Consider the following 72,089-nt stretch of genomic DNA (forward strand, 5'->3'; position numbering starts at 1 on the left):
TCCCATGGTTCATCACTTACATACAACACCCAGTGTTCATCCCAACAAGTGCCCTCCTCAATGCTTATCACCCATTTTCCCCTCTCCTCCACCCACCACTCCATCAAACCTTCAGATTGTTCTCTGTATTTAAGAGTCTCTTATGGTTTGCCTCCCTCCTTCTCTGTTTATAACTATTTTTTCCCTTTCCCTTCCCTAATGGTCTTTGGTTACATTTATCAAGATCCACATATGAGTGAAAACATACAATATCTGTCTTTCTCTGAGTGACTTATTTCACTCAGCATAATAACTTCCAGTTCCATCCACGTTGCTGCAAGTGGCACGATTTCATCATTTTTCAAGGCAACCAAATACTTCCTTTTAGATCCCCAGCATACACACCAGGTGTTCTTTCTACCCTGGCTCTCATATTCAGAATTTCTCAAACTTTTTGGTAGTTAAGTTCATTAGGATATAAACAGAAGAAACTCTCTCAAAGAAGCATAAGAAATGGTTGCAGTGGCATCTCAAAGAGGCCAAATTCACCAAGTATAGCCAAACATAACAAATTCTAGGATGCCATCAGTTGCCTTCTCTCCCTCTCTCCTGCCCCCCTCCATCTCTATCTCCATCTCTACCATCTTTATTTCTATCTCTATTTCATTATTGCTCTGTACCCACTTCTTGCACCATAAACTAGCTTCCTGATCATTTGTCCACTCTCGCATGGCCTTTTATACCTGCCCATGAAGTCTAACTCTTCTTCCAGTTCAATTGCCCTCAGCAAACTCAGACACTGTAGCCCATGTATAAATGCCCAGGAAAGAGCTTCTAATTGTGGCAGCTCAAGCCTCATGTCAACAAAGCTCCAATTATTGCTGGTCAAACAGCGGCACTTTCTAGGATAAGCCCAAGAAAGATTCCCTTAGGGGAGGGTGAGATGGGAGGAATTGATCCCACATAATGAATATAAAATAATCTCTCTTTGTAGGCTTCTGACTGGACTGCATTTATCTCTTCTTTCACAAATTTACACCATCTTGGTTTTCTTTACCTTCTCATCCTTTCCTCCTCTTCATCATCCATTTCCAATATAGCACCTGTCTTGGTTGATACATCTTTGTCCTTCAGCCATGCCCATAGGCTTGTTTTATCTTCCCTACCAAGAGTCTGAGTGATGTAAGACTCTTGGTCAATTACACATTATCAGCCTCAACTTTGTATTTGCAACAGCTATCCTTAGGTCTCTCTACCTAAGACTAAAAACTATATTTTAAAAAAATTGTTCACCCTAAAGAGCTAAAGGAAAACTTCATAAAATCACAGATTTACCCCAGACGAACCCTGAAAACAGAAACTTTCTTCTCCCCAAATGCAAAAAGAAACTTCAGTACCACTGGTCTCTTAGCCAAAGCCCTACTTAATACAATACCATGGGCCTCTCACAGACTACATGGTCCTTGGAGATCAGTCTGCTATTGACATTGCCATGTAAATAATTGATGGACTGACTATATATGGACAGAAGGAGCTTAGCAATGCAGAATCCAAAAGGAAATGGTGAGGGGCCATGAAGGAAAGAAGTTCAATCCCATGGAGAAAAGGTAGAGGGATGTAGAGTATCCTGCCTTCTGTCAGAAAACAAGAATCAAGAACAATAGTCCAACACAAGAAGGAAAGAGGTTGTTCTGAAATAAATCCTGAGCTTTCCCTATGGCAATATATTAATGCCACTGACAATAGGAAGCAAACGCTACTTCTACATGCCTCATGCTCCTGAAGAGAAATGGAGCATGCTGCAGAATTAGACATACCTGTTCTCAAATCCCAATAATTCAAGGCACCTGCTATGTGACTTTGGGAAAGTTACATAACTTCTGGATATTTAATTCCCTCATCTACAAAATGGACAAAACAGTAATAGCAATAATAGTAACTCGTCTTATATTTATCATATTCCAAGCACTTTTCTAAGCACTCTACATACATTTACACATTTATTAGTTCATATGACAAATTTATGATATAGGTACTATTCTTACCACCATTTTACAGATGAAGCAACTGAGACACAGAGAGGCTAGGTCACTTGCTGAAGATCACATACCTACTAAAGTAGGTGACCTGAGAGCTTAATAATAGCTACTGCCTCAAATGTTGTTGTAAGCATAAAATAAGAGGAATGGAAGTTGCTACAAACCTGCCCAGCTCAAGTAAACCACTCAAAAAACTGACATTGTTGCATTTTTTTAAACTATTGTTATCATCATTATCGTTTCAGTTCCCACAAGGCTTTTATCCTGTAACTGACACTCTTGTGGCAACTGCCTCATGAGTCTGTTGGGAATATCATCCCCAGTTACCTGTCAAATGTTAATCACCAACATTATTTCTTCTAAGGACTAACTAAAATTTTCTAGACCTGGGTCCCCAGGGCATAATTTACCCCTTAATGTCTCTGCTGAGTAAAGTAGATAAAGTGTGTATCACTCAAACTGGTATAAAATCACAAAGAAATCCACAACAAGTCTTTAGACAAAATGGAGAAAATGAGACTTTGAAGAATAAAGATTTCCATTAGCTTATATAAGGCAGCATTTTCAAGAATTATGGATCCAATTCTAATTTGAATCAACTGTAGAAAAAGCAGTAGCAAGTGAGAGCTAGAAACTATTTCTTTTCAAACCAGTGCTCAAGAAGCTTGTATACTTTGCAAGAAAACACAGCATGGATCAGCATTAGAAAAGAAAGTATGTTACGTTTTATTCTACTTTTTCATCCACATCTGACATCTCAATTTTGATTCATAGCATCGAGAGGTAAAATCCCTCATCATCTTTCCTGAGTATCAAAAGTGAGTACATCCACAGTCATCAATGTTACCGGCTGTGGTGATGGATTAGAAAATCTGATTATGATTTCTACTTTTGTTTTCTAACATTAAAAATCTTGTTTTTTAGGGGTGCCTGGGTGGCATGGAGCCTACTTTAAAAAAAATCTTGTTTTTTAAAAAATGTTAATGACCAAAATGGGTATAACGTAAAAGGGAAAATCTTCCACCCTTTGTGCAGTAGCATTCCAGAAATAACTATCATTGATCATTTGGTATTCTTCCAGATTATTTCCGTGCACTTAGAAATATACATATAAATTTCCAGTTCCCTACACTGATAAAAATCACACTATATGTAATGAATACCAACCTGTTTATTTCACTAGGAATATATTGTAATCATATCCAAGCCAGTACAAATCAAATTTCCCATTTTATTCCAAATAGGAATGACCATAATTTACTTAGCCATTCACCCGTTGGTGGAATTTTTATTATTTATAGCTTTTCACTACTACAATGATAAAATGAACATCTTTGAACAATTAAATATATACACTTGTGCTGGCATTTATGTGAAATATGAATGTAAGTTTTTTAATGACAATGTAGAGAAATTCTTCAAAGACCAAAGGCTGGTGAACAAAAGCCTGAGCCTCCCAGACAGAACATGACATTTTCTGGACCTTATAGTCCAATGATAACAATGGTCCAGGTTCATGGATGGGCTCCACTGTGAATCTGTTCCAGATAAGCACCCAGTTCAGAAGAGACCTTGATATTCCTTAGTTTCTGGGAATCTGGAAGATCACAACAAAAGGGAAATGCCCAAAAGGATCCTTGCATCTAGCAAGTTATTTCCTTGGAGGAATGCTCATTAATCTGTAAGGAACCAGTCTGACTCTTCCCTAGTTTTCTATACCAGAGTTGCATCTATGGCTTAGAGAGTTAAAGAGCATAAGAAGGGATCCAGATGCAGATAAACATTCCTCCCTGAATATTTAAAGGAGTTAAAGCAAGTTTTATTGGAATTATTGGCTGTTATCTCTCTCCTGTCAGTTAAAACTAGGAGAAAGGGATTCATACAGAAAAGAACTCAAAATTCCAAAGCTTTCTCAAGCCCTGCTGCCAGGCACAAAAGCCAGGACATGTAAAAAGAGCTATTCACTCCTGCACTGGAGGGTTGGGGATTGTTATCAGGCAGAGCAAAAGGATAGCAAAAGGATAGGACAGGTGCCAAATATGTGGGAGAGGACAGCAAATGAAGCAAACAGCTAAAGCATTAAGGCTGTTCTATAATAGGAAAGGAGTTGCATAGATATGAAAGGAAAAGTAAGATGAAGAGAATAAAAATTAAAATGCAGAGCATGCATTAGGAAGACCAGGTGGCCGGGGCGCCTGGGTGGCGCAGTCGGTTAAGCGTCCGACTTCAGCCAGGTCACGATCTCGCGCTCCGTGAGTTCGAGCCCCGCGTCAGGCTCTGGGCTGATGGCTCAGAGCCTGGAGCCTGCTTCCGATTCTGTGTCTCCCTCTCTCTCTGCCCCTCCCCCCGTTCATGCTCTGTCTCTCTCTGTCCCCCAAAAAATAAATAAACGTTGAAAAAAAAATTAAGACCAGGTGGCCATGTGTTGTTCTAAGGAAAGGGTCTTAGAAATAAAGCCTCCTATATGGGAACTTTAGCAAATTTTGTGAAGGGCTAGATTGAAACAAACATTCTCTTTCGGTCAGGTGGACAAAAGAATTTCCCATGAACAAATTCCATAGTAAATCCACATTCTCACTCAATATTTCTGAGATTTCCTGTCTTTCTCATCACTCATTTATCTCCTTCTCAGCTTCACAGGCAATGAAAAACCAAACCTTTCTGACAGAATTCATTCTGCTGGGACTATCAGACATCCCGGAGATCCAACTTGTAATCTTTATATTTCTCTTCCTCACCTACATATTCAGCATCATTGGAAACCTGACAATCATCACCCTTACTCTACTGGATTCCCACCTCCAGACTCCCATGTATTTCTTCCTCCGGAATTTCTCCTTCTTAGAAATTTCCTTTACAACCACTTTTACTCCCAGGCTGCTGTTCAGCATCACAACTGGAAACAAGAGCATCAGCTTTGCTGGCTGCTTCACACAGTATTTCTTTGCCATCTTCCTCGGAGCCACAGAGTTTTACCTTCTGGCTGCCATGTCCTTTGACCGCTATGTGGCCATATGCAAACCCCTGCATTACATGACCATTATGAGCAGCACAGTCTGCATCCAGCTGGTCCTCTGCTCTTGGTTGGCTGGATTCCTAATCATCATATCCCCAATCATCCTGACCAGTCAGCTGGATTTCTGTGCCTCCAACATGCTGAATCATTATTACTGTGACTATGGACCCCTCCTAGAAATATCTTGCTCAGACACAAGATTCCTGGAGCTGGTTGACTTTATCTTAGCAGTTGTGACCTTGGTGGTCACTCTGGTGCTGGTGATTCTCTCCTACACAAACATCATCTGGACCATTCTCAAGATCCCCTCAGCTCAGCAAAGGAAAAAGGCTTTTTCCACGTGTTCTTCCCACATGATTGTCATCTCCCTGTCTTATGGCAGCTGCATCTTCATGTACATAAAACCCTCAGCTAAAGAAGGAGTTGCCTTCAATAAGGGGATAGCTGTTCTCAATACTTCGGTTGCTCCTTTATTGAACCCATTCATTTACACCTTAAGGAACAAACAAGTAAAACAAGCCTTCAAGGATGTGACCAGAAAAATAGTGCATCTTTATTCATTTTAATGGCCTCAAAATCGGGGCGCCTGGGTGGCGCAGTCGGTTAAGCGTCCGACTTCAGCCAGGTCACGATCTCGAGGTCCGTGAGTTCGAGCCCCGCGTCGGGCTCTGGGCTGATGGCTCAGAGCCTGGAGCCTGTTTCCGATTCTGTGTCTCCCTCTCTCTCTGCCCCTCCCCCATTCGTGCTCTGTCTCTGTGTCTCCCTCTCTCTCTGCCCCTCCCCCATTCGTGCTCTGTCTCTGTGTCTCCCTCTCTCTCTGCCCCTCCCCCATTCGTGCTCTGACTCTCTCTGTCCCAAAAATAAATAAACATTGAAAAAAAAAATTTAATGGCCTCAAAATCAATAGAAATTTTGAATGAAATTCTTGAAGGTACTCCAACTGATAACTTGAGCTTCTGATATCTCTTTTTTAATGTTTTTATTTATTTTTGAGAGAGAAAGAGTGCAAATGGGGGAGGGGCAAAGAAAGAGGGGGACAGAGGATCCAAGGCAGGCTCTGTGCTGACAGCAGAGAGCCCGATGCATGGCTCGAACTCATGAACTGTGAGATCATGACCTGAACCAAAGTCAGATGCTTAACTGACTGAGCCACCCAGGAGCCCCTGATATCTCTTTTAAAGTAATTTCTCATATGAATCGATTGTGAGCATGCATCAAAATTTTGTTTTAAATTTGCAAGCAAGAGAAAGATATTCAAAGATCCTTTTTCTGGTACATATAAGGGGGAAATTAAGGGGAAATATTAGGGGGAAATAAGAGGGGAAATTAGGAAAATAATATTTTTGGACTACATATAAAAAAGAACAATCTGATTAAAAATTATTTTGCTTATCATAAATCGGGTGATCAGCTGAATGTTTAAGTCTGTTTTCCCATGAAAAGCTATTAGTCTTACCAATCACTATCAAAAAGTTGTAAGCCCATTTTTTCAGAAATTCCTCCATACTTCCCAGAAAATATTATTCATGATGTCACACACACACACACACACACACACACACACACACACAATTATACTTCAGATCATCTTTCTCAGGTTTTCAACTATTTGCTTTCTGAAGTTTCTCCCTCTGGCAGCTCTTAAAAGGTTGCCTCTTTCTGGCATCTCCTATAGAAAATACTTCCTACTGTAAAGGACAGCATGGAATTTCATGATCATTCATAAGGACATTTCTGACTCATTTGAGAGCTGAAATCAGAATGATTTGGATTCCATTTAAAGGAAAAATCAGACGAAGAGATTATCTTAGGCCATGTTGACAATGATTAAAATCTATAGAAGCTGGAGTGTGGCAAAGTGTGCCTGACTTTTAAAGAACACAGTAAATCCTTGGTTTTTGAGCATAATTCATTCTAGAAACATGCTTGCAATCCAAAGTACTTGTATATCAAGGTGAATTTCCCCATAAGAAATAAGGGAAACTCAGATGATTCGTTCTATAACCCAAAAATATTCATAAAAACGATTACAATACTGTAACGTAATACAATATAAAATAATCAAGAAAATACAAAATATAAAGAAAAATAAACAAATTAACCTGAACTTGCCTTTGAAAACCCTCATGGCTGGTATGAGGGAGACAAGAGAAAGGAGGGCTATTGTGTAGGACAACTTTCACTATCACTAACAGAATCACTGATACCTATTGGCTCAATGGAATCTTTTACTTTTCATGCAGCTTTAGAAGCTATCCAATGACACTTGCTTTGCCTCCTTTTGAAGATTTCGTTGAAAAGTGATATTGCATTGTCGTTAAACAGATTCATCACTCACACTGCTACAGTCTTATTAGGGTGGTGCTTTTCTACAAAATTTTTCACTGTTTCCCACATTTTACACATCTTTCTAATCTCATTTGAAGTGAGGGATTCCCCCAACTTTTTCTCCTCCTCTGCAGACAAGATCTCCTCCATAACCTCTTGCTGTTGCTCACGACGCAACAGTTGGAAGCAAAAGTCAGATGCCAGTTGTGGGCACTTTCCAAAGTTATATAAAATCACTGATTTCTGCCCAACACTGTGGCCTGAGACTGAGCATCCAAGCATGGGAGATGATCACCCACCATCCCGCAGTAAGAGAGAGAGAAGAACCATTGGCTCAGTTGTGATATATGACATTCTGCATCACATACTACTCATATTGCAAGACATTGCTCATTTATCAAGTTAAAATTTATTAGAAATGTTTGTCCATCTTGTGTAACACTCACAGAACAAGTTCCTCGCAATCCAAGGTTTTACTGTACATTTGTAGATGAGACTGAGGAATTTGGAAGAGTTACAGATGCTACTTAGGGAGGCTTTAGGATACTATGGTCTATTAACTATCTCCACAACTTCCTGCAGTTCAAGTCCCTTGGCTGCCTCTCTGACTTTGCCAATCCTTCTGGCAAATGCTTCTGGCAGTCAAGTAGAGCCACATGGCCTCTACTCCTAAGGGCCCATTATCACCATGAAAATTAACAAGCCCAACTCTGTGACCATCTGTCCTACTATCATCCCTAGTGAATGAGTGTCATTATTGAACTTTTAGTGATGCTGATGTCCCTCTCAGCAGCATATTCCTTATGTCCTCAGTGAATGTATCCTATTGACCCTCCTGTAGAACAAATCTTCTAGTGAATCTAATGCTCTTACATCATTCCATTATGTTTACCTCCTTCAGCCTTTTTATTCCTTCCACTACCATCCTTCAGGGAAAGTCAGGTATTTCCACATCACTCAGTGTTGTTGGAAATCACTTTTTCAGGTTTTAAAAGCCACTCCAGCAGTGAAATGGGGTTGTTGCTAAGATGCGAAATCCCACATCTTGAGGATGTCAATAAATTCTTCCTCAACCAGTATTATATTCTGGGACCCTGACCAAAAAGCAATCCCAGAGACACTTTTCTGACTTGTGCCAGTACAAGCTAGCCAACTCTTTCAATTTTTCTAGTGTATATGTTCTTCCCTCCTTTGCCAAGACCAGTATGTCCTCAGGTGGATAATACTAGCTACCAGCCTGGCATCCAGGAGAAGAACTGAGGAAGAAGCATCTGGTGCCTTATAAGAGAGAGGCCTCAGAAGCATCTTTCAGCTAACTTTTGGTAGGGAAGAGTGGGCCACCTCTACAAATCCAAATTGTTAATAGCAAGCAACAAAGTCAAAATCCTCACAAGCATTCATCCATATGTGCCTTTTCCATGTTTCCAGTACCCATGTTTTCCCCATTAGGGTCTTGAGTTTTATAACTGATCTGCCTTGGATGAGCATTGAAATGTCTCTGGAGTTCTATACTTCTAACAAGTAGATCAACATGTCACTCAACTATGTCTGCCCTTCAACTACAGGAGATAAGGGCCTCTTTGTAATTTACAACATAAGTAGACCCTCTGTCTCTCATTCATAGCCACTAACTGCTCGTTAACATCCCTTAACTCCCACTATCCCTCATCAAGGCATCAATATAACTTGGCAGTAACCAATCAACTCTACCATCTTTGTAGGCATTTATTTCCCTGTATTTTTCAAATGCCTACATCATCACATCTGCCACTGCATTCCCCTTCTCTGAGACATTTTTCCAGATCAACATCAGTGAATTTAGCCACTGAGCCACCACACTATACACAAGATATTACAAGCCCATAATGGAAGGATTTTGAAGATTATGGTGCACTGAAATTATTGATAGCAACAACAAAAACTAAATTCAGTTCAACTCCTGACTAGGATGAAAAAACCTATCATTATCTTTACAGAATAAAATACACACCCATTTCTCCACTTCTGTATATAAATACTATTTATCTCAGTCTCTACTATTTGTCTACATGTAATGTCCAACATGCAATCAAAGATTACAATACAAGGGCATCTGAATGGCTCAGTCACTTATGCATCCAACTCTTGATTTTGGCTCAGATCATGATTTTGTGGTTCATTCAAGCCCCATGACATACTCTGCACTGACAGAACAGTACCTGCTTGGGATTCTGCCTCCCTCTCTCTCTTTCCCTACCCCCCCTCAAAAATAAATAAGTAAACATTTTTTAAATTATAATGCACACAAAAAATCAAGAAGAAGCAACTCATTATCAAAACACAATTTTGAACCTAACTCTGAGATGACACGTATGTTGGAATTATTAGTCAAGGACTATAAAATAATTACAATTGCTCTGTTAAAAGATTTAATGAGCAAAGTGGACAACACGCATGAACAGTTGGGAAACTTTAACAGAAAGAGAGAAAGTTTGTGTGTGTTTGTGTGTTTGTTTAGCATAATGGAACGCTAGCACTAACATATATGTGAACAAAAATAAAAAACTCTGTAATGGGTTCATAAGCCTACTGGACACAGTTTAGGAAAGAATCAGTGAAAGTGAATACAAGTCAACAGAAATTATCCAAATTAAGTACAAAGAGAAAAAAGTATGGGAAAAAAAGTAAACCATTTCAGAGCAATGGGACAATATAAAACACTCAAAAATATGTGCAATAGAACTCCCAAAAGAAAAGAGAAAATTGGGCAGAAAGAAATATCTGAAGTGATGTCAGGTAATTTTCCAATCGTAATGAAAGAAAACAAAACACAGACCCAAGAAAACCAGAGAACCCATTGCAGAATATCAGGATGAATGATACACACAAACATCTCCCCCCACACACACACACACACTTAGATATATCATATAAAACTTACAAAAACCAAAACAAGAATATGTGATGAAATCATTCCAAGAAAAAACAAACTACTCATTAAAAAAAACAAGCATGAGAATTTCAGTAGATTTCTCAAAAGAAATTATTCCACCCGGAAGACAATGGTATGGCAGCTTTAAAATACTGGGAAGAATTCTATTGACCTAGAATTCTATGCCCAGTGAAAATATCTTTCAAAAATTAAGGCAAAATAAGGAATCTTCAAAGAAAAAAAAAGGCAAATCAAAACTACAATGAGATATCATCTTTCACTTGTCAGAATGGCTAAAATAAAAAACACAAGAAACAACAAGTCTTGGCAAGGATATGGAGAAAAGGGAACACTCATGCACCATTAGTGGAAATTCCACAGTGGTGTGGCTGCTGTGGAAAGCAGCATGGAGATTCCTCAAAAAGTTAAAAATAGAACTACCTTATGATCCAACAATTGCACTCCTGGGTATTTACCCAAAGAATACAAGAACACTGAATAAAAGGAATAAATATAGGGATGTCTGGGGGGCTCAGTCAGTTAAATGTCTGACTCTTGGTTTTGGCTCAGGTCATGATCTTGCAGTTCATGGGTTCAAGCCTCCCTTTGGGCTCTGTGCTGAGATAACAGCATTTACTCTCTCTTCCTCTCTCTCTGTCCCTTCCCTGCTTGTGTCCTCTCTTTCTTCCTCTCTCTCTCTCTCAAAAATAAATAAATGAACTTTAAAAAAAGGAATACATGCACCCCTATGTTTATAGCACCATTATTTACAATAGCCAAGATATGGAAACAGCCCAAGTATCCATCAATTGATGAATGGATAAAGACGATGTGTGATACACACACACACACACACACACACACACACACACACACACACAAGAGAACATTTATTCAGCCATTAAAAAGAATGAAATCTTGTCATTTGCAATGACATAGCTGGAGCTAAGCAAAATAAATGAGTCAGACAAAGACAAATACCAATGATTTCACCCATATGTGGAATTTAAGAAACAAAACAAACAAGCAAAGGGGGAAGGAAGGAAGGAAGGAAGGAAGGAAGGAAGGAAGGAAGAGAAAAATCAAGACACAGACTCTTAACCATAGAGAACAGACCAATGGCTACCAGAGGAGGTGGGTGGAGGGATGGGTTAAATAGGTGATGGGGATTAAGAAATGCACTTGTGACGGGGCGCCTGGGTGGCTCAGTCAGTTAAGTGGCCGACTTCAGCTTAGGTCATGATCTCGCAGTCCGTGAGTTCGAGCCCCGTGTCGGGCTCTGTGCTGACAGCTCAGAGCCTGGAGCCTGTTTCAGATTCTGTGTCTCCCTCTCTCTGACCCTCCCCTGTTCATGCTCTGTCTCTCCCTGTCTCAAAAATAAATAAAACATTAAAAAAATTTTTAAAAAGAAAAGAAATGCACTTGTGATGAGCACAGAGTGATGTATGGAGGTGTTGAATTACTGTATTCTACACCACCTGAAACTCATATAACACTTTATATTAACTAACTGGAATTAAAATAAAAGCTTTTTTAAAAAAAAAAAAGTTGACAGGGCGCCTGGGTGGCGCAGTCAGTTAAGCATCCGACTTCAGCCAGGTCACGATCTCCCGGTCCGTGAGTTCGAGCCCCGCGTCGGGCTCTGGGCTGATGGCTCAGAGCCTGGAGCCTGCTTCCGATTCTGTGTCTCCCTCTCTCTCTGCCCCTCCCCCGTTCATGCTCTGTCTCTCTCTGTCCCAAAAATAAATAAAAACGTTGAAAAAAAATTTAAAAAAAAAAAAAAAGTTGACAGAAAATGCCGTGGAGTTATTTCTAGACAGTGTATTGTAAGTCCTAGAGGGTGAATGGGGTAATAGATAAAATGTCAGCAATGTTCTGATCTCAAGGCTATTGAATGCAATAGCATTATGAGATACAGAGCTCCATGATCCCCAAAAAACAGCTTATACACAACACTTTCTGTAACTCCCTGACATTCCTTGAAACCACACGCACTCCCTTCATGCCTTCATGTAGCCACCAGGTATATGTCTGGCTAATGTCTAAAGATCCTTTGTGTTATGGTCTTTCATCCATTTTAATTTTATTTTTGTGTATGGCATAAGAAAGTGGTGTATGGTGTAAGAAAGTGGTCCAGTTTCATTCTTCTGCATGCTGCTGTCCAGTTTCCCCAACACCATTTGCTGAAGAGACTGTCTTTTTTCCATTGGATATTCTTTCCTGTTTTGTCAAAGATTAGTTGGCCATAGAGTTGTGAGTCAATTTTTGGATTTCTATTCTGTTCCATATATCTATGTGTCTGTTTTTGTGCCAGCACCATACCATCTTGATGATTTGTAAGATAGCTTGAAATTCAAAATCGTGATGCCTACAGTTTTGTTTTCTTTTTCAAAGTTTCTCTGGCCATTCTGAGTCTTTTGTGGCTCCATACAAATTTTGGGGTTGTTTCTTCTAGTTCTGAGAAAATGCTGTTGGTATTTTGACAGATATTGCATTAAATGTGTAGATTGCTTTGGGCAGTATAGACATTTTAACAATGTTTGCTCTTCCAATCCATGAGCATGGGATGCTTCCACAGAGCACACATTTTTCAGAATACACATGGAACATTCTCCATAAGATCACATATTAGGTCACATATTAGGCTCAACAGATACAAAAAGAATGAAATCATACCATGCACCTTTTTTGACCACAACACTATGACACTAGAAGTCAACCACAAGGAAAAATCTGGAAAGACCACAAATACATGGAAGTTAAACAACATGCTACTAAACAATGAATGAATCAACAAGGAAATAAAAAAATAAATGACACGAATACATGGAAACAAATGAAAATGAAAACAAAACAGTCCAAAACCTTTGGGATGCGGCAAAAGTGGTCCTAAGAGGGAAGTATATACTAATACAGGTCTAACTCAGGAAGCAAGAAAAATATCAAATAAACCACCTAACCTTACTCCTAAAGGAGCTAGAAAAGAACAACAAATGAAGCCTAAAGACAGAAGAAGCAAGGAAATAATAAAGATTAGAGCAGAAATAAATGATATAGAAACTAAAAAATATAATAGAACAAATCAAAAAGGGAACTAGTTCTTCGAAAAAATTAATAAAATTGATAACTTCTAGCGTGACTCATCAAAAAGAAAAGAGGAAGGACCCAAATATATAAAATCATAAGAGAGGAGAAATCATAACCAACACCACAGAAATACAATTATAAGAGAATATTGTAGGGGTGCCTGGGTGGCTCAGTTGGTTGGGTGGCCGACTACAGCTCAGGTCATGATCTCGCAGTCTGTGAGTTTGAGCCCCGCATCGGGTTCTGTCCTGAGAGCTTAGAGCCTGGAGCCTGCTTCCGATTCTGTGTCTCCCTCTCTCTCTGCCCCTTCCCTGCTTGCTGTCAGACATTCTCTCTCTCTCTCTCTCTCTCTCTCTCTCTCTCTCTCTCTCAAAAATAATAAACAATAAAAAAAACTTTAAAAGAGAGAATATTGTAAAAAACTACATGCCAACAAATTGGACAACCTAGAAGAAATGGACAAGTTCCTAGAAACATATATACTACCAAAAGTGAAACAAAAAAAAATAGAAAACCTGAACAGACCAATAACCAGCAACAAAATTGAATCAGTAATCAAAAAACTCCAAACAAACAAAAGTCCAGCACCAAATGGCTTCAAAGGCAAATGTACCAAAAATGTACCAAACGTTTAAAGAAAAATTAATACCTAATTCTCAAACTATTCCAAAAAATACAAGAGGAAGGAAAAAATCCAAATCATTCTATGAAGCCAGCATTACCCTAATTCCAAAAACAGATAAAAACACTACGGGAAAAGGGAATTACAGGCCAAAATCTCTGACGAATCTATTTGCAAAATTCTAGCACACCAAATCCAACAATACATTACAAAAAATCATTCAACACAATCAAGGGAGATTTATTCCTGGGTTGCAAGTGGGGTTCAATACTCACAAATCAATCATCATGACACATGAGTTTGAGCCCCACTTTGGATTAGCTTGAGTCCTGCTTTGGGCAAAAAACATGAGCCCTGCTTTGGGTGAGCCCCACTTGTCTCTCTCTCTCTCTCTCTGCCCCTCACTCACTTGCACCCCCTTTCTCTCTCAAAAAAAAATGTCTAAACTACCCAAACCAATCTACCCATTTAATGCAATCCCTATCAAAATACCAACAACATTTTTCTCAGAGCGAGAACAATCATTCCTAAAATTTGAATGGAACCACAAAAGACCCCAAAGAGCCAAAGCAACCTTGAAAAAGGAAAACAAATCCAGAGAGTGGGAGGAGGGAGATTTTGGGGAGTGTTTATTAAAGGGTAATGGGGGCACCTGGATGGATCAGTCAGTTGAGAGTCCGACTTCGGCTCAGGTCATTATCTCACAGTTCATGAGTTCAAACCCCACGTCAGGCTCTGTGCTGACAGCTCGGAACATGGAGCCTGCTTTGGATTCTGTGTCTCCCTCTCTCTCTGCCCCTAACCCACTCGCATCCTGTCTCTGTCTCTCTCAAAAATAAATTGGGGCGCCTGGGTGGCGCAGTCGGTTAAGCGTCCGACTTCAGCCAGGTCACGATCTCACAGTCCGTGAGTTCGAGCCCCGCGTCGGGCTCTGGGCTGATGGCTCAGAGCCTGGAGCCTGTTTCCGATTCTGTGTCTCCCTCTCTCTCTGCCCCTCCCCCGTTCATGCTCTGTCTCTCTCTGTCCCAAAAAATAAATAAATAAATGTTGAAAAAAAAAAAATTTTTTTTTAAATAAATAAATAAATAAACATTAAAAAAAATGTAAGGGTAAATGGTTTCATGTTGTAGGAGATGAATTAGTCCTAGAGATCTACTATACAATATAGTACCAACAGTGAACAATATTTAAAAATTTGTTAAAAGAGCAGTTCTTATGTTAAATACTCTTATCACAAGCAAAAAAAATAAAAACAGGGAGAGAAGGGTACTTTTAGAGGTGACAGTTAGGCTTATTGCACTGTTCATGGTGACTTTTCATAGTATATACTTCAAACTCATCAAGATGAATACATTACATACATATAACATTTTTGTATGTCAATCATACCTCAACATAAATAAGTATGTATACATACATACATACATACATACATACATAATAAACTGCCACCTTAGAATCTATATTCAATTAAGGTATCCTAAAAAACTAAAGATTATTATTTCTGGTTCCAGCAAAGATGAAGTAGAAGCATTCCTCACAGATATTACAACTAAAAAACCTGGAGAGAACACAAGCAAGCATAAGAAGGCTGTGAAAGAAGGAAGACTACCTAGGGACCTCAAGAATTGAGGAACAACATGCCAGTGAGACTCCTGGGTTTTCTATCAACTCTCATATATCCCAGATAGAGAACTTAAGAAGCTTTCAATCCAGAACCATCAACAGGCACAAAAATATAAAAACTCCCCAAAAAGGCTATTTCTCCTAACCAAAGGACCAGGAGAAAGATGAGCTAACAATGGAGAACCTCTGGGGAATAGCTTCCCTACTCCAGTGAAACACCAACAGAAAAAATACACACCCCAACCTTTGCAGCTTCAGCAGAACCAGACAGGGAGTTGATTTTCAATTCCGCCTTCCCACCCTGCATAAGTGGTATTGCAATGATTTCCCACACCTAGCAATGTTGGCTGGTCTCAGAAGATAGCTATCTTCCATCTCATAACTGGCTGTAGCAGGTGGTTCTCTAATTCCTCCATCAGATAGTATCAGCAGGGCCAAAAGTGGAGTAGATCGTCCATCCCCTACACAGTGAAAGCATCTCACTCTGCTTTCCCAGGCAGGATGCTCTCAGTGGGCTGAGTGGGAAGCTGATCTTTCATTCTCATCCAGTGGAAATAGGGAATGCTTCAACTCCCTCTGCAGAGTAGTATCAGCAGGTCCAGTGTTGAGCCAGCCTCCACTCCCACCTTGAGGTAGTGTCATTTGAAGCTACATTCTACTTTCTTCCACCCTTGCTGTCATTGGGGTCCAAGGGGAACTGAAACTCCACACCAACCTGAGAGCAACAAGACTGAATGAGGCAGTACTAAATAGGACTAGTCAACACTCTGGCCCTCTACAGTGTGAGGCCAGTGGGGAGTTAAGCCTCCACTCCCATCTGGCATTAACAAGTCAGAATGATGTTGTGTGAGGCAGAGGTAGTGTGAGCTCTTCTTCTTCTTCCCTGTGTGAACAGGGCCCAGTGGAGAGCTGACCCTCCACCTCTATCTACCATCAACGATATGGAATGAAGTGGTGTGAGATGGGCTAGTTGGCCTCCCCACTCACCCACTTCCCCTGGCCAGCAAAGATTAGCATGGAACTAGGAAGCCCGACTCTGCAGCAACAAAGTGGTATGAGTCAGATCTCTGTTTGCCTCTCCCTGATGATAGCAGGGTCTAGTGATGGGGTTAACTGTACAGTTCCACTTAAAGGCAAAAAGACAGTGTGAATCAGCACCCTACTTTCAGTGTGAAGGTGTCATCAAGGCTGAGAAGGAAGCTGAACTTCCACTCCACCCTACCCATCTGCAATGAGGCAGCATGAGTAGAGTGTTCACTTTTTTCAGGATGGTGTTGGCAGGGCTCAGCAAGAGGCTGAACATACGCAATCACATGCCCTTGAGCTTCACCTCATCAAAGAGACCAACTGCTAAAAAAATAAATAAGTAAAATAGTATGTAGGGTTCAGAATATTATAAAAAAATATCAAAAATATAATCCAAAATTGCTCATCACACAAAGAACCAGAAATACCACAATTTGAATGAAAAAGACAATTAATAGATGCCAACACTGGGATGAATCAAATTTCAGAATTATCTCATATGGATTTTAAAGCACCCATTATAAAAATGCTTCTCTTAATTGTGGTTTCTCTTAAATAAATGAAAACACAGAAACTCTCAAAAAGAAATTAAAGTTATTAAAAGGAACCAAACAGAAATTATAAAACTTTAAACACAATAACAGAAATTTTGAATACTCACTGGATGACCTCATGACTGAAGATACAATCAGTGAACTAGAGACAGATCAGTAGCATTTACCCAACTGGAACAAAAGAGAGTAAATACATTTTTTTTAATGAACAAAGCTAGTCAGTTGAGCCTCCAACTTCTGCTCGGTCATGATCTCATGGTTCATAAGTTTGAGCCCCACATTCGAGATGCTGTCAGTGTGGAGCCTGATTTGTATCCTGGGTCCCCCCCTTTCTCTCTCTGCCCCTTCTCTGCTCATGCTTTCTTTCTCAAAAATAAACATTTTTTAAAAATGAACAAACCAATTATCACCAAGATACTAGCAAATTGAATTCAACAGTACATGAAAAGAATTATTCACCATGAACAAGTGAGATTTATTCCTGGGTTGCAGGGCTGGTTCAATATTCACAAATCAATCAACATGATACACCATATTAATAAAAGAAAGGATAAGAACCATATGATCCTATAAATAGATGCAGAAAAAGCATTTTACAAAAATAACATCCATTCTTGATAAAGACATAGGTGGCAGAGCACCTGGGTGGCTCTGTTGGTTGGGCATCTGACATCAACTCAGGTCATGATCTCACAATTCATGACTTCAAGCCCTGCATCAGGTTCTGTGTTGACAGCTCAGAGCCTGGAGCCTGCTTCAGATTCTGTGTCTCCCTCTCTCTCTGACCATTCTCTGCTCACATTCTATTTGTCTCTATTTCAAAAATAAATAAGTGTTAAAAAATTTTTAAAAACCCTAAATAAACTAGGGATAGATGGAACATACCTCAACATCATAAAGGCCATATACAGCTAACATACAGACCCACAGCTAACATCATCCTCAATGGGGGAAAACTGAGAGCATTTCCCCTACCATCAGGAACAAGACAAGGATGCCCACTCTCACCATTACTATTTAACATAGTACTTGAAGTCTTATCCTCCATAATCAGACAAGAAAAAGAAATAAAGGTTGGGGCACCTGGGTGGCTCAGTTGGTTAAACATCCAACTTTGGCTCAGTTCATGATCTCACAGTTAGTGAGATTCAGCCCCATATCAGGCTCTGCACTGAAAATGTGGAGCCTTCTTGGGATTCTCTCTCTCTCTGCCTCTCTCTCTCCCTCTCTCTAAATAAATAAACTTTTTCAAAAAAAAATCTTTCAAAAACACAGAGGGCATACAAATCAACAACGAAGAAGTCAAATTTTCACTACTTGCAGATGACATGATACTGTATGTAGAAAACCCAAATGAATCCACCAAAACATTGCTACAACTAATACATGAATTCAGCAGGGTTGCAGGGTACAAAATCAACATGCAGAAAACTGCTGCATTTCTATACAATAGCAAAGCAGCAGAAAAAGAAATCAAGAAATAAATCCCATATACAATTGCACTAAAAACAGTAAGACCTTAAATATAAACCTAATTAAAGAGGTAAAAGATCTGTACTCTGAAAACTATACAAGACTTATGAAAGATATCAAAGAGGATACAAAGAAATGGAAAGGCATTCCATGCTCATGGATTGGAAAAACATTGTTAAAATTTCTATACTACCCAAAACAATCTACACATTTAATACAATTGTTATCAAAATACCAACAGCATTGTTTCTTAGAGCTAGTACAAACCATCCTAAAATGTGTGTGGAACCACAAAAGGCCCCAAGTAGCCAAAGTAATTCTGAAAAGAAAAACAAGGGAGGGGCCAGCAGAACAGCATGTAAGGTTTTTTTTCATCTCTCATCCCTGAAATGCAGCCAGATCAACACTAAACCATCTTGCACACCTAGAAAACTGATTTGAGGATTAACACAACAATCTACACAACCTGAACCACAGAACCCAGCAGGTATGCAGCATGGAGAGGTGAACTAGAGGAGAGAGAAGCCACAGAGGGCAGGGAGCTGTTTTTGCTTGTGGAGAAAAAGCAGAGATGGGGGGAGAGTATGGGAAAAGCACCCCCCCCCAAAAAAAGCAGTTGGAGAGAAAGTGGGAAAGTAGAAAGAGCCACAGAGACTAAACAAGGAGAAAGGAGAAAGGAGAGGGTTTAAATTCCAGTAAGACTCCATAAACAGGGAGAGTGCAGTCTAAAACTCCACAGCTTGATACCTGGTGGTGCTCTGTGGGAAGGGTGAATCCCCAGGAGCAAAGAGCAAGGTCTGAGGGGTCCTTGGGCCACCTGGGGAGAAGCGGTTCCCCTGCTGGGAGGACTTTTGGTAGAGGCCATGCAGCAACCCCAAGGCAAAGGTCCCAGCGGACCCCAAAGAACAACCACATTTGCTGGTGTTGGAACAAGGACATTAAGGGTAAAGCTTGGTGCCAGATGTGTGTTGTGATTTTCCATAAACCCTGAAATTCTGCAGCTAGAAGATCGTGCAAACTTTTTCTGGGGCGGGCTGGCACCCAGCTGCAGTCTCTGGGCATCAGCAGCAGCACAGTCTCACGAACTTTCCTGGAAGTGGGCTGGCACCTGGCCATTGCTCAGCGCGACTCTCCCCCTGAAGGTCTGAGCATGTCAAAGCTGCAGTCCCTCAGAAGTGAGGGGTCAGGAAACACAGCCCTATTTGGGATAAAACTCAGGAGACAGGTGCCACCATGCAGCCTGATGGCTTGGTCACAGACAGTGTAGAAGCAGGGAGTGTAGGGAAGCCAGAGACAAAGGTGGGGGTGCTTGGCTGCCAGTCGTGGACAGCACAAAGTTCTGACACTAGACTGGGTAGCTGGGTGACACCATTTTCACCCTCCCACACATGTGCATACACACCTACACAAGCCACAGCAATTCGCCCCAGTATGCTAAGCAGCCCATCTAGTGGAGGACAGGGCCATTACACTAAACCCCGCCCAAATGGTCCAAGAGGGCTCTTCACAAACACGTCTCTCCACCTGCTTAGTTTATGGAGATAAAGTGCTTCATAGCTTGACTTCTACGGGAGACCAGATGTAATTTCAATCATACTTCATTCTGTTCACTGGTCCTTTTATTCAATTTCTTTTCCTTTTTATTTTCTTATACTTGGATACAGAAAGAAAAAAACTGTTTTTATTTTCATTTTTATAAAAATATTTTTCTTTAATTATTTTCTACTATATTTTTTACTTTTTTGTAAATGTTTAAAATTCTATTTTACTTTCATCATTCATTTAATTCTATTTTATTGTGTTCATTTTTCAAATTTTCAAACGTTTTCCTTTTTTTGCTTTCTTCTTTTTTTCTTTTTCTTTTTTTCTCTAATCTATCAAGCTTCTTTCAACAACCAGACCAAAACACACCTAGGATCTAGCATCCGTTATTTGATTTCTTTGTGTTGTTTTTAGTTTTTTTCGTTTTATTTTTTTTTACTTTATTAATTCCTTTTCTTCCTCCAAAATGATGAAATGAAGGAATTCACCCCAAAAGAAAGAACAAGAAAAAATAACAGCCAGGGACTTGACACAGATACAAGCAAGATGTCTGAACCAGAATTTAGAATCACAATAATAATACTAGATAGGGTTGAAAACAGATTAGAATCCCTGTCTGTGGAGATGAAAGAAGTAAAAGCTAGTCAGGGAGAAATAAAAAATGTTATAACTGAGCTGCATTCTCGAATGGTGCTATGGCAACAAGGATGAATGAGGCAGAGCAGCAAATCAATGAGACAGAGGATAAATCTATGGAAAATAATGAAGCAGAAAAAAAGAGGGAGACTAAGGCAAAAAAACACAAAATAAAAATTAGAGAACTTAGTGACTCATTAAAAAGGAGTAACATCAGAATCATAGGGGTCCCAGAAGATGAAGAGAGAGAAAAAGGGGTAGAAAATTTATGTGAGCAAATCATAGCAGAAAAACTTTCTAACCTGAGGAAAGAAAAAAACATCAAAATCCAGGAAGCACAAAGGGTTCCCATTAGATTCAACAAAAACCGACCATGAACAAGGCATATCATAGTCAAATTCACAAAATACTCAGGCAAGGAGAGAATCATGAAAGCAGCAAGGGAAAAAAATGTCCTTAACCTACAAGGGAAGACAGATCAGGTTCACAGCAGACCTATCCACAGAAACTTGGCAGGCCAGAAAAGAGTGGCAGGATATATTCAATGTGCTGAATCAGAAAAATATGCAGCCAATAATTCTTTATCCAGCAAGGCTGTCATTCAAAACAGAAGGAGAAATAAAAAGTTTCTCAGACAAATAAAAATTAAAGGAGTTCATGACCACTAAACTAGCCCTGCCAGAAATTTTAAGGGGGACTCTCTGAGGGGAGAAAAGATGGAAAAAAAAAAAAGACCAAGAGCAACAAAGACTAGAAAAGACCAGAGAACACCACCAGAAACTCCAACTATACAGGCAACATAATGGCAATAAAGTCATATCTTTCAGTACTCACTCTAATGTCAATGGTCTAAATGCTCCAATCAAAGGTTATAGGGTAACAGAATGAATAAGAACACAAAATCCATCTATATGCTGTTTACAAGAGACCCATTTTAGACTTAAAGACACCTTCATATTAAAAATAAGGGGATGGAGAACCATCTATCATGCTAATGGTCACCAAAAGACAGCCGGACTAGCCATACTTATATCAGACAACCTAGATTTTTAAATAAAGACTGTAACAAGAGATAAACAAGGGCATTATATCATAATTAAGGGGTCTATCCACCAAGAAGAACTAACAATTGTAAACATTTATGCACCAAACAAGAAAGCACCCAAATATATAAATCAATTAATCACAAATATAAAGAAACTCATTGAGAGTAATACCATAATAGTAGGGGACTTCAACATCCCACTTACAGCAATGCACAGATCATCTAAACAGAAAATCAACAAGGAAACAATGGTTTTGAATGAGACACTGCACCAGATGGACTTAACAGTTATATTCAGAACATTTATCCTAAAGCAGCAGAATACACATTCTTCTTGAGTGCACATGGAACATTCTCCAGGATAGATCACATGCTGGGACATAAATCAGCCCTCAATAAGTATAAAAAGATCAAGATCATACCATGCATATCTTCAGACCACAATGCTATGAAACTCAAAATCAACCACAAGAAAAAATTTGGATAGATAACAAATACTTGAAGACAAAAGAACATCCTACTAAAGAATCAATGGACTACCCAGGAAATTAAAGAGGAAATTAAAAAGTACATGGAGGCCAAAGAAAATGATAACACCACAGCCCAAAACCTTTGGGACACAGCAAAGGTGGTCATAAGAGGGAAGTATATAGCAATCCAGACCTTCCTAAAGAAGGAAGAAAGGTCTGAGATACACAACCTAACCTTACACCTCAAGAGCTGGAAAAAGAAAAGCAAATAAAACCCAAAACCAGCAGAAGACAGTAAATAATAAAGATTACAGCAAAAATCAATGCTATCGAAACCAAGGGGAAAAAAAGTAGAAAGATCAATGAAACCAGGAGCTGGTTCTTTGGAAGAATTAACAAAATTGATAAACCCAGGGCCAGTTTGATTTAAAAAAAAAATGAAAGGACCCAAATAAATAAAATCAAGAATGAAAGAAGAGATATCACAACCAACACTGCAGAAATACAAACAATAATAAGAGAATATTATGGGATAGATGATGGCAGTGTAGCAGGACGCTGGGCTCACCTCATTCTGCTGATCACTTAGATTCCACCCACATCTGCCTAAATAACCCAGAAAACCACCAGAAGACTAACAGCATGGACTCTCCAGAGCCAAGCAAAGATAAGAGGCGCACAGAAGAGGGTAGGAAGGGCAGAGAGGCGGTGGGTGCTACACGGACTGGCGGGAGGGAACCCGGGCGGTGAAGGGGCAGCCCGCCAGGCAAGGCGGAATCCCAAAGTCTGTCTTGCAAAAGCGGAGGGGCCAGACTGCATGAGTTCTGACAAGCAGAGGGACTTAACATCTAGAATGTTATAAGTCAACAGCTCTGCTCAGAGAGCAGAGGGTGAGAGAACACTGGGAGGGAGAGGTGTTGAGCCCTGGAAGACAGAGCTCAGCTCGGCAGGGAACAAAGCGCTGGCCAGCACCATCTCCCTCTCCTATCCCCCAGCCGAAATCCCAAAGGGAACCAGTTCCCCTCACGGAACTTGCTTGCACCTCGCAAACACCCAACACTGTGCTTCTGTGGATCCATCCCTCCGAAGGATCAGCCTCCCTCCCAGTGCTGCAGGGCCCCACCCACAGCGGACCTACTGGCAAAAGAGCTGAGCCTGCCCCTCCCGCCCCTGTGCACCCTGTGGATCCACCCCGGCTAATATGCCAGACCCCACTGAAGCAGCACCACAAGCCTGGCAGTGTGCAAGTAGCCCAGACAGGGGCCACACCACTCCACAGTGAGTCCGGCCCCTCAGAGAAGGGAAGATAAGGTACACATCAGTCTGACTGTGGCCCCAGCGTTGGGCTGGGGACAGACATCAGGTCTGACTATGGCCCCACGCACCAATACAAGTTACTCCAGACAGCACAGGGGAAGTGCCCTGCAGTTCCGCGCCACCTCAGGGACTATCCAAAATGACAAAATGGAAGAATTCTCCTTAAAAGAAACTCCGGGAAGTAGCGACAGCTAACAAATTGATCAGAAACGATTTAACCAATATAACGGAACATGAATTTAAAATAATAGTCATAAAATTAATCGCTGGGCTTGAAAAAAGTATAGAGGACAGGAGAGAATCTATTGCTACAGATATCAAGGGACTAAGAAAGAGTCAGGAGGAGCTAAAAAATGCTATAAATGAGGTGCAAAATAAAATGGAGGCGACCACAGCTCAGATTGAAGAGGGAGAGGAGAGAATAGGTGAATTAGAAGATAAAATTATGGGAAAAGAGGAAGCTGAGAAAGAGAGATGAAAAAAGCCAGGAGTATGAGGGGAGAATTAGAGAACTAAGTGATGCATTCAAACACAACAATATCCATATAATAGGAATTCCAGAAGAGGAAGAGAGAGAGGGGGGCTGAAGGTGTACTTGAACAAATCATAGCTGAGAACTTCCCTGATCTGGGGAAGGAAAAAGGCATTAAAATCCAAGAGGCACAGAGAACTTCCTTCAGACGTAACTTGAATCGACCTTCTGCACGACATATAGTGAAAATGGCAAAATACAAGGATAAAGAGAAAATTCTGAAAGCAGCTAGGGATAAACACACTCTAACATATAAAGGGAGACTGATAAGACTAGTGACAGACCTATCACTGAAACCTGGCAGGCCAGAAAGGAATGGCAGGAAATCTTCAATGTGATGAACAGAAAAAATATGCAGCCGAGAATCCTTTATCCAGCAAGTCTGTCATTCAGAATAGAAGGAGAGATAAAGGTCTTCCCAAACAAACAAAAACTGAAGGAATTCATCACACTAAACCAGTCCTACAAGAGATCCTAAGGGGTATTCTGTGAGTGAAATGTTGCAAGGACCACAAAGTACCAGAGACATCACTACAAGCATGAAACCTACAGACATCACAATGACTCTAAACCCATATCTTTCTATAATAACACTGAATGTAAATGGACTAAATGCGCCAACCAAAAGACATAGGGTATCAGAATGGATAAAAAAAAACAAGACCCATCTATTCACTGTCTACAAGAGACTCATTTTAGACCTGAGGACACCTTCAGATTGAAAGTGAGGGGATGAAGAACTATCTATCATGCTACTGGAAGTCAAAAGAAAGCTGGAGTAGCCATACTTATATCAGACAAACTAAATTAAAGGCTGTAACAAGAGATGAAGAAGGTCATTATATAATCATTACAGGGACTATCCATCAGGAAGAGCTAACAATTATAAATGTCTATGTGCTGAATACGGGAGCCCCCAAATATATAAAACAATTACTCACAAACATAAGCAACCTTATTGATAAGAATGTGGTAATTGCAGGGGACTTTAACACCCCAATTACAACAATGGATAGATCATCTAGACACACGGTCAATAAAGAAACAAGGGCCCTGAATGATACATTGGATCAGATGGACTTGACAGATATATTTAGATCTCTGCATCCCAAAGCAACAGAATATACTTTCTTCTCGACTGCATATGGAACGTTCTCCAAGATAGATCACATACTGGGTCACGAAACAGCCCTTCATACATATAAAAGAATTGAGATCATACCATGCACACTTTCAGACCACAATGCTATGAAGCTTGAAATCAACCACAGGAAAAAGTCTGGAAAACCTCCAAAAGCATGGAGGTTAAAGAACACCCTACTAAACAATGAATGGGTCAACCAGGCAATTAGAGAAGAAATTAAAAAATATATGGAAACAAATGAAAATGAAAATACAACAATCCAACACTTTGGGATGCAGCGAAGGCAATCCTGAGAGGAAAATACATTGCAATCCAGGCCTATCTCAAGAAACAAGAAAAATCCCAAATACAAAATCTAACAGCACACCTAAAGGAAATAGAAGCAGAACAGCAAAGGCAGCCTAAACCCAGCAGAAGAAGAGAAATAATAAAGATCAGAGCAGAAATAATATAGAATCTAAAAAAACTATAGAGCAGATCAATAAACCAACAGTTAGTTTTTTTAAAAAATAAACAAAATTGATAAACCTCTAGCCAGGCTTCTCAAAAAGAAAATGGAGATGACCCAAATAGATAAAATCATGAATGAAAATGGAATTATTACAACCAATCCCTCAGAAATACAAGCAATTATCAGGGAATACTATGAAAAATTATATGCCAACAAACTGGACAGCCTGGAAGAAATGGACACATTCCTAAACACCCACACATTTCCAAAACTCAAACAGGAAGAAAGACAAAACTTGAACAGACCCATAACCAGTGAAGAAATTGAATCAGTTATCAAAAATCTCCCAACAAATAAGAGTCCAGGACCAGATGGCTCCCCACGGGAATTCTACGAGACGTTTAAAGCAGAGCTAATACCTATCCTTCTCAAGCTGTTCCAAGAAATAGAAAGGGAAGGAAAACTTCCAGACTCATTCTATGAAGCCAGTATAACTTTGATTCCTAAACCAGACAGAGACCCAGTAAAAAAAGAGAACTACAGTAAAAAAAAAGAGAACTACAGGCCAATATCCCTGATGAATATGGATGCAAAAATTCTCAATAAGATACTAGCAAACCGAATTCAACAGCTTATAAAAAGAATTATTCACCATGATCAAGTGGGATTCATCCCTGGGATGCAGGGCTCGTTCAACATTCGCATATCAATGTGATACATCACATTAATAAAAGAAAAGATAAGAACCATATGATCCTGGCAATCGATGCAGAAATATCATTTGACAAAATTCAGCATCCTTTCTTAATAAAAACCCTCGAGAAAGTTGGGATAGAAGGAACATACTTAAACATCATAAAAGCCATATATCATCCTCAATGGGGAAAAACTGAGAGCTTTCCCCCTGAGATCAGGAACATGACAGGGATGTCCACTCTCACCGCTGTTGTTTAACATAGTGTTGGAAGTTCTAGCATCAGCAATCAGACAACAAAAGGAAATCAAAGGCATCAAAATTGGCAAAGATGAAGTCAAGCTTTCACTTTTTGCAGACGACATGATATTATACATGGGAAACCCGACAGACTCCACCAAAAGTCTGCTAGAACTGATACATGAATTCAGCAAAGTTGCAGGATACAAAATCAATGTACAGAAATCAGTTGCATTCTTATACACTAATAAGGAAGCAACAGAAAGACAAATAAAGAAACTGATCCCATTCACAATTGCACCAACAAACATAAAATACCGAGGAATAAACCTAACCAAAGATGTAAAAGATCTGTATGCTGAAAACTATAGAAAGCTTATGAAGGAAATTGAAGAAGACATAAAGAAATGGAAAAACATTCCGTGCTCATGGGTTGGAAGAATAAATATTGTCAAAATGTCAATACTACACAAAGCTATCTACACATTCAATGCAATCCCAATCAAAATTGTACCAGCATTCTTCTCAAAGCTAGAACAAGCAATCCTAAAATTCATATGGAACCACAAAAGGCCCCGAATAGCCAAACTAATTTTGAAGAAGACCAAAGAAGGAGGCATCACAATCCCAGACTTTAGCCGCTACTACAAAGCTGTAATCATCAAGACAGCATGGTATTGGCAAAAAAACAGACACATAGACCAATGGAATAGAATAGCGACTCCAGAATTGGACCCACAAAAGTATGGCCAACTCATGTTTGACAAAGCAGGAAAGAATATCCAATGGAAAAAAGACAGTCTCTTTAACAAATGGTGCTGGGATAACTGGACAGCAACATGCAGAAGAATGAAACTACAACACTTTCTTACACCATTTACAAAAATAAACTCAAAATGGATAAAGGACCTGAATGTGAGACAGGAAACCATCAAAACCCTAGAGGAGAAAGCAGGGAAAAAAACCTCTCTGATCTCAGCCACAGCAATTTCTTACTTGACACATCCCCAAAGGCAAGGGAATTAAAAGCAAAAATGAACTATTGGGACCTCATGAACATAAAAAGCTTCTGCACAGCAAAGGAAACAATCAACAAAACTAAAAGGCAACCAATGGAATGGGAAAAGATATTTGCAAATGATATATCGGACAAAGGGCTAGTATCCAAAATCTATAAAGAGCTCACCAAACTCCACACCTGAAAAACAAATAACCCAGTGAAGAAATGGGCAGAAAACATGAATACACACTTCTCTAAAGAAGACATCCAGATGGCCAACACGCACATGAAAAGATGCTCAACGTCACTCCTCATCAGGGAAATACAAATCAAAACCCCACTCAGATACCACCTCATGCCAGTCAGAGTGGCTAAAATGAACAAATCAGGAGACTATAAATGCTGGCGAGGATGTGGAGAAACAGGAACCCTCTTGCACTGTTGGTGGGAATGCAAACTGGTGCAGCTGCTCTGGAAAACAGTGTGGAGGTTCTTCAAAAAATTAAAAATAGATCTACCCTATGCCCCACTAATAGCACTGCTAGGAATTTACCCAAGGGATACAAGGGTGCTGATGCATAGGGACACTTGTACCCCAATGTTTACAGCAGCACTCTCAACAATAGCCAAATTATGGAAAGAGCCTAAATGTCCATAAACTGACGAATGGATAAAGAAATTGTGGTTTATATACACAATGGAATTGTGGCACACTACGTGGCAATGAGAAAGAATGGAATATGGCCTTTTGTAGTAATGCAGATCTTAATGGAAACTATGACGGCATTAAGGTTATGGTAACTCACTGCGAAGTGAATTCATTTATATCACGTTTGACCACTGGCCAAATTGGGTTATTAAAGGGAGAAATAATAGAAATGATGAGTAGGCCAGGCACACCAATCCTCAGGGGTCTCATTCCATGGCTCTCAGCTTCACAAACCTCATGTCTGTGGCAGATTCTCTCATGCAACCCTTATCGTGGTCTCTCTGGACCTTCTCTCCTCAGCCATATGTTTACAACTTGTTCTTAAAACTGTCAACAATTGCGGTTGATTTGAAGCTTTTGAACTGAAGTCCATAGGGCATGTTTAACTTCTTCAGGGAATTGATCCCCATGTGCCTGTTCTGAAAAGAGCAGATAAAACCTGCATCATTCTGCCTAACGCAGAAACTGCAAAGAAGCCCACATCCTGCCTTATAAGAACTTCAAAATCATCTCTCTTAGAAAAGAAATATTAAGGAATTTTCCATCTATCAAAGTTCACTCTTCTATTTCTATCATTGCTTTGGTGGGGTTATTTATTTTTCTTTTTCATTTTACATGTAAAGGACTGTGTCTCTCAGGAACTATGATTTGATTATTGTTTGGATTCATAGAATGGAAGGTAATATGCTTCCTAAGTTAAGCCCCACAGACTTGGGTACTTTCATTAGGAGAAGAGTAGAATGTTTATATGTGGAATCTAAGAAACAAAACCAACAAAACAAAACAGAAACAGAATCACAGATACAGAGAACAACCTGTAGGTTACCAGAGTGGGGAGTGGTTGAGAGAGAGAGGTACAATAGGTGAAGGGGATTAAGAGGTACAAACTTCCAGTTATAAAACAAATAAGTCACAGAGATATAATATACAGCACAGGTAATAATCAATAATGTAATAACTTTCATGGTGGCAGATAGTAACTAGACCTATGATAGTGATCATTTCAAATGCATAAAAATATCAAATCACTATGTTCTACCTGACACTAATGTAAGATTGCATGTCAATTATAATTCAATTTCTTCATGTAAATAAATAAATATCCACCTATGGCCAGTGACACTTGCAACAAAAAGAGAGAGAGAAGGGGAGAATGTTGACGGGAAGCCAACAGACAGCATGTTAAAATTTATACTACTGGAGACTCACATGTCACATCTCACCCTTAACTTACCTCTTAGAAACAGCAAGGTAAACGTCCCACTACAGTCACTCAGATTGTCAAGGGTGTGAGCACTGTATGTTCTTAAAGTCACTGACTTTATTATTCTATAAATGTATATCATAAAGTCAATCAGTCATGAAAATTGCGATGAAAATGCAGAGGTTGCCAGAGGCCAGAGGTTAGTACAAACAGGGAAGGGGGGACTGTCGGGGAATCCAGGTCAATGTTTAGTATCACCTAGTGCCTCCAACAGCGTATGGAATAATGGGGAGATTGACAAGAATGATTGTGAGGATATGATTTTTTCTAACCCATATGAATGTGAATTAGAGGGGCGTTTTATACTTCTTTGCCTCTGAATCAGAAAAATCCAAAAATGAGGGGTGCCTGGGTAGCTCAGTCAGTTAAGTGACTGACTCTCAGCTCAGGCCTTGATCTCAGGGTGGTGAGTTCAAGCTCCATTGAGCTTGAAGCCCATGCTGGGCATGGAGCCTACTTTTAAAAAAAATAGAAAAAGAAAAATCTAAAAGCGCACGGAAGGTACCACCGCCTAAGTTTCCCTCCTTGGGGATGACCAATTTATCAACAAAGGACTCTTATTGTCAGAAACATGAATGTCCTTCTTCCTGGTTTCTATGCCAAGAACAAAGAACAGGAGAGGCACCTGGGTGGCTCAGTCAGTTGAGCGTCCGACTTCAGCTCAGGTCATGATCTTGCAGTCCGTGAGTTCAAGCCCCGCGTCTCTGTGCTGACAGCTCAGAGCCTGGAGCCTGTTTCAGATTCTGTGTCTCCCTCTCTCTTTGACCCTCCCCCATTCATGCCCTGTCTCTCTCTGTCTCAAAAATAGATAAACGTTTAAAAAAATTTTTTTTAAGAATAGAGAACAGGAAAGTTTGAGGCATGATAAACTGTCATCCTTAGTTTGCCCCTGAGGAATCGTTAAGACTTTGGGCAAAATATGCCACACTGAGATGCTGCCTGTGGTATCTCAAGATGTCTATTCTCAGAGATATATCCCAAATCTACCTACAAGACTTTGAGCATGGCAGAGAAACAAATAAGAAAATGCTTATATGACTTATTGACACCAGAGCCTCTTCATGTACCAAAAGTGCTCACAGTAAAATACAAGATAGTACTGAACCAAAGATCTTAAGTCTTAAAGGTCTATTACAAAATTATGCTTCAAAAGAAATAGGGGTGCAGAATAAATCACTTATGCATCAAATCCTTCCACCATATCCATGTGGAGAATTTCCTATTGGTTGCTGAAACAAGGAAGTCAGAGATTTTGACAGTAACGGAGATGAGGATCAAGTTGTACAGAGAAGGGGAAAGACCACAAGGAGGGGAAAGGGAAGCACAGAAAACAGAATGATAGAAATAGTTTTACCAAGAGCATATAGAGAAAAGTAACTTAAATGTGGAGATTTCATAAACATTTTTGGGGGGGAAAAAGTAATTATTCTGTAATAGATTCTGTTAAGTATCCAGGAATATATCAACTTGGGGAATTAAAAAGACTTTAGGATTGAGGTCATTCACATAGAAGATATGGGGCTTCCATGGAGCCAAGGCCACTGCAATGTGATACTGGTTTGGGGTCAATTGAACAGTCAGTAATATATGACTTGAATCATTACAATCAGCTTTGTCTCTCCTACCCTGAGAAACCTCACTTTTCATCACTCACCTTTTTCCTTCAGATCTCCAAAGGGTCAACAATGAAAAATAGGACGTTTACTGAGTTCATCCTGTTGGGCTTCACAAATCAACCTGAGGTCCAAGTTGTGATATTCATCTTTCTGCTCCTCACTTATGTGATAAGTGTCCTAGGAAATCTGACCATCATCATTCTCACTCAGGTACACCCTCACCTCCAGACCCCCATGTATTTCTTCCTCCGGAATTTCTCCTTCTTAGAAATTTCCTTCACATCCATTTTTATTCCCAGATTTCTGACCAGCGTGACAACAGGAAATAAAGTCATCAGTTTTGCTGGATGCTTCATTCAATATTTTTTTGCTATATTCCTTGGGGCAACAGAGTTTTACCTCTTGGCTTCTATGTCCTATGACCGCTATGTTGCCATCTGCAAACCCCTGCATTACCTGACCATCATGAGCAACAGAGTCTGCATACAACTCGTGTTCTGCTCCTGGCTGGGGGGATTGCTAGCTATCTTACCCCCAATCACCTTGATGAGCCAGGTGGATTTCTGTGCCTCCAATGTTCTGAATCACTATTACTGTGACTATGGGCCCCTTCTGGAGCTTGCCTGCTCAGACACAAGCCTCCTAGAACAGATGGTCATCTTTGTGGCGGTTGTGACTCTGGTGGTTACCCTGGTGCTGGTGACATTTTCTTATACATATATTATCAAGACCATTTTGAGGATCCCTTCTGCCCAGCAAAGGACAAAGGCTTTTTCCACCTGTTCTTCCCACATGATTGTCATCTCCCTCTCTTATGGCAGCTGCATGTTTATGTACATCAATCCATCAGCAAAAGAAGAAGGCGCTTTCAACAAAGGAATAGCTGTGCTCATTACCTCAATTACTCCCTTATTAAACCCCTTCATTTACACTCTAAGAAATCAGCAAGTGAAGCAAGCATTCAAGGACACCATCAAGAAGATTATGAAGCTTTAAAATTCAGAATACATTTCAATGAAAAATATATTTCACTTAGTAAATATGTATTGTCTACTATGTTTCAATTGCTGCACTGGCCCTTGAGGATAAAAATATGAAAGGCATATGTCCTAACTTCAAGGAATCCACAGTATGATAGAAAGGTGTATAAACTTTAAATTTACATAATAAGTTTACAAAAAAATAAAATAACATAGTAAGTGCTATTAGAGAAAGATAAATGAGAATCCATAAAAAGAACAAAGAACAATTGGAGAGAATTAACTATTTTCCAGAAATGACTTGAAAGTCAAAAGGCAAAACATATTGTCTATTTAGAAGAGTGGAAAGATAAGAATTCAGAGTAAGAAAGATAGGCCATGATGAAGGTATTATTTAATTACAAACTAGGGAGTTAGTTGACATTGGTGGGTCAAGAAAAGTTTTAAGAAAGGAAATTATATTATCAGCATTATTTTGAAGGGAATCTAGCATAGGTATTGTTCTTCATCATGGAACCCTGGGGACTGTGCTTCTGTCAAAGTGTCAATAATTTTGATTCTCCTCCCTTATGCATTCATCTTTCAACTGTAGCCATACTTTCATCCTTCCATAAAGGAAAATAAAATGAATATTTTGTTCATTTGGTCCATTTTCCCCAAATGAGGTGAAAAATCTCAAGATTTTGTCAACTTACACATCCACTTTCTAGAACTTATGGTTAGAAGAGGCTTCTAAAGCCAAGGTTAAAAGCCTCCCACTTCTATGCAGGATCTATTGTTGTTTTTCATAGCGCTGACATCTTTTCAAGTTAATGGCTGACATCTCCCACCCTCTCTCTTTGGTAGTTTCTGGTCATTTTTTTTTTCTATTATAATTTTATTTTCATCTTTTTGTTCACTTTTGTTAGATATTAGAAAAGACACTGGGGAGCCTGGGTGACTCAGTCGGTTAAGCATCCAACTTTGGCTCAGGTCATGATCTCACAGTTTGTGGGTTTAAGCCCCCACGTTGGGCTCTGTGACAGCTCAGAGCCTGGAGCCTGCTTCAGATTCTGTTTGTGTGTGTGTCTCTCTCTGCCCCTCCCCCGCTCACACTGTCTGTCGCTCTCTCTCAAATAAACAAACATTTAAAAAAACAATTAAAAAAAAGAAGGGACGCCTGGGTGGTTCAGTTAGTTAAGCATCCGACTTCAGCTCAGGTCTCATGGTCCGTGAGTTCGAGCCCCACGTCAGGCTCTGTGCTGACAGCTCAGAGCCTGGAGCCTGTTTCAAATTCTGTGACTCCCTCTTTCTCTCTCCTCCCCCACTCATGCTCTGTCTCTCTCTTCTCAAAAATAAATAAACACTAAAAAAAAATTTTTTTTAAAGAAAAAGAAAAGACACCTTCTGTGATATGACTCCATTCTTTTAACTTTTCCCCAAGTTTTTGCTTTTGTTCATATCATAAGCCAGGGATGTCTGTCATAAACTGAAAATGAGTATAAAGTAGCAATATGGTTTTATATTTAGAATGTTCCAAATTATGAGTGTTAGCAACAAAATGGGATTAGACTACCTACCAAGGACTCTACACATGGATTTAAGGTAACAACAACTTGGATATGAATTGTTGGTGGTAGGGCCTCAATTTCCAAGGAACTAAAAACATTTTTGAAAATCTAAGTACTTGTAAATATTTTAGTAATATCCTAATGCACTGTAGAATGCTGGTTACTGTTTGAAGCACAAGCGAAACATCATCTTGTGTGTTCACATGCTTTATATGTGATAATATATGATAATATTCTTGAGTGGAATGATGCTTCTTGGGAATTTAAGAAACAAGCTGTATTGGACCCATTATGAGAGAAAATTTCCAGAACCACAGAAAATATTGAAGAGTGCATCATATTTTGAATAAAAGGTCTTTTATGTAAAGCCATTGCTATTTTGAATATCTGGATTTCTTTGGTGGCTAAGCCAGAGATTAGTGATGCCTTTTAATTTATTACAAATTGTTGGGAAGCATCATCAAAAAGACATGACCACTGATTGACTCGTGAGCTGGACCCATACTTGGAGTCTCCTCCCTCCCTCCCCTATCTTTGGAATGTGGGCTCCACTTGCCTTTCCCAAGAGGCTGCTCCAAGAACACAACCTTGAGATAATGACATGGTGTGGAGAACACCTGCATGTTATATGTGACAGAACCCAATTAAAGCTTCTTTATAAACTTTTAAGATGTAATGGGCAGCTGTGAGGATCCAACAGTCTTGCTGCTGCCCAAGACAAGCCTCATACACAAGTTCCCTTTGCTCATTAAAACTGCCACCTGCCAACCTGGAATGGCCTGCTTCTTTCTTCAGTCTCTCCCTGCCTTCTGAGTACAGGGGCCAGCTTCAGATTTCACCCAGGAATCTCCCAAGAGGGTTACAAACCAACACAAATTCACTGAGCTATCAACTCATATAGAAATGTTATCAAATAGCCACATTTTAATTGTTAAGTTCCTGAAAATCCACATTTCTACCAAAATCTGTGGTAAATTGGAAGACAATGCCATATAGTCAAAAATATAGGCTTTGGTTCAAATCCCAAATTCTTAATGTTGTACAAGAGTTTCCTTGGGATGGTTACTTGCCTAAGGCTTACTTTTCTTAAACTCTAAAATGTGTATAATAACCATATCCAATGTATATGATAGTTTTGAGCATTAAATGAGATAATAGGCATAAAACATTTAAAAGCCAATACTTAAGGTTTTAATAAGTGATACCCATTATAACAATATGATAATGGTGAATGATACTTTCTCAAGAAAGTGGGGCTTAACTAGTAAAAATAGACATTAAATTGGTAGGTTTAATATAACTGGGACTTTATAAATGTTGGCCATTCTAGCTGTAATCCCTCTGCAGTAAGCCCAGTTTATTTACATTTCTCTTATGTCCAGTTCGCATCCTAGGATAGCCGCCAGATCAATGAGGGTCTTATCCACACTTCAGATAAAGCCAAGCAGCACATCTGGCAACAGATTATTAGGACTTGGCTGCATCAACTCGATGTGCCTTGGATATCTCTAACCATACAAAATAAGGAAAGAGGGTACTTGGTCTAAGTCAAAGTCTAAGAATACTAAGCAGGGTTTCACTTGGCTTTCATAATATCAGCATTTAGAAATTAATTTGGGAAGAAACATATTACCTTCTAAATGAGCTTGTCAAAAAAAAAAAAAAAGACAAGTCATGCTCTTCTGAAACTGTTCATGAAGCTGGCTTTATGCTAGCACATACTTGGAATGTAATCCAAGCTATAGATAAACAGAGGAATGCATTTATCGATTCTGCAGCTGAAACTTTGGAATGTTCAATTTCTAAATGTATAAGTTAGTGGGCATTATCCCTTCTGTCACCACTGGACACAAGAATCAAAAGAAACAGTTTTAGCTACCAGTATTCTCAGGATAACATTAGAGTAGAGTTAGAGCAAGGAAATAATAAAAACACATGAGAGCTGACCTGCCACATTTCAGCATTGGTTCCTCTATCCTCTATTCCTTCGTCCCTAGATGTTATGGACCACAGATTATAAATCTCAATAGGTAGTATTCTCCCAAAGCTGCCCCTTGCAAAGAATTTAAAATAAAATTCAAAAGAAAAAAAAAGAGTATTTTTTAAGATGGCAAGTTAGGTAAGAACAGTTCTATAATACTTGGGCCATCTGGCCTAAGGATCTTCTTTGTCATTTCTCTAAATTTATCCAGAAGGTCACAAATCAGGGCTTAAGCTTCTATTCCTATACATTACTAGACAGTAGAGCTAAGTCTATACTTATGTAATGAAGCCAAAATCACCACCCATGTTAGAAATATATCCACTAGGGGAGACAGGCAAGATTACACACCATACAACATACGATGCAAAGAAGAATTACTGGAATAGAAACCGTGGAGAATTTGAAATAAGTATAATTTCCTCAAAAATATAAGAATGAGGGGCGCCTGGGTGGCGCAGTCGGTTAAGCGTCCGACTTCAGCCAGGTCACGATCTCGCGGTCCGTGAGTTCGAGCCCCGCGTCAGGCTCTGGGCTGATGGCTCAGAGCCTGGAGCCTGTTTCCGATTCTGTGTCTCCCTCTCTCTCTGCCCCTCCCCCGTTCATGCTCTGTCTCTCTCTGTCCCAAAAATAAATAAAAACGTTGAAAAAAAAATTTTTTTTTAAATATATATATAAGAATGATGCTGGCACAATGAAGGACAAAATATTATTTTTTTAAAAACCAGGTGAAAATACTGCTGAAAAACATAACAAATGAAAAAACAAATAAACCAAAAACCATAAAATACCTCGGGATAAATCTAACCAAAGAGATGAAAAATCTATACACTGAAAACTATAGAAAGCTTATGAAAGAAATTAAAAAAGACACAAAAAAATGGAAAAATATTCCATGCTCCTGGAAAGGAAGAACAAATATTGTTAAAATGTCGATACTACCCAAAGCAATCTACATATTCAATGCAATCCCTATCAAAATAACACCAGCATTCTTCACAGAGCTAAAACAAAAAATCCTAAAATTTGTATGGAACCAGAAAAGATCCTGAATAGTCAAAGCAATCTTGAAAAGAAAACCAAAGCAGGAGGCATGACAATCCCAGATTTCAAGCTGTATTACAAAGCTGTAATCATCAAGACAGCATAGTACTGGCACAAAAACAGACACTCAGATCAATGGGAAAGAATAGAGAACACATAAATGGACCCACAAACATATGGCCAACTAATCTTTGAAAAAGCAGTAAAGAATATCCAATGGAATAAAGACAGTCTCTTCAGCAAGTGGTGCTGGGAAAACTGGACAGAGACATGCAGAAGAATGAACCTGGACCACTTTCTTACACCATACACAAAAATAAACTCAAAATGCATAAAAGACCTAAACATAAGACAGGAAGCCATCAAAATCTTAGAGGAGAAAGCAGGCAAAAACTTCTTTGACCTCAGCCACAGCAACTTCTTACTCAACATGTCTCTGGAGACAAGGGAAACAAAAGAAAAATGAACTATTGGGACCTCATCAAAATAAAAACTTCTGCAAAGCCAAGGAAACAATCAGCAAAACTAAAAGGCAACCAACAGAATGGGAGAAGATATTTGCAAACAACATATCAGATAAAGGGTTAGTATCCAAAATCTATAAAGAACTTATCAAACTCAATGCCCAAAAAACAAATTAATCCAGTGAAGAAATAGGCAAAAGACATGAATAGACACTTCACCAAAGAAGACATCCAGATGACCAACCAACACATGAAAAAATGCTCAACATCATTCATCATCAGGGAAAAATACAAATCAAAACCACAGTGAGATACCACCTCACACCTGTCAGAATGGCTAACATTAACAACTCAGGCAACAACAAATGTTGGCAAGGATGTGGAGAAAGAGGATCTCTTTTGCATTGTTGGTGGCAATGCAAGCTGGTGCAGCCACTCTGCAAAACAGTATGGAGGTTCCTCAAAAAAGTAAAAATAGAACTACCCTACAACCCAGCAATTGCACTACTAGGTATTTATCCAAGGGATACAGGTATGTTGTTTTGAAGCGGCACATGTACCCCAATGTTTATAGCAGTGCTATTGACAATAGCCAAAGTATGGAAAGGGCCCAAACGTCCATCGATGAATGAATGGATAAATGTGTGGTATATATATATACAATGGAGTATTACTCAGCAATCAAAAGGAATGAAATCTTGCCATTTGCAACTACGTGGATATAACTAGAGGGTACTATGCTAAGCAAAATTAGTTAGTCAGAGAAAAACAAATATCATATGACTTCACTCAATTGAGGACTTTAAGACACAGAACAGATAAACACAAGGGAAGGAAGCAAAAATAATACAAAAACGGGAGGGAGACAAAACATAAGAGACTCTTAAATATGGAGAACAGAGGGCTACTGGAGGTGCTGTGGGATGGCGGATGGGCTAAATGGGTAAGGAGCATTAAGGAATCTACTCCTGAAATCATTGTTGCACTATATGCTAACTAATTTGGATGTAAATTTAAAAAATAAAATTTAAATTAAAAAAAAAAGAAATAAATAAAACAACAAGGCTGGGGCACCAGGGTGGCTCGGTCAGTTAAGCATCCAACGTTTGATTTTGGCTCAAGTCATGATCTCATGTGGGATTGAACCCTGCACTGCTGTCAGCACACAGCCTGCTTGAAGTTCTCTCTTCCAATCTCTGCCTCTACCCCAATCAGACTCTCTCTCAAAATAAATAAACATTTTTTAATGAAGCTTATACTTGGAGAGATAAAATCAAAATAAAAATAGTGACCTACATGAAAAGATGTTCAGCATCGCTCCTTATCAGGGAAATACAAATCAAAACCACACTCAGGTATCACCTCACGCCAGTCAGAGTGGCCAAAATGAACAAATCAGGAGACTATAGATGCTGGAGAGGATGTGGAGAAACGGGAACCCTCTTGCACTGTTGGTGGGAATGCAAATTGGTGCAGCCGCTCTGGAAAGCAGTGTGGAGGTTCCTCAGAAAATTAAAAATAGACCTACCCTATGACCCAGCAATAGCGCTGCTAGGAATCTACCCAAGGGATACAGGAGTACTGATGCATAGGGGCACTTGTACCCCAATGTTCATAGCAGCACTCTCAACAATAGCCAAATTATGGAAAGAGCCTAAATGTCCATCAACTGATGAATGGATAAAGAAATTGTGGTTTATATACACAATGGAATACTACGTGGCAATGAGAAAAAATGAAATATGGCCTTTTGTAGCAACGTGGATGGAACTGGAGAGTGTGATGCTAAGTGAAATAAGCCATACAGAGAAAGACAGATACCATATGGTTTCACTCTTATGTGGATCCTGAGAAACTTAACAGGAACCCATGGGGGAGGGGAAGGAAAAAAAAAAAAAAAAAGACGTTAGAGTGGGAGAGAGCCAAAGCATAAGAGACTGTTAAAAACTGAGAACAAACTGAGGGTTGATGGGGGGTGGGAGGGAGGGGCGGGTGGGTGATGGGTATTGAGGAGGGCACCTTTTGGGATGAGCACTGGGTGTTGTATGGAAACCAATTTGTCAATAAACTTCATATAAAAAAAAAAAAAAGAAATAAAAAGCACAAAAAATAAATAAATAAATAAATAAATATACATTAAAAAAAATTTTTTTTAAAGAAAAGAGGGGCACCTGGCAGGTTCAGTCGGAGCAGCATGCTAGTCTTAATCTCGAGACTGTGAATTTGAGCCCCACATTGGGTGTGGAGATTACTTAGATAAAAATTAAAAAAGGGGTGCCTGGGTGGCACAGTCGGTTAAGCCTCCGACTTCAGCCAGGTCGCAAAAAAAAAAAATAAATAAAAAAAAATAAAATGCTATTCAATTTGCTATAATTCTGTTGAGAATTTTTGAATCTAGGATGCAATTATTCATTAAATATATTAGCCTGTAAAAAAAAAAAAAAAAAAAAAATAGTGACCTAGATCAGATCTGATAAGGTCTCCCATTAGGCAACAAAAAACAATAAAGACATTAGATAGATAACAGAAAACAGTGAAGATATTAGAAAGATAGGTGGTTAGATATACAGGCACCAAAAGACAAGTGCAGCTGCCCAGATAAATCTATATAATAAGTGTTACCGGTAAAGAGAAGGGGTGGGGAGAAAAGGAAATAATAATGTATTTCCTATAATACAAAAGGATGGATATTTCTAAGTATGATGAAATGGGATCAATAAGGAAAATCTATACCTTAAGAAATCAGACATTTAAATGTGATGGTAAAATAAAAGAATACCTCAAACTGTTTGCCACACTAAGAACAAATTTGAAAACACTTTTAAAAGAAATACTCAGAAACAACAAAAAAAGAAAGAAAGAAAGAAAGAAAGAAAGAAAGAAAGAAAGAAAGAAAGAAAGAAAGAGAAAGGCTGACTCAGGATTTTCAAGATGATGGAAGAGTAAGAGGACCCTAGGCTCCTAGACAACTACATAACTATCAAATCATCCTAAATCCCCCAGAAATCCACTTGAAGACTGACAGAACAAACTCCACAACTGAAGGGAAAGAAGAGGCCACATCAAAGAAGATAGGAGGTCCAGAGACATGGTTTAGGGGAGAAATGGATTGTGGGTGCTGTGGAGGAGAGGGAGCCATGGTCGCGGAGAAGGGTGAGACAGAGAGAGAGGAGCACACAGAGGAAAACAAGAACTTTTCCCCAAAGTTACTGGCTTAGAAAACGAGGGGTTGAATTGCGAGTTCTTGCAACCACCAGGACTCAAACACTGGAGTTTTAAAGGTCTGTGGGCTTGCCTGGGATAGAGCCAGGAAGGCACTACCCTACTCCTGGAGAGAAGGCAGGCAAACAACCTGGGAGCAGAGAGCATAGAAATAGTGATACCCAAGGGATACAGTACTGATGCATAAGGAGCACTTGTACCCCAATGTTTATAGCAGCACTCTCAACAGTAGCCAAATTATGGAAAGAGCCTAAATGCCCATCAACTGATGAATGGATAAAGAAATTGTGGTTTATATACACAATGGAGTACTACGTAGCAATGAGAAAGAATGAAATATGGCCCTTTGTAGCAACGTGGATGGAACTGAAGAATGTGATGCTAAGTGAAATAAGCCATACAGAGAAAGACAGATACCATATGTTTTCACTCTTATTTGGATCCTGAGAAACTTAACAGAAACCCATGGGACAGGGGAAGGAAAAAAAAAAAAAAAAGAGGTTAGAGTGGAAGAGAGCCAAAGCATAAGAGACTCTTAAAAACTGAGAACAAACTGAGTGTTGATGGCGGGTGGGAGGGAGGGGAGGGTGGGTGATGGGTATTGAGGAGGGCACCTTTTGGGATGAGCACTGGGTGTTGAATGGAAACCAATTTGACAATAAACTTCACATATTGAAAAAAAAATAAAAAGATAAACAAAATACTTTTCACATGCTAAAAAAATAAAAATAAATTAAAAAAATAAAAAATAAAAACATTTGTAAATCTATCAATGTGATTACATCACATTAGTATAAGAAAGGTTGAGAACCATATGATCCTCTGAATAGATGCAGAAAAAGCATTTGACAAAGTACAACATCCATTCATGATTAAAAAAACCCTCAACAAAGTAGGATTTAGAGGAAACATACCTCAACATAATAAAGACCTTATAGGAAAAACACACAGTCAACATCATCCTAAATGTGGAAAAACTGAGAGCTTTTCTCCTAAGGTCAGGAACAAGACAAGAATGTCCACTCTCAACACTTGTATCCAACATAGTACTGGAAGCCACAGCCATAGCAATAAGACAACAAAAACTAATAAAGGTATCCAAATCAGCAAAGAAGAAGTATTGACAGATAACATGATACTATCTATAGAAAACCCTAAAGAATCCACCAAAAAACTGCTGGAACTCATAAATGAATTGGGCAAAGTCATAAGATACAAAATCAACATACAGAAATCTGTTGCACTTTTATACACCAATAATAAAGTGGCAGAACAAGAAATCAAGGTATCAATCCCACTTACAAATTGCAACAAAAATAAGATACCTAGCAATAAACCTAATGAAAGAGGTTAAAGACCTGTACTCTGAAAACTATAAAACATGGATGAAAGATTGAAGATGACACAAAGAAATGGAAAGACATTCCATGCTCATGGATTAGAAGAACAAATATTGTTAAAATGTCTATACTACCCAAAGCAATCTATACATTTAATGCAATCCCTATAAAAATACCAGAAGTATTTTTCTCAGAGGTAGAACAAACAATCCTAAAATTTGTATGGAACCACAAAAGACCCCAAAGAGCCAAACCACACTTAGAAGAACAGAGATGGAGGCATAACAATTCTGGACTTCAAGTTATATTACAAACCTATCATAATTGGGGTACCTGGATGGCTCAGTCAGTTAAGTGTCTGACTCTTGATTTCAGCTCAGGTCATGATCTCACAGTTCATGGTTTTGGGCCCCACGTTGGGCTCTGTGCTGACAGTGTGGAGCCTGCTTGGGATTCTCTGTCTCCTGATCTCTCTCTCTGACCCTCCCACACCCGCATGCACAATCTTTCTCAAAAATAAATAAACTTTAAAAATAAAAAGAATGAAACAAAGCTGTCATAATCAAAACAGTATGGCACTGGCACAAAATAGGAACAATAGATCAATACAACAGAATAGAAAACCCAGAAATAAACCCACAACTCTATGGTCAATTAATCTTTGACAAAGCGGGAAAGAATATCCAATGGGGGAAAATGTCTCTTCAACAAATGGTATTGGGAAAACTGGACAGCAACAGGCAAAAAAATTAAAATGGACCACTTTCTTACACCATACACAAAAATAATTTCAAAATGGATTAAAGACCTAAATGTGAAACATGAAACCATAAAAATTCTAGAAGAAAACACAGCAGTAATTTCTTTGACATAGGCCATAACAACTTCTTTCTAGAAATGTGTGTAATTTTTTTAGCAACTGTACTTCAATAAGGCTTTTTTAAGCTTCAAATTAAATGAAAAGTTTAAATTTCATGGAAGGATTAAATAATTTTAAAATGAAATAAACATAATCCATCAATACAATTTACTATATCAACAAAAAAATGTTTAAAATATATGATTATCTCAGTATATGCAGAAAATGCATAGTTAAAATTCAACATACATTCATGATTTTTTTAACTCCTAGAAAATTAGAAAGAGAAGTAAATTTTTCAACTTAATATAAGGCCTCCATGAAAAAACAACAACTAACATTAATCTTAATGGGAAAAACTGAATGTCTTTCACCTAAGATTGGGAACAAGGCAATGTCCACTGTCACTACTCATATTCAACACTGTTATAGAAGTCCACTTGGGGCGCCTGGGTGGCGCAGTCGGTTAAGCGTCCGACTTCAGCCAGGTCACGATCTCGCGGTCCGTGAGTTCGAGCCCCGCGTCAGGCTCTGGGCTGATGGCTCAGAGCCTGGAGCCTGCTTCCGATTCTGTGTCTCCCTCTCTCTCTGCCCCTCCCCCGTTCATGCTCTGTCTCTCTCTGTCCCAAAAATAAATAAACGTTGAAAAAAAAAAAATTTTTAGAAGTCCACTTATAAAAGTGGAATAAGACATGAAAAAATATTGGAAAGAAAGAAATAAAACTGTCTTATTTGTAGACTGCATGATCATCAACACAAAATTCCAAAGATTCTACAAAGGCTACTGGAACTAATAAGTGAATTTAGCAAGATCACAAAGTGCAAGTAAACATACAAAAATCAACTATATTTCTATATATTAACAATGAGCAAGTACTGGAGTTTACAAGAAAGAGTACCAGAGACAAGACAAATGTGTAAGTTCTCTTGAGATCTGCATATGGTTCCCTTGAGTCATCAGTGAGTACTAATCAGCAAATGTGTATAATGAAACTACCCAAGGTTTGATCTAGGCTTCTCTGGCTTCTTTCTGTATGAACCAAGAAGACATCTAGCTAACCCCCAAAACAAAGATCCCTGAAGCCATCTCCCTAAGGCAAAGACAACAGGTTTTTTTGTAGCTACAGAGACTTATTAATGAATTCCCATGCCTTCCTTGCGGGCACTTCCATTAGTTCCCTAGAAGCTAGACACAGCTTCAGGGTGAGCAGGCAAAAAGGAAACTGGAATTTCAGATGGAATCATGAAGGGTATAGAAAAGGTGAACAGAAACCTGTTCACAATATTCTAGAATATGAGAAATATAGGGAAGCTTCTCAAAGCTTGAAAACAATGAAATTAAGACAATCAAAAGACATCTAATATATAGACACATATTCATGATCTTAACAGCTAGAAATTGTTGGTAAAAACTGAAAAACTAAACCCAAAATCTATAAAGAACTTACCAAACTCAACACCCAAAACACAAGAAATGGGCAGAGGACATGAATAGACACTTTCCAAAGAAGACACCCAGATGGCCAAGAGACAAATGAAAAGCTGCTCAACATGACTCATCATCAGGGAAATACAAATCAAAACCACACTGAGATACCACTTTACACCAGTCAGAGTGGCTAAAATTAACAATTCAGGAAACAACAGATGCTGGTGAGGATGTGGAGAAACAGGAACCTTCTTGCACTGTTGGTGAAAATGCAAATTGGTGCAGCCATTCTGGAAAACAGTATGAAGGTTTCTCAAAAAATTAAAAATAAAAGTATCCTACAACTGAGCAACTGCACTTCTAGGAATTTATTCAAAGGACACAAGAGTGCGGATTCATAGGAGCACTTATACCCCAATGTTTATAGCAGCACTTTCAACGACAGCCAAATTATGGAAAGAGACCAAATGTCCATCAACTGATGAATGGATAAAGAAGATGTGGTTTTACATACAATGGAATACTACTTGGCAATGAGAAAGAATGAAATCCTGCCATTTGCAACAACGTGGATGGCATTGGAGTATATTATGCTAAGCGAAATAAGTCAGTCAGAGAAAGACAGATATCATATGTTTTCGCTCATAGGTGGAACTTGAGAAACTTAACAGAAGACCATGGGAGAAGGGAAGGAGAAAAAATAGTTTCAAATAGAGAGGGAGGCAAACCATAAAAGACTCTTAAATACAGAGAACAAACTGAGGGTTGATGGGGGGTGGGAGGCAAGGGAAGGGGGAAATGGGTGATGGGCATGGAGGAGGGCACTTGTTGGGATGAGCACTGGGTATTGTATGTAAGCAATGAATCATGGGAATCTACCCTCAAAACCATACATATACATTGTATGTTATGTATGTATATATACAATGTATGTATATATGCATTGTATGTTAGCTAACTTGACAATAACTTATATTTAAAAATAATAATAAAATAAATCCTCACAAATAAAAATTCAGTAAAAAAAAAAAAACTGAAAAACTAAGATTTCAGGAGGAAAAGAATTGTCCAAGGTCTCAGTGTTAATAACAGCACTAGACTAGAATCAAAGTCTTCTGATGTCTGATACAGAGGCATACCATGTCCACATCATGAAAAAGTACCCTTATTTAACGCCATGTCTGAGCATAATATTTGAGCAATACAATTTAAAATAAAATGAATATTGTGATCAGGCTGGACATATATGGCTATGCTTCAGGGCTAGCCAAAATTATAAGGATGACAAAGTTGTCTGATACCTTTTGGCCTACTTATCAGTTCTCAAAAGTATTTATGAACAGAGAAAACAGACTCTTAACTATAGAGAACAGAGGGTTATCGGGGGGGTGGGGGGAGATGGTGAAATAGCCGATGGGAATTAAAAGTACACTTATAATGATAAGCATGGAAAACTGTACAGGACTGTTGAATCACTATATTGAACACCTGAAATGAATATAACACTGTATGTTAACTATACTGGAATTAAAATTTTAAGCTAAATTAAAAAAAAATACTAACAGTATTACCAACTACATTATCAACAACTGATAGGGACACATATTCATTAGGAAGCAAGCTCTTAGGTAAGTATTTTGTCATCTTCTCAGGGGATTTTTGACAAATTGTCCTGCTTACAATTTGTGGCCAGAACAACTATATCCTGAGTAAATTAGTGAATTCTGATTACAAATTCCCCTGAGTACCACTTGGTTTTTTTCCCAGCACTGATCGCCTGAGTCTGCAATAGAAGAGTCTATAAAGCAAATGTCTCTTTTCATTGAATGGAACCTGTTCAGAGCCTCTCACATGACCTAAAACTTCAGAACCTTAGATTCCAGAAGGAACCATGGACCATAGCACAAGGGGGAAGCTTCCAGCCCCACCTCAGACTTTCCCTGACCCTTCTGCTGCATGATTTGGATATTGACTAAGTAACAGAATTTTGTCTTTGGATAGCTGTTTTTTAGGATTGTTGCTGCCGTAAGGGATGAAAAGGCTAGATAAAAAAGAAGAACGGGTCAAGAAAAGATTTCTATGGAAATGTAATCCTGTGACTATTTGTACAGAGTTGCCTCCACATTTCGCTGCAAGTCTGAGCTCTTTTCATGAAACCACAGAGGACTTGCCAGACTGTACACTCCCTGCTCCCTCTTTGGGGGATCCTCAGAGACCTGACAAGCTTGTGTTGTCCCTGGGCTGGTGAGTTCCTGAGGCCACTTCTCAGATAACCAGTCACTGTGCAGAAAAGGAGGGAGCCACAGAGCATAGTTTCCCTTGTCAGAGCCCCCAAATGACCCAAGACCAAGGTTTCTGAATTACTAGGCAAATTGGCTACTGCTCCTATGAGCTTTCTTGTGCTCATTCTCAGAAAACAACAGGTTCAGAAACTTAAAAATAAAAAAAAATAAAGCTAGAGGATAGTCCTCTCCAGAAAGAAAATGAGCCTCTTTGCAAACACTGGCTGCCTGTGGGAGAGGAGATAGGCAACAGGTCCCTAGGCAAAAATTTTCTAAACTTTTCTAATCATATATCCCATCAGTGAAAACTTTTAAATGAAGTTGAGGAAGTATCACCAATATATGTGTATGTTAATTAATTTTTAAATTATTTACATATACAGTTACATAAGTGTATAGTTTATGTTTTAAAACATAGACAGAACTTTTTTTTTTTCATGAAGTATAGTTGCCTGGCAATGTTATATTAGTCTCGAGTAAGACCTGAAACCATAAAACTCCTAAAAGAAAACATAGGTGGTAACCTCTTAGACATTGGTCTTACAACGTTTTTCTGGAGAAACAGACTTTTCTAATGAGCTAAAAATAAATTCCATAGTTTAGCAACTTTAAGATACACATTTCAACATCTCTAAAACTAGAAAGCATCTTATGATCAATGGCATTTTAGCATAGGGTCACTGTCTAGTTGGGGTAGCATCTTTCCTTCTTAATGGCACATAAAATAATAGTGTGTGTCACACTAAATTGCACCTTAGATTTTATGAAATGGTGTAACTAGAAGGCTCTCATATCTACTGTGGTGAATCATCTGGCACACCCCACAATGTAGGTATCCCCCATATTTAAAGAGCAGTGAAAGGGACCAAGGGGGGGGGGGGGTCTTGGGTCATTGGTCTCCAATTAAAAGGAGAGAAAATCCCTCATAAGAATTCCATAGATTCCTCCAAAGAAAAACCTCCTTTCTACTCAATAAAACAACACACCTAAGAGCCTCAGAGAATCTGATCAAGGCAAGGAAACATTCAAGAAGCTTCCACTTATTTTTTAGGTTCTCACCATGGCCCTAGGCCAATAGTTAATATCTGTGAAGTTTATCTTTCTTATCAAAAACTGGGTGCAATAAGCCTCACAGTATTTCATTTCTTGCCAGAACTGCCCTAGAAACCTTTATAGGTAACTATCATACCCCAGGGATCAGTATGAGAAAGGGGTCTGAGCACCTGATAGACATTTTTTCAAAGAAGACATACATATGCCAAACAAATACATGAAAAGATGTCAACATCACTAATCATCAAGTAATAAATCAAAACCACAGTGATATGTCATCTCACACCTGTCAGGATGTCTACTATCAAAAAGACAAGAGGTAACAAGTACTGGTGAGAATGTGGAGAAAAGAGAACCATTGTGCACTGTTGACAGAAATGTAAATTTGCACAGCCACTATGGAAAACAGTGTAGAGGTTCCTCAAGAAATTAAAAATAGAACTACCATATGATCCAGCAATCCCACTTCTGGGTATATATCCAAGGGAAACAAAATCATTATCTCAAAGAGATCCCTGCACTCCCATGTTCATTACAACATTATTCACAGTATTCAAGGTATGGAAACAACCTAGTTGGCCATCAATGGATGAATGGATAAAGAAAATGTAATATATATAATGGACTATTATTTGGCCTCAAAAAAGAAGGCAGTCCTGCCACTTGCAATGACATAGATGAACTTGGAGGCCATTATACTATGTGAAATGAGCCAGACAAAGACAAATACTGTATGGTATCTTTTATATGTAGGATCTAAATAAAAAGTCAAACTCAAGGAAACAGAGTAGAATGGTGGTTACCATGCGCTGGGTGGGGGTAAATAGGGAGAGGTTGGTAGAAGTGTACAAGCTTTCAGTTATAAGATGAATAAGGTCTGAAGACCTAATGTATAACATAGTGACTGTCCGTGTCCCTTCTGCTAGCAGCTCTTGGTCTTTTGGCCATGCTGGTGGTTCCTGGAGGGGCCGGCTGCCTCGCTCCTGGCCTTGCGAACCCGGCCCAGGCCCCGGGTGGGGGGAGGCATCCTCTGGTACAGGAGGCTCCCGGAACCGGGCTGCACTTGCCAAAGCGCTGGCTCTGGCCCAGCTCCCTGCGTGGGAACTGGAAGGGGCCTCTGGGAGCAGACAAGCCCAGGCGCCGTAGGCTTAGCAGACGTGGCCGTGTACTTCTCGCTGTAGGAGTGGGGGGTGTCTGCGGCCTGCTCAGAGGGCCTGTAGCTGGACGTGGTGCCGGAGACCTACAGTCATCTGGGCGCACTCGGTGAAGTCCCGCCTACTCGCCTGGGCCACCTCCCAGCCCACCCCGCCCACACTCAGGCTGGCACCCGCAGTGAGAGGCCCCAGGTCAGGAAGTCGGGACAGCAGGGGGCGGCCTCCGCGTGGCGTTTGCGTTCTCCCAGGGTTCCGAGGCATTAAGCCAGCCCTCATCTGGGTGGAGGAAGGGGCCGACCTGTGGGGCCCTGATGCCCGGGGTCCGGAGGTGGAAGAGTGTCTGACAGAAACAGACTCAGATTCCAGAAAAGGACGGGAAAGGACAAAGAGAATGGACTGAGGCACCGGAGAAGATCCTTTCTGTGGAAGCTCAGCCTCCTGGGCTGAAGGCTCTGAAACACCCTTCTGCTGGGCTCCCTTAGAGCTTGGAGCGACCATCCAAGGCAACCCGCCGAGCTCACCCCCCACTCTGTGCCCACCCCGTCCCCAGAGCAGGCCAGCGTCACGGTTGCTACATGAGCGGAAGAGGTTTTGCCTGGCGCTCGGCCCTGGTGGCGCACCTGTGCACCCACACGGGCGAGAAGCCTTTCTGTAGCCCTGACTGTGGCAAGGGTTTTGGCCCTTTCTCTCCGAGCAAGCACCGAGCCAGCTATGGCGAGAGCCGTCCTACCGCTGCCTGGACCGTGGCCGGGCTTCCCCCAGCGCTCAGCCCTCACCACTCACCTACGGGTCCATGCAGACCAGAAGCCCTGCCGCCGTGATGACTGTGGCTGCTGCTTTAGCCGGAGCTCTGCCAGCTCCAAGCACCAGCGGGCCCACGGCAGCGAGACTCCCTTTCAGTGCGAGGACTGTGGCCGCGCCACTGCCCATGCGTCAGACCTTCGGCGTCACGTGCGCACGCACACCGGAGAGAAGCCCTACCCATGCCCAGACTGCGGGCGCTGCTTCTTCAGAGTTCAGAAATGGCAGCGCATCGGTGGACCCACAGCGGACCACCCCTACCTCTGTCCTCAACGTGGCAGGCGCTTTGGCCAGAAGTCAGCCGTGGCCAAGCACCAGTGGGATCATAGCCCTGGTGCCGGGAGACACAGAGGCCAGGGTGCCAGTGGGTTGCCTGTGCCCCTGGCCCCTGGCCCCTGGCCACGGGGACCTGGACCCACCTGTGGGCTTCCAACACTACCCAGAAATATACCAGGAGTGTGGGTGATGGTCTCAAAGGTTGCAAGCCCAAGGGTGGAGATCTAGACGTTGCCTGAGGCCCAGGCTGGGCTCAGGGGCCTGAACCTCTGTGGCGGCTCCAGGGAAGTCACAGAACTCTGGGCAAGAGGTGGACCTGGGGGATGAGGACCATCTTACCTTGGGCCTTCACACGCTGGATCTGCTGACACCTTGCTCCCAACTGTCCCAGACTCTAGAATCCCCCTTTGCCGAGTTAAGACGTGAGGTAAGCACCTTCACAAGACAACCCCTGTGGGGACGGAAAAGCTGTTTCTCAGCTTAGACAAGAGGACTGAAGTAGAAAAGAACTTTGTTTTATCCATTGTCCTTTTAGTGCAGGAATTGAAAACTGGTGGCCATGTACTGAATCTGGCTTGCAGCAACCTTTTAAACATTATTTTGGGCCCAACCAGCATTTTAAAATGTTACAAATTACTGGTTAAGATTTAAAAAGATATTTCTTTCACACATAGGTTTCTGGCCTCTTCAAAGGTTTGGCAACTTGATCTGAGCTGAGGGACAGCTGTTCGGCATGCCCACCACTCCATATCCGCTCCTGTCCAATGTCAGCTGGCACTTGTCATTGTCCATGTCTCTGGTAAAGCAGGCGCTCTCCATCTGGCATTTTCCCCTCATTTACGTGACCTGTTTGGCTCCTATATTCATTTGGGTTTGCACTCTGGTGTACAACATTCATGTTTTCCTGAATCAGGGATTCAGGTAGACAGCATATATGTGAAAGGGTGGCAGGAGAGAAGTAAAAGCAGACTTTACTTAAAAAAAAAAAAAAAAAAAAGACCATAGACTATAGTGGATAATACTGTATTGTGTAACTGAAATTTCTTAAGGGAATAGAACTTAAATGTTCTCACCAAAAACAAAAAAAAAAAAATGCTTAATATGTGAGGTGATGGATGTGCTAATTAACTGTGGGGTCCTTTCACGATGTATACATATATCAAATCATCATAATGTATACTTTAAATATCTTACAATTTTATTTATAAATTATACCTCAATATATCTGGGGGTGGGGGGAGGGAAGGGAGTCTGAGTAAAAATAAGACACCCCCTCTCTTCCAGTAATTTACAATCCAGATGCAAATGTCAGACAACTTTTAATAAGGGTTCAATGTAAGCAAACAGCAAGGTAAGTGAAAAATGCTTCTTATTCCAAAATACATGCTACATATGCAAGCAATGCTTTAAGAAGTAGAAAATTTTGTTGTGAAACCGAGAGTTGATGGAGGGTAGTGAGTGGGAGATGAGCTAAATGGGTGATGGGTATTAAGGAGAGCACTTGTCAGGGCACCTGGGTGGCTAAGTCAGTTAAGCATCTAACTTCAGCTCAAGTCATGATCTCACAGTTTGTGGGTTCAAGCCCTGCACCAGGCTCTGTGCTGACAGCTCAGAGCCTGGAGCCTGCTTAGGATTCTGTGTCTCCCTCTGTCTCTGCCCCTCCCCGACTTGTTCTCTGTCTCGCTCTGTCTCTCAAAAATAAATAAACATTTAAAAATTTAAAAAAAAAAAAAGGAGGGGGGCGCCTGGGTGGCGCAGTCAGTTAAGCGTCCCGACTTCAGCCAGGTCACGATCTCGCGGTCCGTGAGTTCGAGCCCCGCGTGGGGCTCTGGGCTGATGGCTCGGAGCCTGGAGCCTGTTTCTGATTCTGTGTCTCCCTCTCTCTCTGCCCCTCCCCCGTTCATGCTCTGTCTCTCTCTGTCCCAAAAAAAATAAATAAACGTTGAAAAAAAAAAAATGTAAAAAAAAAAAAAAAGGAGGGCACTTGTGTTGAGCACTGGGTGTTATATGCAAGTGATGATTCACTAAACTCTACCCCTGAAAACAATAATACACTGTATATTAACTAACTAGAACTTAAATAAAAAATTTGAAGGAAAAAAATTTTTTGTTGTGAATACAGATCTGAGAAGACCAGTGCATCTACTGATAAGGGAAAGGTAAGTGCTGAGCAGATGAACAAAAAGCAGTCCCTAGGCTCAAGATGTTTGTGGCCTGGCAGGGAAGAGAGGTTCTATCCTACATCACTGACTCTACAGAAATATAACAGAGGCACAAATTATGTGTTACCAGAGCTGGGAGAAAGCAGAAGAATCAGCAGGCCTACAGGAAAGGCCTCATGTAAGAGGTCACACTTAGACTGGATCTTGAAGGATGAATAGGTGTTTGCCAGTTCTAAAGAGAACTGGGGGAAGAGCAGAGAATTCTTTGTAGCCTTTTTCAGAGCAAATAAAAGAAATAAAAGAGGAAAGAAATAAGGAAAGGAGAGGGAAAAGTCACTGACATTCAATAATACCTCAAAGATTCTGAAAGATCTAGGCTGATTTCTGACTAGGGAAGAGTCTCCAGAAGCTTCTGCTCGGCTTCCCTGAATCTATAGGGAGACAGTGGACAGGTAAAAGAATGATGCACTTTAGGAGAAATTTTCATCTTCTTCATCCTAATTTCTGATGCTCCTATCTGCCCAGGTTGCACATTTCTGGAAAGGGCTGAGGCCCACAATGGCCAATCAGACCATAGTGACTGAGTTCTTCCTCCAAGGCCTGACAGACACCAAAGAGCTTCAGGTGGCAGTTTTCCTGCTCCTGCTGCTTGCCTACCTTGTGACTGTCTCTGGAAACCTGGTTGTCATCAGCCTGACCTTGCTGGACACACGCCTGCAAACCCCTATGTACTTCTTCCTCCGGAATCTGTCCTGCCTAGAAATTTGGTTCCAAACCGTCATCGTGCCCAAGATGTTGCTCAACATTGCCACAGGGACCAAGACCATCAGTTTTGCTGGCTGCATTACTCAGGACTTTTTCCACATCTTCCTGGGGGCCACAGAGTTCCTCCTCCTCACAGCCATGGCCTATGACCGGTATATTGCCATCTGCCAGCCCCTCCACTACCCCATCCTCATGAGCAACAGAGTCTGCACACAGCTTATCCTCACCTGCTGGCTGGCAGGATTCTTCTTCATCATAGTGCCTGTCATCCTGACCAGTCAGCTTCCATTCTGTGACACCCACATCAACCACTTCTTCTGCGACTATACGCCTCTAATGGAGGTGGTGTGCAGTGGGCCACAGGTGTTAGAAATGGTGGATTTTACCCTGGCCGTGGTGGCACTGGTCAGCACTCTAGTGCTGATCGCCATATCCTATGTCCAGATCATCCGGACAATTGTCAGGATCCCCTCGGTCCAAGAGAGAAAGAAAGCTTTCTCCACCTGTTCCTCCCATATCATTGTGGTCACCCTGTGCTATGGCAGCTGCTTCTTCATGTATGTGAAGCCCTCTCCTGGCAAGGGGGTTGATTTCAACAAAGGAGTGTCCCTAATCAATACAATTATTGCCCCCCTCTTGAATCCCTTTATCTACACTCTCAGGAACCAACAAGTTAAGCAAGTAGTGAAAGACCTGATCAGGAAAATGGCATGGCTCCAAAATAAATGACAGCCCTACAAGTCACCTTCCAGGGAAATAGGACTCTCCTCCCCAGAGTCCAAGAATTCTACAAAAAAGTATTTTCAAGGTTAAGCTTTCATGAATACTTTCTTCAAAATCCTCAAAGCTTTTCCAGCTTCCATCCATTCCCTGGTCCCAAAGCCACACCCGTATTTTAGGTATTTGTTATGTCAGCACCCCACTTCCAAGTACCAAAATATGTATTAATTACCTATTGCCCCTTAATGACTTACACACAAAACCTAGTGGCGTAAAACAACAAACATTTGTCATCTCATAGCTTCAGTGGGCCAGAACCTGGGTGATTAGATCAGTAACTCCTGCTTAAGGTGACTCAAGAGATTGTAGTCAGGCTGTCAACCAGGGCGGTGGCCTCATCGAAAGTCATAATTGAGGGCGCATGTGCTTCCAAGTTCACTCACTTGGTTGTCAGTAGAAATATCCCTGTGGGACCAAAACCAATGCTCCCTATAGACCAGGCAGGGAGGTGAAGAAAAAAGAAAGAAAAGTAAGACTGGGTCAAGAGTCTGAACAGGGACCACTCAAAAACATAGTAGTTTCAGGGCTATGCAGTCCTGGGTGACTCAGTCAGTTAAGCATCCAACTTCGGCTCAGGTCATGATCTCACGGTTCATGGGTTTGAGCCTCACATCGGGCTCTGTGCTTACAGCTCAGAGCCTGGAGCCTGTTTCAGATTCTGTGTCTCCCTCTGTCTCTCTGCCTCCCCTGCTTGTCTTCTGTCTCTCTCTCTCTCTCAAAAATAAATAAACATTAAAAAAAATTATCTAAGTAAAAACACAGTAGTGTCCCCCAATGACAAATCTAAATGTCCCCCTGTATGAAGAGGCAGCTCCGAAACTCCAGGAAGACAGGGTATTAACCAGACATCAAGGGAAAATTTGAGTTGCACACACAGTCACAGACTTCGGACTCCAGCTACACCATCATATGCACCACTGCTAGACTTCCAGAGCTTAGGCCTCACTCACCCTCCTGACCTTTCCCCACATCTCTTATGCCAAGTCCACCACATTCACCCCACTGTCAGCCTCCTCTTTCTCCGCTCCCAAGATAGCTTTATCCTAAAGGAACAGGAAACCCCCAGACCTGGCCTGTTCTGGCTTCATGCCTCCCCCTTCAATCCTAGCCTTCACGGCTGCTCAGGAATCTCTTTCCTCACCTCCGAAATCCCTGACAAAAGTCCTTGGGGGACAATATTTCTGTCTTCAATCATGATCCCTTCCCTTTCCCACTCTTTCTCTCCCTGGTCAGCTCATTACATAATTTTCAGAAAAGCATGAAGCTGTGCAGCCTAAGCCCAGAAAAATTCACTCCCTTCACCTCAGTGTATCTCTGGCCCTGCATCTGCTTTCTCATCCTTGCCTCCTCTTTCAAAGGAGAGGGATCTCTGGATCTCTGTTACCTCAAAAGATGCAACATGGTGCCGGGGGTATTAAAAACAACATAGGAGCTCCTGGGTGGCTCAGCTGGTTAAGCATCCAACTCTTTATTTGGGCTCAGGTAATGATCTCATGGTTCATGAGATCGAGCCCCACATCGGGCTCTGTGCTGACAACATGGAGCTGTTTGGGATTCTCTCTCTCCCTCTCTCTCTGCCCCTCCCCTGTTCACCCTCTCTCTACCTCTCTCTCAAAACAAATAAACATTCTTTTCAAAAAAGAACACAAATTCTCAAGCTAAGCAGGCCTTTATTTAGACCCTACTTCTCCTGATTTCTAGTTTATGTGGCCTTGAGCCTGGGTTCCCTCTTCTAAAAAATAGTCTGCAATAGAAAATATTTGATGCTTCTAGCCCTTTTCTTTCCCTCCCCAGCCCCTCACAGCTGGTCCTTCACCAGCTTTTGCTCACTTGCCTCCACCATGCTGCATCTTTTGAGGTAATAGGTATGCAGAAATACCCACTCCTCCGAGAGGGGTTGGTTCCCCAAACTAGCTCCAAATCATTCCCATTTGTATTCATAGTACCACCATCCTTTCACTTTTGAGGCTAGACATCTCTTTTTTTTAATATTTATTTATTTTAGGGAGAGCACAAGAGAGGGAGGGCAGAGAGAGGAAGACAGATGATCCAAAGTGGGCTCTGCACTGACAGGCTTACAGCAGAGAGCCCGATGTGGGGCCCAGACTCAAAAACAGTGAGATCACGACCTGAGCCGAAGTCAGATGCTCAGCTGACTGAGTCACCCAGGTGCCCTGGGCTAGACATCTTGAAGCCATCACTAACCCTTCCCTGCAACCTGTCGCCCACCCCTGCTGTCTCCTCCCTCAAAATGGTTCTCAGATTCACTCTACTCCTGTATTTCAACACTGCACATAGGCCACATGTCAAATACGACCATCAGAGACTGCTAGAGATAGTCTCACAGTCTTTGCTTTCCTACAGCCACTTTCTTTGGTAAGACCCTCCCACATTGACTCTGGGTTTGGCCATGTGGCTTGCTTCAGACATTGTGACACTAGCAATCATAATGCAAGCAGAACTTCCAAAAGCCTTTGAAACCCTCTGACTCCCATGTGAGCAAGCCTGGGCTGTCCTACTAGATGATGAAAGACCCAAGACCTCTTTGCCACCATCACTTTTGCTGATACTAATCACATACATACACACACACACACACACACACACACACACACACACACTGCACAGGTGGCCAGGTGGCCAGCAGCCATCTGGGGATGCATGAATGAGCCCATCAAAGATCAACAGAAGAACCACCCAAATGAGCCCAGCCCAAGCAGCCAACCCACAGAATCATGAACTAAATAAACGTGGTTGTTTTAAGTCACTAAGAGTTCAAATGGTTTATTACTCAACAAAAATTAACCAGTACACAAACCAAAAGTAAACATACATGGTAAACGTATGTTGTGTGCCGGTTAAGGATCCAAGATTAAGAAGTGAGTTGAAGTTGGCTTGGTCAGGTCAGGAAAGAGAATTTCATCTCTTCTCATCCATGGCTATAGGCCAGAGAAAGTTACCCAGAAATAGGCCCTAAACAGAAGACATACTGAGGCAAAATTATTTACTTTTCTTCTGGGACATTCCACGTCCTCATCACAGGTAATCTGGCCCCTAAAGTAAGACTTGGATGGGAATGTTGGCCCAGTAGACTTTGAAAATCTTATCCCAAGGAATCTGATTTGAACATTATCTGTGTGAAATGAGATTTTAAAGTTTCCCAGAAAGGGTGCCTGTGTGGCTCAGTCAGTTAAGCTTCTGACTTCGGCTCGGGTCATGATCTCACAGTTTGTGAGTTCCAGCCCCACGTCAAGCTCTGTGCTGACAGCTCCTAGCCTGGAGCCTGCTTCAGATTCTATATCTCCCTCTCTCTCTGTCCCTCTCCCACTGGTACTCTGTATGTATCTCTTTCAAAAATAAACATTTTTTAAAAAATTTTAATGAAGTTTCACAGAAAGCTCAGAAACCACGTGGAGCCTCAAGTCCCCACACTCTTGTCAGGAGCATTTCTGGGACACCCTTTTCCAGGGACTCTGTCCCCAGAGAATAAAAATTCTCACATGAAGGCCATGGTCTGCAAGAGAGACCTGGAGCTACCCAGGCTGAGTGTGTGGGTAGCTGTGGAAAACAGACAGGAGAAAGATGTGCTGATTCACTCATTTCTCAGCCTGTATCAGTCTTAACTGAATGTAGCCCTTCCCCTTGTCCACACCTAGGAAAGACACAATTTATGAGCCAAGTCCAAAGCAGACAAATGCTTTGTGTGCTCACAATGTGCTCTCATCTTAAGCACCAGCATACTGTACTAGGACTTCATAAATTCATCCCACCTTCTGCTTCAAAGTTATTAGGATAATTCCTTTGTGAGGCCCCCCACCAGAACTGTGGAATGAGGAGAGAGATTGAAGACCCAGGTCGCCACTTAGAACGTGTACAAGCCCATGAAACCAGATTCTCAAGGCGTGGAACCAATATTCCAGAGACAATCAGGGAAATGGCTCCCTCTAGTGGGATTTTCTATTTTTACAATGTCACATACACACCACAATTTAAAAAGCTCAAAAGATTTAAATTCTCAAACAATGGAATCACTGTCCCAGGAATGATCTAAACAAACACCTCTCTCTAGTTAGGATTTTTGTTGTTTTGTGTTTTGTTTTGTTTTGTTTTGTTTTGTTTTGTTTTGTTTGTTTTAGAAAATGTCAACTACGGTGGCTGGCACAAAATTGACCAACCCTAATGAATGTAACTTAGTCAAACTCTCATTTATGGCTTAATTTTTCTCCCTGCTATGTCCATATGGGTGTAATCAGGTTAAGTAAGGCATTATGGACTACTCTTTATTGTTCTTAATGTCTGCTCCTTCTAATCACTGTTGATTTGGAAGGCAGTCTCACTAGGATGCAGATACTTTCATGTGTAATTTTATTAAAAATTAATTTAATAAAAATTAATTCAAACCTGCATTTATGGAGTTAATAAACTCATCTAGGCATTTTCAGTGCCTTGCTTTAATTATTAAACCATTAATAAGTTAAATCTGCTAGATCTGCCTGTAGAGAATTTATAAATTTAAGCGATGTATTGGTATTAGATGATTTTTTTTAATTGTTGAGTCGTTTTTTTAGTCTGTTAAGGTTAAGAGTTATGGGGATTATTTTAATGTTTATTTATTTTGAGAGAGACAGAGAGAGCACACACATACGAGCACAAGCAGAGGAGGGGCAGAGAGAGAGAGGGAGAGGCAGAATCCCAAGCAGGCTCCGAGCTGTCAGTGCAGAGCCCAACACAGGGCTTGATCCCACAAAACATGAGATCATGACTTGATCCAAAATTGAGTCAGATGCTTAACTGATTGACCCATCCAGGCTCAAGAATGATGAGATTTTTATTTTAGGGCTTAGTTAAATGTATTTGTATTTTAATTTTAATCAAACAAAATACCAGATCTAGGGAGATGCCTGTCTATGAAAATTTTATGAATTTAAGTAGCATGCTGGTATTAGTGAGAAAGATTTTTCTAAGGGGTTGAGTAGTCTTTCTAACCTACTAGGGCTGAGAATATAAATATTTTTGTTTAGAACACTGAAGGGGCATACTCACAGATTCAGGAACTCTGCTTAGATATAATTCCCAATAGCTATGTAAGGACTCTCAGTAAAAATTAAAAGATCAAAGTAAAATCCTTAAAGAAAATAGCCAGAATTGACTATACATCTGCTCTTACCTCATGGCTCAAATAGGGAAAAACAGTGACTTGAAGTGTTCTCTTCCTCCCCCCTTTTTTTTAATGTTTATTTATTTTTGACAGAGAGAGAGTGAGAGAGAGAATGCACATGTGGGGGAAGGGCAAAGAGAGAGGGAGGGAGAGTGAGAATCTCAAGCAGGCTCCATGCTTAACATGGAACCACACGTGGGGTTCCCTCTCCCAACCCTAAGATCATGACCTGAGCTGAAATCAAGAGTCAGATGCTTAACTGACTGAACCCCCCAGGCGGCCTTCTTCTTCCCTTCCTAATAACAAAGTGCTAAGTCTTTCTATGAGGGGAAGGAGAGGGTGGAGATCTGAACTGTTCGAATTTTTCATTCTGTTTAAATATGTGCATGGTCACTTCTGTGTTTATCCTAGACAAGACAACACCTTCAGGGGAGGGGGGTTGGAGGAAGGGAGGGAGGAAGAAAAGGAGGAAATAAGAGAGAAGAAAGGAAGAAAATGAGGGGAAATAGGAAGAAAGAAAGGAGACAAAGAAACTCTGATCCTGAAACTACTATTTACAAATACATTTGCAGGTGTTCAAAACATGGATTCTCCAAAATTACTTTCTACTTGGAAATTTCCTTCCAAGTATAAACTTTTAAAATACTTATAGAGGAATAAAATCTTATTTGTCAAGATGTGAAAAAACTTCTTTGAAACTTTTATTTAGAAGATTAATGTATGAATGTTCTCTGGACAGACCGATTGGGTGGAAAGAGAGAGAGGGAGGAGAGAGAGATTTTCAGCAGCTTCTAAGCTGAAAGGGACAAGAAACTCCTGTTTGTTTCTTTTAAAAAGTAATTTTAGGGGCTCCTGGGTGGCTCAATTGGTTGAGCACCTGACTCTTGGTTTCAGCTCGGGTCATGATCCCAGAGTCATGGGATTCAGTCTCGAATCAGGCTCCACGCTAAGCATAGAGTCTGTTCAAGATTCTCTTTCCCTCTGTCCTCTCCCCCACTCTCTCTCTCTCTCTCAAATAAAATAAAATAAAATAAATTCTCTCTCTGTCCCTCTTTCATGTTCGCTCTCTCTCTAAAATTAAAAAATATGTTTTTGGGGGGGCCGCTGGGTGGCTCAGTTGGTTGAGCATCTGACTCATGATTTTGGTTCAAGTCATAATCTCATGGTTCGTGGGATTGAGCCCTGCATCAGGCTCTGCACTGACAGCTTGGGGCTTGCTTGGAATTCTCTCTCTCCCTCTCTCTTTCTGCCCCTCTCTTGCTTGTGTTCTCTCTCCCCAAGTAAATAAACTTTAAAATATATGTTTTTAAGTAACTTTAAAGAATTTACAATAATGCACTGAAAATATTTTAACAATTGCACCATTCGCAGCTAGTGTGTACGTAAGAAAACTTTATACTTACATTGCTAAATCTCCAAGCACTTTAGCAAAACACTGTAGTAAAAGTCTTGAGTTACACACCATGATTTGAAATGAGCATCATGAAAAGGAACAAAGAAAGTGCCTACTGGATATTGCTGGCTAGAAGAGACTTTCTGTTACTTACAGTGCAACTGTTTGTTAACAACCATACTAATTAATGGTCAGGGGTGATTTTTTTAAAGCATTTTACAACCTAAAATGATACCCTGTTGTTGTTTGTTATAGGTTGATAACATTTTACTGTGTTTATTTATTTGTTAGGAAATTGGAGGCTTAGGGTTGACACTATCACATAACATTTTTTCCCATTTAAAATGATGGGAGATGGGTTCCCAGCTAGCATTTTCACCCAGAACGTCTGTTTTTTATGAATGGATTATTGATTGTAAAGAGGAGATGCCTGGGTAAAGATTGAGATATCTCAACAATAGCACTGATAGCTTGAAGATAATGGAGTAATACCTTCAAAATTCTAAAAACAAAAAAATTAATCACACCTAGACTACTATACTTAGCCAATTCTCAATCAAGCACAAAGTTAGTATAAAGAATTTTCATATTTGCAAAGTCCCAAAAACTATATTTCCTATGCACCACCCAGTAGCACCTGGAGCTACTGGAGAGTGTACTCCACCAAAACAAGAGTAAGCTAAGAAGGAAAGAGACATTGGAACCATAACACAGGAGCTCTGGTTCAAAAGAAAGTGAAAGGCACTCCCAGCCATCCCCCAGTGGAAGCCATTCATCAGACTGAAGAAAACACAGTCCAGAGGGGAATCTGTAGACAGTCTCTTCCACATATCACACCCCAGGTACATCATAAACAGCCACAGGTCCATCACGCTCAGACTGACATGGCGCATCTACACCTACTACATGACCACACCCCCCTCCCTCCATAGACACTCCACACACTACAGGCTCAGTTTCCAGAGCCAGTGACAAATGGTAACCTTAGACATTCTTTCTCAGGTCCCAATTTTAAGGGGAAAAAGATGCCTTTTCTTGTTCCAAATTCCAAACACGTTCCTATTGACATCAAGCTAGAGGTTCTCTGCCTCAGTGGAACCATCTACCCCTAGGAGCCTCTTTCTGCTTCATACCTCCTCCAAGAGTGTCTCCTGCTGCCTTCACAGGTCACCTAGCCATCCAGTAATCCAGCCAGCCAGCCACACCTCCACCTGTCCCTCTTCTGTCCATGTGGCCAGTTATCCATCCATTTATGTGCCTATCTATCCATCAACCAATTTGTCCATCCATCTGTCTCTCCTGGACTTGTCAGCATAGTCTAAAGATCCACAAAGAGCCTTACTACAAACCCCTCTCTAGGGAGCTGCTCTGTGAATGAGTCAGGAATGCCACCCCTGGAGCCGGAACAGGCCCAGTTTCTCAGGCCCAGTGCACACGAGCGTGCATCAGACAAAATCCTCCCAGGGTCACCACATCCTAGAACCAGGGAGCTTGTCTCTGGGCCCAGCCAAGGGTCCTCTGAGCTGTTGGTTCATAAACAAGGCCTGTACATGAGGCAAGGAGAAACTGCAAAAAGAGGCAACCCCTCCAGATTGGCAGGTGGCAGGTTTAACAAGCGAGCAAACTTACAAGGCTTGTCTTGAGCAGCTGCAACAGACAATAATGTACACCATCCAGAAAGTTTCAACAACACCTTATTCTCTCAATGTCACATCCTTGAAATGGTTCCCACTGTGAGAAGGACACATACTCAAAGGACAGCGGAGGGGATAAGGAGCCTCCAATTGCCCAGCTGCGGCTCTGGAGTCAACCAGCAGTCACACCCTCTCAATGACCTCCTCCTGCACTCCACCACTTGTGACCAGCTCTTACAATCTTACATGCCCCCCTCTTCCTCCTCTATAATACTCCCTGAGCAGTCAGCAAAGGGTTTTACTGGCATAGAGGTATATCTTTTGGTGGCTACCTGGCTGCATTAGAGACAAGCGAGAAAAAACACAAGATTAACATCATGATTCCCAAATAAGGAAAAATCATTTTCACCAAGAGTCCCATGATATGAACCATTGATTTATTAAGTCCCCTAGGCTGGAGGTTGGATCACTTGGGGCATTTACTTGTCTCCTCATGTGATTTAATAAAGATAATACATCAGCAGACTCATGAACACATTCTGTCAGGATAATGGCACAGGTGCCTCTTTTCAAGGCAGTAATAATATCCAAGGCCATTCTACTTTGGAGTACAGCTTTGCTCTTTCTACTTTGGAGGACATTTCAGTGTTCAATAAAGACGTGTTTTGCTAGCTGCCATTTAAGGCTTGATGAGAGAATTTAGTAAGGGTTTCTGTGTCTGCTATGCTGTCCTCCAGACCAATGAAGGGAGGACAAAGACAGTGGCCAAATAATAGTACCAGTGGAAAATGGAATGTTCCTACCTGACCTTGAGGAGAGGGAGGGTGGCAGCTTTAGGAACTTGCCCTGGTTGTGCATACCATACATGATGGCCAGAGATGGCAGCACTGGGGGACATGGGCAAAAATAGGTGAAGGGGAGTGGGAGGTACAGGCTTCCAGCCATGGAATGAATAAGTCACAGGGATGAAAGGTACAGCATAGGGAATACATTCAATAGTATTGTAATCATGTTGTATGGTGACAGATGGTGGCTACACTCATTATAACATATAGAGATGTTGAATCACTATGTTGTATGCTTGAAATTAACATAACATTGTATGTCAACTATACTCAAATTTTTAAAAAATGAAATTGAAACTAAGAAATTTTCAGATAAACAAGAGCTGAGAGGGAGTTAGGGAACTGTAATCTTTAGCTCTCTAAACTCCAGGAGACAGAAAGTCATGCTAAGAAAGAGTTGAAATGGAATTGAATGTCTCATCTGTAATACCTGTCAATGTATCTCTGCTAAGCTACTAACCAACTCTTCTTCCAAGCTCTGAGGCAAAAGCTATGAATAAAACAAAGTCCCTGTCTGCATGGATCATACTTTCTAGTGGGAGAGACACTAAACACCCAAACAAATAAAACAACAAATATTATAGTTCTGATTGAGATACATGCAATAAAGAATATGAAATAGGATGATCAGGGTATGGTGTTACAGTCTCTAGGATTTGTAATTGTAATTTGTTGTCTCTAGGAATTAGCTGAGCCTGAGAGGAGCAGTCTACCCAGGGTCAGTAAGGCTCCAGATGTCAAAACATCAGGCTAAAAAGACCTGCTTAATAAACAGGGACAAAATCATTAGGGTCTTATAAATCAAGGGAAGGAGTTTGCAGTTTATTCTACCTGAACTGAGAAGCTATGGAATTACTGGAGTGTTGAAGGGAGAGGAGTGATATCATCTGACTTACACTTGGAGAAAATCACATGGGCTGGGTGAAGACAAGATGGAGAACAAGATAGTCCTGGTGAGGGACAATTTGCTAGCCTAAGATCCTAGCCATAGAGATGATGAGATGGTTGGGGTTACATTTTTGAGACAGAACTGACAGGAGTTGCCAAGAAGTTGAATGTGTAGTGTTAAATGAATCAAAATGAATGGCTAGATTTTTTATCTGAGCAACTGGATGGGAACAATTCCCTTGCTGGGATGAGGAAACTTGGGAAAGGATCAAGAGTTCTATTTGAGACACAGTAGGTTTGAGATGATCAAACTCTAAAATGAGATACTCAGTTGTATATACAAGAGGCCAGGGCCAAAGATGTGTGTTTGGGAGTCACAGAAGTTAAAAAAGGAAGGGTTTTAAGAAGGAGAAGGTACCAAATAGTGATGAGAGATTAAGATGAAGACTGAAAATCGGGGCGCCTGGGTGGTTCAGTCAGTTAAGTGTCCAACTTTGGCTCAGGTCATGATATCATAGTTCATGAGTTCAAGCCCCGTGTTGGCCTCTGTGCTGACAGCGCAGAGCCTGGAGCCTGCTTCCTGCTTCGAGTTCTGTGTCTCCCTCTCTGTCTGCCCCTCCCCTACTCATACTCTGTCTCTCACAAAAATGAATAAATATTTTTTTAAAAGACTGAAAATTACCCATTGGATTTGGCAACATGGGGTTGTTGGTGACCTTGGTAAGAGAGTTTCAGTGGAGTTGTAGGGACAAATGGAGAAAATGGGAAATAAAAACTGGAGAAGAAGCAAGTATCAACCAGAAGGCATCAGGAGTTAAGGAAAAGGCCCAGGCTATCCCAGGTAGTACTTCTATTATACCCCCAAACTTCACCACCCTTCCCAGACTAAAAACATTCAGAAGGCTTACTCTCTATTTAATGACCCTACTAAGAACATCTGCAGTAACAAGAGAGACCTGGAGATTTATGGATACTCTGTCCTCGCTGCCATGAACCTCTGGGTAACCAGACAAGCACTGTCTTCACCGGAACACTTTCCATCACAAAAGCAAACTAAGAGTGGAGATCAATGGTACTAAATTATATGTCACTGTAGTTAACTTCTAAAATTTTCCAGAAGCATCTATACTTAACTGGGAGCCAAGATTTACACAGATGAATGATTTACCCATTATAAGGTTCTAGACATATTGGAGGGAAACCCTCAAATCTCATGCTATTTGTGATCAAGGAGACCCTACAATAAGTGAGGAGGTAAAAGTTAGGCAGGAGAGGGAACATGGAGAGGAAAGGGAGAAGAACACAGGTTGGCCAAGAAAAATGAGACCGAGGAGAGATGAGAGAATACAGTAGGCACTGGGGACCCAGGCAGAATCACCTGACCCATGACACTATTTTAGTTCAGAGTCACCTAGGGAAATGCCAAGAGTCAGGGCCTCAGGGCCCCAAGGGTATGAAGACACAACAGCAGCTGGATAATAACTGTGGACACAACAAAGGTTGAGATTTCCAAGAGGGGAGGGAACAGCAGAGCCCAAGCCTATGCCCAGCAACCCCTGCACTGGCTGAGTGGCCATTTCCGTCTCCCCCAGGTAAGTGCCCCATATAGTACTGGGCAGCCTTGGTCCTTCCCTGGCAAGGCTAGACCTGCCAAGGGTAGAAAGAGAAAAGGAACAGAAGGTCTTAGAACCTCTCTCTGTGGGCTGGGAGCCAATACCTATCCCTGGTCACAAGAGAAAAGAGTCCAGGTAAAGGTTCCCAAATCTTTACTATTGTGTTTGCAAAGGTGTGACTCAGATGCCACCAGGCTGGCTGGACAGGGAGAAAAAATGAGGAGATGGGGGCCCTGGACAATTTCTCCCAGAAAAAAATTGCATATAATACAGCAAGGCAAGTGTGTGTATACTCAGACTATGCAAACCTTCCAATGTGTGATGAGGTGTGTGTGGCAAAGTGGTGAAAGTAAGGCAGTGGGCTGAGTGTGCAGGTCTGGTGGGTTACAGTAGTATGTAAATCGGGTGGGCATTCATAGTCTCCATACTGCCTATGGTCAATGTCTGATGAAAACTTGGGACGTTCTTCCTCAGGTTCCTGTCAATGGTCCCCATCTCAGAGCCCACAGATGGAGCTGCTCGCAACCTCCTTTGCTGTCCCATACCCTCCCCAATACAAACGCGCACGCGCACACACACACACACACACACACCTATGTGCAGCTCCCATTATTAATATTTTAGGCAAAAAAAAAAATCTGAAAGAACAAAGACAAGCTGTCTGGCTGTGCTCCCCAAGACCTCCCTGACTTAATAAGAGCGGTCATCCCCCCATTTCCCACATCCCCCAGTGGGCTCCAGAATCCCAGCTCCTTTGCCCCAAAGATGACAAATCTACCCCTAAAGGATAATATTAATTCCTATACCCTTTTGAGGGTCTCACCTCCTGCATTCAGGACTCTCTAGGCTGATCAGTCAGTCAGCCAGCCGTGCCTTTGTCCGTTCGTCTTAGGTCCATCTAGCCAGTTATCCACAAGTTATCTGTTGCTCCATCAACATACCAATTATCTGATTGAATTATCTGCCTTCCTATGTCATTAAGACTTACTGAAGGGGTAGGGGTGAGAAGTTCTGCATTCAGAAGAGTCACAGGGAAGGTAAAACAGGAAATTGATGAGTATAGAGTTTTAGTTTTGCAAGACGAAAAAGTTCTGGGGATTTGTTGCATAACAATGTGAATATACTTAACACTACTGAACCGTACATGAAAAAGTAGTTAAGATGGTAAATTTTATGTTATATGTTTAAAAACAAAATGTCTCAGCCCCTGTCTATAACCCAGAAGGACTGTCTGCCCTCTCTGTTCCTCTGTGGGAGATTTTGAAAAAGATAAGAGTGGCCTCAGGGACAGTGTCTCAGAAGATTGTCCCAACTATGTCAGGATGTATGGGAGATAAGAGAAGTTAAGAGGGAGATTTACAGAGGCAGAGTGCAAACAAGGAGGATGGAACTGGGAACAGAGAAGGGAAGAGAGAGTATAAGTTGAGGAAAGAAAAACATCTCTCTCCCTTCACAGATGATATCTTGGGGCAAAATGTAATTAGAGGATTGACGTCAATCCTCAAGGTGTGGCAAAGATGAGGTGGGAATGGTGAGAGAGGTTTATTGAGGACAGACAGGATGAAAAAGAATCCCAGATTTACTCAGGGAAGGAAGGCTGGCATTGCCACTTGTGTTCAGTTAAAGGAAATCCAAAAATACATATTACATGGCAAGACCCATAAAAATGTCCATATCCTTAGCCAATTACTTGACTCCTGGAAATTTTTCCTGAGGGAATAAGTTAACAGAAACAAAATGATACATACACAGATATTGTCTGCACCATTATTTAAAATAACAAATAAGGTAAATGGAAGAATTTAAGTTGCAAGAGTATGAGAAGTGTTGGTTAAATGGTAGTCGAGAAATTCAACAAACTACTACAAGAACTTTGAATAAGATCACTCAGAATACTGTGATCTGATGGCAAAATGCTTCAAGCAAACATTAAAAAGGAAAGGAAAGGGGCACCTGTGTGGCTCAGTTGATTAAGCATCTAAGTTGGCTCAGGTCATGATCTCACAGTCGTGAGACTGAGCCTCACGACAAGCCCTATGTCAGTTTCACGCTCAGCATGGATTCTTTCTCCCTCTTCCTCTGCCCCTGCCCCACTCCCTCTCACAAATTTTTTAATTTAATTAATTAATTAATTAATTAATTAAATTAAAAAATAAAAAGGAAAGGAAAAAGAAGCGCCTGACTAGCTTAGTCAGAAGAGAATGCAACTCTTGGTCTTGGGGTCAAGAGTTGGAGCCCTACACTGGGTGTGGAGATTACTTAAATAAATAAAACTTTTGGGGGGAAAAGGTAAGACAAAACTATATATACACTATGATTACAAACATGTAAATAGGTTGGTGGTGGGACAAAGACTTGAGGGTAATATACAAGAAAGAAAATAACTAAAATGAGGAAATTGGATTTTACTCCAAATATCTCCTAAATATTTTAATTGCATAAATAATATTTTTTAAATTTCAAAATAACAAGACCTATCCCATAGGTGTGAGCATCTGAAGGGTTATAAATAGGAGTGAAGAGGACCAATGAATGGACTCAGATACCTCTTCTATCCAAACTCACTGGATGGAGTTTATCTCCCAGAAGTGTAGGGTAAGCCTGTTGGCCTTGTGAGAGACACGGTAGACATGATGGTTGAAAAATCAGGCTCCAAGTTACTATTCTGGTTCTGCCACTCCCTAATCATGTGATGTTGGGTCAGTAATTTAAGCTCTCAGACCTCTTGTTCTTCATCTGCAGTGAAGAAATAACAGCTAGCACTAGAGCTGTTATGAAGTCACCCAAGATAATGCACAATGCCCAGCACACGGCAATTTCTAAATGTGAGCTATAGAGTAAATGACATAAGGCCAAAAAATATAGTAAAGAGATAAAGTGGGGGTGGGAGAAAGATTAGGTCTGTGAGCAATAGGCATAAAGTTTGAGACTCTCCTACCTACAGATGAAGATGTCTGGGCTAATATCATGTGTGAGGCGAATGCAGGTGATAAAAGCTCTGCAGATGTTAGAAACCAAGACGTCTACAAAACTTGGACCCAGCGTCCTGTCTTTGTCTCACTAGCTACCTGATGCTAGGCAGATCACTTCATCTTTCTATTCATCAGTTCCCCTATCTTCATGAGCAGGATTCATTCATTTATCTAATACATATTCAGCTGAACACTTGACATGTGCAAGATCCCATACTAGTTGTCCCAGTGATGAAAACTCACCTCTAAGACAGTTGAGAACTGATTAAGAGCACAGGTTCTGGTGTTAGGTCTGGATGTAAGCCCAAACACCCTCAGCTACTAGATGTATGACTTTAAGAAAGTTATCAATACTATCTGGGCTTTCATTTGCTCATCTGTAAAATGGAGAAAGTAAAGATTTCTATGTCATATTGTGGCTGTGAAGATCCAATGATTTGGAGAATGTCAAGCCCTTTGGCATGGTGCCTGGCAGGAACCAGGCACTTGGGAAGCACCAGCAGCAGTTAAAACAGACAGCCCCCCACTACCACCCCAACTGTCCTGCAGGGTCTTACAGTGGAGACTACACTAAAAAGTTCTAGGACCTGGGGCACGTGGGTAGTTCAATTGGTTAAGCATCTGACTCTTGGTTGGGTCATGATCTCACAGTTCAAGAGTTCGAGTCCTGCATCAGGCTGTGTGCTGACAGTGTGGAACCTGCTTGGGATTCTCTCTCTCCCTCTCTTTCTGCCTCCCTCTCTCTCTCTCGATCTCTCTCTCTCTCTCTCTCTCTGTCTCTCAAAAATAAATAAATATTTATTTGTTTGTTTGTTTATAAATATGATTTATATTTATTTATAAATATTTTTAAAAATTTTTTAAGTCCTGGGACCCAGACACAACTAATGACTCATGATAACCCAGATAAAGGTGTTTTCTTCAAATACTTGAAGGGCTGTCTGGTACAAGAGCGGTGAGACATTCTGTAAAACACTAAGAATCTAGCCAAGACAAATATAATGAAAGACCTGTCCTACAAGCAGAGGAGACCAAAGCTAAATGGGGCTATCTCACTAGGTGGTGAGTTCCCCACTGCTGCAGATGTGCAGACAGACACTGCACAGCACCCCTCTAAAATGTTGTTGATAAGACCCAAGTCATGCTGAAATATATGACCTCAGTGGTCACATTTAATCCTAAAATGCCACGGGTAATCATTTCTGACCATGAGGAACAGAAAAGCTGCCTTGGGGGAGGTGGAATTTGAATTGAGCTTGAAGGGTGAGTGGGATTTTAATAGAATGCATGGAAACATTCTCTTCAGGGGGCACTCTGTGGAAATGCAAGAAGGCCTGGGAAAGCAGAGTGTGCTAAAACAGAGTAGCTGGTGTAGCTCATCACAGGGACCTGGATGAGAGGAGAGCAAAGTACAGTATGGCCAGTCCCTGTCCCACTCCCTTCATGGAACAGACTGGAACCCAGTAATCTGTGAAAAAAGGATTTCATAGAATCCCAAAGCATGATACAATTGTGCTGTATTATCACAATCCCACCATTGGATGGCATTCTAAATCCATAGCCCACCATGGTGATCACCAGATATCAGCTTGGGACAGTCCCTGGCTGAGTCGCCAATGCGGGTGCTACATAGTCTCTTTCAAGCTGGGGTTTCAGTCCAGGGGAAACAAAGGGGCCTAGGACATAGCACTGTGCCATCACCACTCTGAAGACATATCCAAAGTACAGGGCTGGGTTCTGTACCCATGGGAATATGGGAATCAAGCCCTGAACCAGGACTCCGAGCACAGGGAACCATAGAAAATACAGGAAATTTGGAGTCAAGAAACCTAGATTCAAGTCCCAGGCCTACAACTCCCTTGGTATTATTTCAGGCAAATTATTTAACCCCTCCAAGACCCATGGCCTCATCCATAAAGTGGAGACCCTAACTCTCTCAGTTGATTCCAGAGGGACTGTATGAAAGTGCTTTACTAAATTACAGAAATGCTGATTATTTCTATATAAACATCTCTTCCCTAGCTGTGCCATAGGTCCTGGCCTCAAGTGATGACTGAGGAAAATCAGACTCTGCCTGAATTTCTCCTTCTAGGATTCTCTGATCTCAGGGCCCTGCAAGGCCCCCTGTTCTGGGTGGTACTTCTGGTCTACCTGCTCACCTTACTGGGTAACTCTGTGATCATCCTCCTAACACAGGGTAGCCCTGCCCTGCACTCCCCCATGTACTTCTTCTTGCGCCACCTCTCAGTGGTGGAGGTCCTGTACACCACAGACATCGTGCCCAGGACCCTGGTTGACCTGGCCTCCCCACACCCCCGGGCCATCTCATTCCAGAGCTGTGCAACCCAGATGTATGTCTTCATTGTCCTGGGCATCACAGAGTGCTGCCTGCTCACAGCCATGGCCTATGACCGCTACGCTGCCATCTGCCGGCCCCTGCACTATTCCACCCTCATGAGCTGGCAGGCCTGCACAGCTATGGTGGGTATCTCCTGGTTCATGGGCATCATCACAGCCACCACCCATTCCTCCCTCATCTTCACTCTGCCTTTCCCCAGCCACCCAATCATCCCACACTTCCTCTGTGACATCCTGCCCGTACTGAGGCTGGCAAGTGCTGGGAAGCACAGGAGTGAAATCTCTGTGGTGACAGCCACCGTGGTCTTCATTATGGTCCCCTTCTCTCTGATTGTCGCCTCTTATGCCCGCATCCTGGGTGCCATCCTGGCAATGGCCTCCACCCAGAGCCGCCGCAAGGTCTTCTCTACCTGCTCCTCCCACCTGCTTGTGGTCTTCCTCTTCTTTGGAACAGCCAGCATCACCTACATCCGGCCCCAGGCAGGCTCCTCTGTCACCATGAACCGCATCCTCAGCCTCTTCTACACAGTTGTCACACCCATGCTCAACCCCATCATCTATACCCTTCGAAACAAGGAGGTGGCAGGAGCCCTGTGGCACATGATGAAGAGACAGGTCTCCTCACCTTGAAAGAACTCAGGGGATATCTGTTCACTCACTGACTACTCTTCCTTCCAGCCTTCAGGTGTTAGATATAAACCTCAGCTGTCAGAAACCATGCAGCACCTCAAAGAAATAAGGCTTCCTGGCAGAAAGTGTTGGAGTTAAAACAGAGATAAATCTATATCTTACCTCCTATTCCATACCCCAGACTCACTATCAGAGCATGGGTAATTAGGACAAGATAGAATAGAAGGCAATGCTGTTCATGAGAAAGAACATTTATAGGAAAGAGCATCTTCTAGATGGTTCTGAATCCCTGAGCAAGGTGATTGCTGTGTCTATACAAATAGTCAGAATTCTGTGTCAGTAAGGAAGGCAAATTTCTATAAAACTGACACCAACTAAGTGACTGACCCAGAGCCCATGAAGGAGTTTGCCTGGCCCTTCGATCTAGTTTTCTCCCAGAAACGCGCTTCTGAGCGCGTTTAAGAAGGCCTTTAAGAAGAGAGAGAGAGTTATTCCTGTTTGAAATATTCTGCATAAATATTTTTCCTTGCCTTTCCCCACCCTTGATTTCTGACATCATCCACAATGGGCCGTACAGTGTCCATCTGGACAAGAGGATCTCCCTGGATTCCCTGTTCCCCTCCCAACGTGCACCATCAGCTTGATCCCATACCTCCTTCACCAGCACCTCAGACTAGGTGAAGCCCTGGGGCCATCCTGGAGAAGACCAGAGTAAACATTTAACACTCATTGTGGTCACCTAACATTTGACCCTCTCTCAGTGTTTGGAGAATTCTCCTCTTTAGGAGTCTGGTGGGCAGAGGAACCACTTCCTTCTGTGCAGCTGAGAATGCTTCCCAGCCCTCCAGGACATGACCTAGTTTCACCAATCATTGCACTTGTGCCTAACTAGCTGGTGCTCACAAGAGACAAGGAGCAGCACTCTCCCCCAGGGGACAACAAAAAAGGCTGCAGCAGCAAGTTTCTGGCATAGAAGTGGCAGCTGGTTCCTGGTGGCCGCACCAGTGCTTTCCTCAGCTGATCAGGTGATGTTTGGAAGTTACTCCTAGAAGCTTAGTCCCTGGCATGGTCCTCATCTCTCTGTATTTTATTAATCAATTATTCTTCTGCTTCCTTATCTAGGTAGCTTCTGTCA

The 72,089-nt window shown here is 41.1% G+C and overlaps 4 protein-coding genes and 1 pseudogene across 4 annotated transcripts; all 5 read left to right on the forward strand.

Moving 5' to 3' along the window:
• Positions 1-4,661: 4,661 nt before the first annotated feature.
• Positions 4,662-5,600, forward strand: LOC124501935 (olfactory receptor 6C4-like). Its single transcript, XM_047066378.1, has one exon. The coding sequence runs from the start codon at positions 4,662-4,664 to the stop codon at positions 5,598-5,600; it is 939 nt and encodes a 312-aa protein (XP_046922334.1).
• Positions 5,601-31,390: 25,790 nt separating this feature from the next.
• LOC124502195 (olfactory receptor 6C4-like) lies at positions 31,391-32,317 on the forward strand. Its single transcript, XM_047066734.1, has one exon. It carries the CDS (start codon positions 31,391-31,393, stop codon positions 32,315-32,317), a length of 927 nt encoding a protein of 308 aa, XP_046922690.1.
• A 16,012-nt stretch (positions 32,318-48,329) lies between these two features.
• LOC124501936 (zinc finger protein 764-like) lies at positions 48,330-49,946 on the forward strand (annotated as a pseudogene).
• A 2,530-nt stretch (positions 49,947-52,476) lies between these two features.
• LOC124501937 (olfactory receptor 2AP1-like) lies at positions 52,477-53,412 on the forward strand. The gene has a single exon (XM_047066379.1). The coding sequence runs from the start codon at positions 52,477-52,479 to the stop codon at positions 53,410-53,412; it is 936 nt and encodes a 311-aa protein (XP_046922335.1).
• Positions 53,413-70,015: 16,603 nt separating this feature from the next.
• On the forward strand, positions 70,016-70,954 carry LOC124501122 (olfactory receptor 10P1). Its single transcript, XM_047065088.1, has one exon. The coding sequence runs from the start codon at positions 70,016-70,018 to the stop codon at positions 70,952-70,954; it is 939 nt and encodes a 312-aa protein (XP_046921044.1).
• The last annotated feature ends 1,135 nt before the right edge of the window (positions 70,955-72,089 follow it).

This window comes from Lynx rufus, unplaced genomic scaffold, assembly GCF_022079265.1.
Source record: "Lynx rufus isolate CCGP_SWC_20201006 ecotype Redwood Valley unplaced genomic scaffold, mLynRuf1.p SCAF_7, whole genome shotgun sequence".
Lineage (NCBI taxonomy): Eukaryota > Metazoa > Chordata > Mammalia > Carnivora > Felidae > Lynx > Lynx rufus.

Excerpts from the sequence above, each read along its gene's own strand:
- LOC124501122 (XM_047065088.1), top strand. The coding sequence starts at position 70,016 with ATGACTGAGGAAAATCAGACTCTGCCTGAATTTCTCCTTCTAGGATTC.
- LOC124501935 (XM_047066378.1), top strand. The coding sequence starts at position 4,662 with ATGAAAAACCAAACCTTTCTGACAGAATTCATTCTGCTGGGACTATCA.
- LOC124502195 (XM_047066734.1), top strand. The coding sequence starts at position 31,391 with ATGAAAAATAGGACGTTTACTGAGTTCATCCTGTTGGGCTTCACAAAT.
- LOC124501937 (XM_047066379.1), top strand. The coding sequence starts at position 52,477 with ATGGCCAATCAGACCATAGTGACTGAGTTCTTCCTCCAAGGCCTGACA.